Source organism: Helianthus annuus, chromosome 2 (assembly GCF_002127325.2).
Source record: "Helianthus annuus cultivar XRQ/B chromosome 2, HanXRQr2.0-SUNRISE, whole genome shotgun sequence".
Taxonomy (NCBI): Eukaryota; Viridiplantae; Streptophyta; class Magnoliopsida; order Asterales; family Asteraceae; genus Helianthus; species Helianthus annuus.
In genome coordinates, this window is record NC_035434.2 from 166,148,111 (window position 1) to 166,203,620 (window position 55,510).

General features: G+C 35.6%; 1 protein-coding gene and 1 long non-coding RNA gene across 2 annotated transcripts; both read right to left on the reverse strand.

Moving 5' to 3' along the window:
- Positions 1 to 23,156: 23,156 nt before the first annotated feature.
- On the reverse strand, positions 23,157 to 24,287 carry LOC110899925. The gene has a single exon (XM_022146822.1). The coding sequence runs from the start codon at positions 24,285 to 24,287 to the stop codon at positions 23,157 to 23,159; it is 1,131 nt and encodes a 376-aa protein (XP_022002514.1).
- A 6,347-nt stretch (positions 24,288 to 30,634) lies between these two features.
- LOC110907575 lies at positions 30,635 to 31,770 on the reverse strand. The gene is made up of 2 exons (XR_002573964.1): positions 31,664 to 31,770; positions 30,635 to 31,204 (listed from the first exon to the last, which is right to left on the reverse strand). It is a non-coding gene; the product is annotated as an uncharacterized LOC110907575 (long non-coding RNA).
- Between the last annotated feature and the right edge of the window lie 23,740 nt (positions 31,771 to 55,510).

The following is a 55,510-nucleotide window of genomic DNA, read 5'->3' on the forward strand; positions in this document are numbered from 1 at the left end:
GGAGTGATACACAATTAAGTTTAAGTTTCTAAAACATTAATATCGTATCTCGAATTGATTGAAATTTGTGTGAAAATTTAAAGTGGACCAATATACTGACAATCTAGGTAAATTGTTTAGAACTGAGAATGTTTAAAGCTTAATGGTGTTAGTGATTTGTCACAAAACTGATATGATCCTCTTGCACAAACTCACAAAAATATTGTCTGTAAATATTTCATTTCTGCATTATTTTGTTTTACAAGTGGTGTCAGTTATTATCTTTCAGAAAATTCAAAAAGATTTTAGTATGTTTTAGCATAAATTTTGAAAAAAAATCAAAAAGATTTTCGACGACTGATATTGAAGAACTGATTTTCAAAATTCTAAGTGCTAAACATGATGAATAGTTGGTTTGGGAGACTGTGTTTTGTTTTGATAAAAATAATACAGTTTCAAATGGTTCATTAGTATCTGATTGATTGATTTGTTTGTGATAAGTTTCAAATGTTGTCTAAATGCTTAAATGTGTGTTATAAAACTTATGTTTGTGGTAGAGTTTTATTCAGGAAAAGTCAATATTTGAGGGGGAGTGCATGTTGGAGCTGAGGAACTCAAAAGATGTCAACATCAAAGTGAGAAAGTTTGTTGGTGATAAAAGAGAAAGAGATGAAGATAGATAGAGAGAAGCCCAGAGAATGATCAAGACTGAAGGTGCGAAGACATGACTTTGTCAAAGACTCGATGAACGACTCCGTCAACATCTGAGGGGGAGTTTGTTGGTTCACTACATCTGTCGACTTCGTCTTGGATCGAGTCTTAGTCTTAGATTGTTAGATCAGGGCACGTTTTACGAGAAAATAGGAGATTGTATGTATCATAGGAGGTAGTTTCGCTTATAGTGACATAGGTAGGTTTCGCTTATCTGTCACAATGTATTTTCGCTTGTTTGTCAACATGAGGTTTCGCTTATGTGACAGTGTACATTGAAGCGAAACCTTGAGGACTATAAATAGCCTCATAAGCGAAACATTTGAGATAGACCTTGTAACTCGTATCGAAGTGCTGCCGGATCGAGATTTGGATGAATACTGTTATAAATCAATACAGAAAGGTGTTTAAAGTGATTTGCAAGCTGTTTCTACGTTGATTACTTGTTTTCCGCACCTGTAATTGACGAAAACTCCTCTGAACGACTCGTTCGGGTCGAGATGTAACATTTGTGCTCGAAATCATTATGAACAGTTCAATTATCAATAAAACAATGTTATTTGATCCCAATGTTTGTTTGGTTGTGTTTTACATTTTTCATGTTTTGACTTTTGTTCGATTTTAAACTCTACATCGCTTTCTGGAAAATTATACGCAAACTGGTGTGTAAACGTACTCAGTTTAACGCGACAAATACTCCGGAACATCAACATATACTCAACATACCTTAAATAACCTTTACTTAACTTAGAAATAAGTTTTGAAGGCCTTGGTATGGCAAAAACAAGTTAATTCGCTTACAGGGACTAAACTTGACAAACTGCAAAAGTATGCCAATTTGAACTGTAACAAACATTCCGGAACATGACCATAAGTTAAACACACCTTAAATATCCTTTACATAGCTTAGAAATAGGCTTTGAGAGGTTCGGTGTGCTAAAATAAACTTTTGGGTCATTCAGGGACTAAAAGTGTCATGCACAAGTTTGCACTTTCGCGCATAACTTACGTTCTGAATACATCCGGACATCCAAAAATTTATGTAAGCATCCTAATATTATTTTTTAATGTTTGGCTTGGCAAAAATCCATTCGTCGCGCAATTTGGATCATTTTTCGCGCTTATGTGCATTCCGTCGTAATTAAGCGAACATCGCGATCGTACGGCCAAACGAACCAACATCCGACATATTTTTGAGCATGTTTTATGTCCACAATGTTTAGGCAACATTTTAGGGGCTTAAAGTTGGCTTTACGGGCCTTAGAAGTGTTGGAAATGGCTTAAATATGCAACAGGGACTAAAACTGTCATTTCTGAAAGTTTGTGCTGATCAGACAAGGCCAGGCGGCCCGCCTGAGTTTTGTGTGCATCCTGACGCGGGCCGCGTGAGCCCTGCAGATGCAGAAACTCGTTTTTTTGCTGATTTTGGCCTTTCAATCACTCCAAAGGGCAATGCCCTTTCACAATCTCTGGAGTTAGGGTCATTATATGATACCACAACATCTTGACAAGTGTACGGATTAGATCGTGGCACGATATTCAAGAAACGATCCTAACGGTCTTGCTTTCCCTATAAATACCCCCCCCCCATTTGTGTTAAAACCCACAAAACTGATCAAAGAGCTCTAAGTTGATGTCATTGCTTCATACCTGAGCTCCTGGATCAAGTTTAGCTTTCGGGGACCCTTCGTAAGTGTTCTTTCGTTCTTTTAATCGCTTTCTAGTGCTAAAGTCAAACTTTGTTTGACTTTCTGCGTTGACCAGCTTATGGTCAACACGAAGTTCGTTGGAACTTCATAACGTGAGCGTGATCACGATGGTTATAGTCCGTAGTGACTATACCTACTGATTACCACGTTATCTAGGCTCAGTGACGAGTCGTAGTTTCGGCCAAAATGCGCATTCTTGCGTATTTTGTAACCAAACTACTCGTGAGTATCAAAACCGTTTGTTTTCATACCAAACTTATTTTCTAAACTTAGTTAAGCATGTTCTAACATGCTTAGCTCGTCACTTTTAGTTTAGTGCTTATATAGGGTCGTAAGGTAAGCGATCTAAACCATCGCTTATACTTTCGAACCCGACCCATTTGGTCGATCTTTAGGATCCGACCAAACACTTTAGGTGACCATAGTTGTATAGGGAATAACCTTCCGAGGTTATACCTTATGGTCACGATGTTAGGCGTTCCAAACGCGTTCTACGCGAACGACGCGTTAAGGTAGCATAAGCTACCTAAACGGGTCGTAATGGGTCGTAAGCACTTAGGTTAGGTTTCATTTTAGTATGTAGGCCTTGTTAAACCATATTACACGAGTCTCCATACTCGTTTGGTTTACGAACCCGCATACTATCCGATCTTCCGATTTTGGTCCGGTATATTAATATAGCTACCTATTAGGTGCCGTTTGATATTCCGTGATCTCTAGCATTGTGTGATTATTACACAAGAACTTCAAAGCAATCTCAGGTGAGTACATAGAACCCCATCTTTTACATGTTTTCGAGGTGTTTATGTGAGTACATAGACCCCTCTTTTACTGTTTTCCAAACATTTTGGGGTGAAACACATGTGCCTACTTGTTACTTTCATGCTTTCCATGTTTTCACATCATATACCTGCAATGTTCGTTAGTACATTATAGTACATGATTTCATTACATTTCATACTATGTATGCCCATTGTGTGCGTACTTAGTACATTGTTATACATTACATTTCATGCTATATATGCCCATTGTGTGCATACTTAGTACATTGCTTTACATTACATTTCATGCTATGTATGCCCATTGTGTGCGTACTTAGTACATTGTTCCACATTACATTTCATGCTAATTATGCCCATTGTGTGCATACTTAGTACAAATTGTTTACATCACATGCTTTCATTTTGGTATGACATTTGGTTTGTTTAACATGGAACAATACATTCATTAACATTAGCTACGCCATTCGTTAGTAGGTAGTGGTACCATAGGAATTGACAACTCCCGTTCCAGACATCCTAGGTTGGTTTGGATGAAAGGAATGACCGAATTCGATACACATAACTTAGATAAACCTTTAATTTGTTTAAGGGTTTATCGCCACAGTCTCAAGGCTTGGATGTATGCATTTTCACAATACCGCATAAATGTTTGTATCAGTATAGCATGCATTTGTTCCACAAAACATAACTTTGATTTAAACCATATTTTACTTCAATACCTTGTTTTTGTGCATTTTACATATGGTTTAGTTGATACATTTCACTTACCATACATGATATATTTTGGGTACACATTACATGATCTACATTAAACATAAACATTTTGACATTGATATACACATTTGGTGGTTTACATTGAACATAGACATTTCGATATGGTTTACACAATAACACTTGACAATTGATTTATACATGAACAATTTACATGGTGGTTGGTTTGGGTAAATGGTTTGAGTAACGTGGCGTATGTAATATGATACAAACATGGTGGATACGCCGATGGTACTTCCTATATATAAATGTTTGTATAATATTACCTATCGTAGCATTATTTAAATCATTTCAGTATAGACATGTTACCTTTTTCACAAATAACATATTCTTCACAAGACATTGTTTTACAAACAAACTTATCTTATACAAAGTCATTTTTACTCTCCTTTAACCTTACATTTTATTTATACATATCATCTGATCTTATCGTTTTCACATGATTTACAAAACAAAACAATTTACAAGGTTCATGACTGACTGTTATTAAACGTTTTCTTTAAACTCAAGTCATGAATCCCATTTTCACCAAACCTATGTATCTCACAGGCATTTTTATGCTGACGTACCTACTTTCACATGTGTTTTCAGGAGCTGTTGCTTAGGATGATGATTGTGATACTAGGGCGGACCTGTGCCTTAGAGACATAAAACGAAGATAGACTAGTTTAATTATGTTATAAACTCTTTATTTCCTGTTTAAAGACAATGTAATACGCTTGTTTGATAAATAAAATGTAACTTTAATATCCATGGTTGTGAAACAATTAATTCTGTCCCAACACTCCCCGACGTTTCCGCCGCGGTTACATGTTATACGCGGTCGGGGTGTGACACGAGACACGATCCTACAACCCTCCTCAGACCCTACCTTAGCTTTGCTATTGGTGGGATTTACTGAATATGATGATGATGATGATGATGATGATGATGATGATGATATAATCACCAAACAAGTGTGGACACTTGGAATATCAAGTTCGGCTCATATAAGTTTATAAATCATGCATTGCGAATTCATTGAAATAGGGCTGTTTTCGGAAGCTCGTTTACCATACTTAAGGAGTTGTAAAAATTATGATCTTTTTATGTGATGCGCCTCTCGGTGGGGTCGGTCTTGTGTAGAATTTTCAAGCCTAACTCCTTACCGAAAAATTAAGAAAAATCATTTACTAAGCAGTGACCAGATTCGTCACTTTCTGGCGACAGCTTATGAAAAAAATTATTTAAAAATCATCAATTCTCTGATTGATATAATTCCAGTTGGAGATTCATACTGACACATACGGCCATCTACTGTATAAATTTCATAACCTAACTCTATATATGCACCAAGATATAACATAAAACATAACATGCAAATTCTGCAGAAAATTACAACTTTGACTATTGAAACGGTTTAAATCTTTTGACTGACCAAACGGGGTTGAAAAATTATGAAACCAGCGCGGTTTAAATCGTATTACAAAGAGGTTCATATTAGACTTCATAAAATTGCTATTTCATTAAGTTTTGACCCGTTTACAGCCGAGTGAAGTCGCCTGTAATCGTCGGGCAGATTCCCGTTTTCAGCTCTTAGTGTTCTAAATCGAGTTCCAATGGTTCCTTTAACATGTTTAGCGATCATACAACCTAACGACACTCAAGCTCAAGTCACACAAGTTACTTATCAGATTATACATCAAGTTGCCAAAAAATTATATACTCGAACTTCTAGCGAGCACGAATCTATACAAGATCGCATAACACATTCAAACCTCATAATCCTTCAAGAACCCTATACATACATCACCCTCATTCCACAATCATGCAGCCGATTATACATATATATTTATGAAATTAGAAACATTCATCACGTATAGTCTTATCAAAACACAACATATAAACATACTAAGGATCCATGCATAATCACATCAATCACATTTAGCCGATAACTCCTAACCCTAAGGCACTCTCGAACGTCCATGGCCCTACACATAAACACATCCATGTTGCAAACACATAACACATCAAAAAGTATAATGAGGTACCTAAGTGGGTCTCTTGATGATCGCCGATCGGAACCGGAGAGGAGGAGGGAGAGCTGAGAGGGAGAGTAGCGAGAAAAATAGAGGTATGAGTGGTGTAGGGTTTTGAGATGTTTCTTAACTACCCAATCATGAAAATACGTAACCTATAAGGCTCCTTGGTGGCGATTTGGGGGGCGTTGGGGTTGGGCCGAAAGTCTAAAGAGGGTGGGTTGGGTCATCATGGGCCGCAACAATTAAAAGATGAAGGAAGGGGTGAGATTTGGGCGAACGGGTGTAAGGGGCGGGGTTTCGAGTGGGTCGAGAGTGAGGGAAAGGTTTTCGTAACGGGTTGGGCCGATCCAATAAGGGGGGTGTGTTTCGGGTTTTGTTATAAACTACCGGATATAAATAATATATATATATATATATATATATATATATATATATATAGGATTAGGTTCAAACGTGAACAAAATCCCAAGAGTGAACTGCGTGAACTGATCTGGACCCTTGATTTCATATATAGTTGACAAGGGTAGGATTGTAATTTTATAAAAAGTTGAATTCAAATCATTTTATTATTAATCCTATATCAGTTACATAATAAGAATATTATTTCAAAATCTTTAACATATTTTTTATTTTTTAAGATTATCATCGATAATCTCTAACAAATATCCATATTTTCATGCGATTCATCCAATCTTGACGTCAGCCGTTCATCACGTTCATAAACCCAGAAAATTCAAGTTCATATTTGGTCGTTCATCACGTCATATTTCGCCTGAAGATCGATTATTTCTCGTCGTCAATTGTATCGTTTCCGGTATTTGATTGGGTGTTGTAGTTTTGTTCCGTCAGACATTAATCGGAGCCGGACTAAGATTCCGGCGAAGAATAATCGGTGTACATTAATCGGATTCGGACTAAGATTCCGTCGGACAATTGTTGTGTATTGATTTCTAATTGTCAAGATCTTTAGTGGTGAGTGAAACTGTGAAACAGAGGAATTGTGATGGATTTAAAGTGTAGAATTGATGGGTATTTTGTTGTTGTGGGTTTGATGATGGTTTATTGATTGGAACTTGTGTTAATGGAGATAGTAATGGAGATTCAGTTGGAGCTCTAATGGTGAAAACAGAGCAAGATGCTATATACTCTGCTATTCAAGGATTTGTGGGTAATTTTGGTGGAATGGGTCAGATCTTTTTCCTGATCCTTGTGGTTGGACACTTATTCAGGTTATTTTCTCATTCAAATATCAATCAATCTAGAAGCATATAGTCTGATATTATTGTATTATATTTTGGTAATTAAATGTGATTTGATTACGTTTCTTTTATAATTATCTTTTTGCTAAATTCATGTATACAAGAATGTTCAGTTCTTTGTAAATAGCAGTCCACTGTAAAACCAGGTTTGTAAAACTTGAGTTTTTAGTCATTTTTTGTTTGTGTATAATATTTAGGTCTGAGGTACACATGTGTACTGCTTCTTCTATACATGCCAACACGATAGTACACATATGTATGATACAATTGTCGTTGCATGTAAATAGCATAATTTTAGTTAATGAGCCTTTGAAGACCCTCAGCATTGTTGTCCTTTTTTTAACCAACCTTTTGTAATGTAATTGTGCAGAGTCGGTTGCGAGTAACGTCTATGAAACTCCAATAGGACTAGGTACCGGACATTCGAGATTTTATTGGTGATAGAGACGCGCAAATGATAACTGACAAATTCAGAGCTCGCAGCGAAAACAAAGTTAATCACACATTTGATACCCATACTGATGATACGGATATTTACATGTGCATTGTGTACACAGGTGTACTTGGATATTTACACATATGTACAATGCTAAAGAAGATAAAGAACGTATAGAATGTTCATCAAATGATGTAAAGCTTATATGAACAAAACAATCCTTGATTTTGATTACTAACAAGCCACTACGAATATGAACAAAACACAAAAAGATTCACACCAAATAAACCCATAACGCATGTCATTAGCCACTTTTTCTATCGCCTTTGAGGTTAAGATTGAACCATTTTTGGGATCCGAAGTTCCTTCTTCGCTCGGACTGGGGCTGTTTTCACCATCACCACCTGGATTTTTTCTGTCATTTCCACCGTTATTACTACTAGCTTGCGTATTGCTGGGTGTATCTGTTACTAACTTCTTGAAATCGGGCCAAAGCCTGCATAAATATCAAACAAGCCTACATAACTAGGGGTGTCAATCATGTCGGGTTAGCAGGTACTTCGGTGTACACTGGTATGTTCATCTGTGTACAACAGTCTGTACACATGTGCACAACAGTGCATTACATAAGTGTACAGTAGCCTTTACACCTTATGTACTGTTGATTTCAGCAGCATTATAAACTTGCCAAGAATCTCCATACTATACATTCAGACAATATTATATCATTATATATATATTCAAACTTTAAACTTCAGATGCAAATCTACAATACGATAATTTCTTGGAAAAACGATTACCTCTTTAAAGCTTGTGGAAAACACGGAATGACGCCAATTGCACGACGAGCAACAGATCTTACAGACGGGACCTCATCGTTAAAAGCCGCGTTGATCTATAGAAGTTTTCAACAAAATGAAAATAGTAATATTAAAGATTTTTAAAATAAGATAACTATATTAATATCTTACAGAATAACTGATAATCTGATCCTGTTTGTCTTCTGGAAGTGAAAAGAAAACGCTAGACGTTATTCCTGCAAAACACGTCACCGTTGCAGCCCTCACCTTCCAAAAAGAAAGTTAATGTAAGAATTAAGATTACAATATTTATATAATTATATTTATAAACACGAAATCTAATAATATGACTAACCATCGATGAACTATGAAACAACGTTAACGACAATTATTTTTCAATCGCTTCACACCATTGCTGGCTGCTGGATACTGAATTATCGTCACTAGCCACCGTTTCGCCGCACAGTATATGACGGAGTTGGTGATATCGTTTTAACTTTGACCTAATCATACGTACAAGGACTAATAGGTAATTTATCATAAGAAAGATCTTCAGTTCCTTTAAATCAAGAGATAGCGCGAAGACATTCATCTAGCAGTTGTGACACATGATGTGTATACATATGAGTACACAGGTGTACTTATTTGAATTAAATGTATATACACATGTGTACACCAGACAAAACTAACATATGGTTAAAAAAACAGTCTGCAGAACATATATAGTTCAGATCAGCTTAACATCAACATACACATGTGTACACACTTATACATTGGCATTCAGAAAAATACGCACAAAATACACATGTGTACATCGAATAAAAACAATGTATAATCCACTATCTTGTTAAATCAACCCTATCCTTCAAAAAATTAAGTATATACTCGAACAACAATTGATCAGAAACACACCATTGTAGCAAAACCTCGTGATTAAACAACTTTTAGAACAGCTTTTAGAAACCCTAACTTCCGATTTGATGTTCTTAGAAGAATTATAAAACATGCAACGATTTACTAGAATCATATAAACATTTATACTTTATCATTGTGTACCTTTGTTGTTGAAAATCATATGAGTATTCCGGCGACTGGATATCTTCGACGGCCCTCCTCTGGTTTTCCTCCATGACGGCGGCGATGGTGAGACATAGCCTTCGACCGACCTCCTCTATGTATTCGAACAATGATTTCCGGCTGTGTATTCCGTCGATTAGATAGCTCCAATGATAGTTTTCTTTGTTGTCGGCGGTAATGGTGAGAGAGAAAGCTCCTCTATATATTTGAACGGGATCTGGTTAATATGGAAACTTTTAAGGGTTTTGGTTTTGAATTACTTAATAGTGTAATTACCCATATACCCTTATTTCTTTAATTAAATAGTATCAATTAACCAAATAATTACAATCATGCCACTGATCAATAATCTCAAGATCATAAATATCAAGGGTCCAGATCTGTTCACGCAGTTCACTCTTGGGAGGTTGTTCACGCTGGAACCCTACCCTATATACATATATATATATATATATATATATATATATATATATATATATATATATATATATATATATATATATATATATATATATATTATTCACATATTTTTATACACACGTTATAATATATTTTATAAACTATAAAATATAACGAAAGTCGAATCAGGAAAGCACCTGATTTTTCCGGGATGTCACATTATCCCCAAGTTGAAAGAATTTTCATTTCGAAAATTGAGTAACAAAAGTTGAGTCGCTAAGTTAGTGTGAAATTTTTTTCCAAGCTGTCACACATAATAAATGTTGTTGTTAACCTAAGTTATGCTAGATTGTAATTCGATCCAGGAGATTTTACTTTGGTATCTAATTTGTTTTATGTTCTTTGTTGTAATATGTCGTGGTAGCGTCTTGGTATGGCATTTTTGAATCATGATGTTAACAAAAGAAATCTCCGTTGCCTGTAAAAAAAATCTAATTTGGATGTTAAAAAAATGGTTGTGTAATAAAATAGTTTTACTTCAATCATCAATCATGAATAACTACATAAAAAATATTTATTGTTTTTAAAAAATCTATACATATAATAAAGTAAATCATATGAAGGACACATGGCGTTCTATGAGGTGATCTCAACTATTATTCCCGCCTAAATAAATAAATATAGATAATATTTGTTAACAAGATTTAAATAAAAATATATTATTTTAATCCATAAGTTTTATCTTTTTATCTTTTACCCTAAACAAATAGATATAAACAGTATTTGTTAATAAGATTCAAATAAAGAATATACTCTAAACAAATAGATATAGATAATATTTGTTAATTAGATTCAAATAAAGAATATATTATTTTAATCTATGAATTATATTTTTTACTATTTTTTTCCATTTATATTTATCCTGTGCTTACTTTACAATAGGAATTATCAAAATTGTATTATAATAAAATAAGCATAGGTAACTCATGGATTCTACTAATGTTTTAGAACCCTAACGTTGTTAGTCTCCGGTCGTCGGAAAAACGTTTTTGACCGAAAAACTTATTTTTGGCCGGAAAACTCAATTTTTTTTGTCACAAACCTCTTTGTAACCTTATTACTTACTTTAGGAATATTTTTCTACTAAAAGCCCCAATTATTGAGGTCGTCGTAAATTCTTTCATCCCCGGAAAACTTCTTTTTGTCCGGAAAACTCAAGTTTTTGGCTGGAAAACTCAACATTTTCGTCCCCAACCTTTATGTAACCTTAGATCAGACCTTTAGGAACCTTTTTCCGGCTAAAAACGTTTTTCCGGCGATCGGAGACTAACAGCATTAGGGTTCTGTTAGTCAAGGTTCATTTGAAGCTAATATGTTGATAGTTGGGACAGATAGTGGTTATTTTTGAAATTGGAACTGTTAGCGGGAAACGACGAATAGTTGGGATTATTAAAAAACAATATTCCTTTCTTTAATTCAACTTTTTCCAGTTTTGTTGGTGTGAATTTTGATGACTTGGTTTTTTATTTTATAATTTTAGGAGTTTTATCCCATAAAATTCAATATGAAGGACACATGGCGTTCTATGAGGTGATCTTAACTATTTTTCCCGCCTAAATAAATTAATATAGATAATATTTGTTAACAAGATTTAAATAAAAATATATTATTTTAATCCATAAGTTTTATCTTTTTATCTTTTACCCTAAACAAATAGATATAAATAGTATTTGTTAATAAGATTCAAATAAAGAATATATTCTAAACAAATAGATATAGATAATATTTGTTAATTAGATTCAAATAAAGAATATATTATTTTAATCTATGAATTATATCTTTTACTATTTTTTTCCATTTATATTTATCCTGTGCTTACTTTACAATAGGAATTATCAAAATTGTATTATAATAAAATAAGCATAGGTAACTCATGGATTCTACTAATGTTTTAGAACCCTAACGTTGTTAGTCTCCGGTCGTCGGAAAAACGTTTTTGACCTAAAAACTTATTTTTGGCCGGAAAACTCAATTTTTTTTGTCACAAACCTCTTTGTAACCTTATTACTTACTTTAGGAATATTTTTCTACTAAAAGCCCCAATTATTGAGGTCGTCGTAAATTCTTTCATCCCCGGAAAACTTCTTTTTGTCCGGAATTTTCGTCCCCAATTATTAGAGCTTTGTCCCATGAAATTCAATGCCATGAATTAATGACAACTTACGAATGTTCAATCAAAACTATCAAGAGTAGATTAAAAATAATAAGTATTTACAAATAATAAATTATATCATTTTCATTAATCAACCCGTGTAATACACGGGGCCATAACCTAGTAAGTATATATAGTGGTTTGAATGATAATTGCTTGTATATATTGAGGTGGGAAGTGTTAAATAAGTGGGAAACCATCAAGGTTAATGAGCTAACTAAACTATTAGGGTATACGGGGCACTCTCGGTGACTCCATGCAGTGACCCAAGTCCCCGCTAGGGAACACCGCCGCCATTCCTGCGGTGAGGCAAATCGGGGACCAAGCTCGGTGTATGTTCACCGTATGAAGGAGAGAGGAGATGGTGGGCCACCCTCATTTTCAACCAATCAATTATTTTCCTTTTTTTTTTGAATAAAAAAAAAAACAATTCCCCCAAAAGAGGAGTGCCGCCATCAAATTAAGGGTGTGAGGAGAGTTTAAAAGGGGAGTTGACGTGACATAACCTGATTGGGTGTGTGTAAGAGAGGGGACTCCCCTCAGAGGGGAGTGCCCCTCTCACCCTTAAGCAACATTCTTTTCTTTATGTCTACTCTTTAGTTCCTCTTTTTTAATTTAATACACATACAGCCCCTTAAGTCTTCAACATTGTCCTTTACATATTAGAATTTAGTTGAAATGTGCACTTGTTTTGTTTTCTAGAGCATTTGGGATCAATCTTCTTTTAAATCATTTTATAAAAATACTTAAAAACTGGTTTAAACATTTATTTAATTTGAAGAATTATCATAATCGTTTTAAAACTAGTTATGTTCAGAATAAAGACAATATTTTCAAACAACAATTTTTATACCTAAATATTATTTGATATCGTACTTGTAAGGATTTTAACTTACATCACTTTTTTTTACGGAGTGTGGGTAAATAAGTGCTGGTAGTTTATTTGTTGTTGAGGTGACCTCATCTATATTTTTTTCTTTGATTCTTTATTTTGGATGTTTATTACATCTGGTCTTGTAAGATACCTTATTTTAAAATATATATTTTATCTTTGAGAATGTAGAATATTTAGCCATTTAGGTATGTTGATTAAAGGTGTTAAAAGTCGAGAGATCAGACGTATTGAACAAGTGTGTGTTCTTTATTTTTTTGGATGTGTTGAGGTAAGTCAATTTAAAGAGTTAATTATATAGTTAGTCCTTATGGTTTGCACAAAATAATATATTTAGGTACTAATAGTTTAAAATCACATTCTAGGGTATTAACTTTTTATTTTGTAACGTTTGTAGGTATTAACTTCTAGGGTATTAACATAGTTAGTCGCTGTGGTTTGTACAAAATAACATACTTAGGTACTAAGAGAATGTGATTTTAAACCTACAAATAATGTTAATACCTCCAAACGTTACAAAATAAAAGTTAATACCCTAAAATGTGATTTTAAACTACTAGTACCTAAATATGTTACTTTGTGCAAACCACATGGACTAACTATGTAATTAACTCCAATTTAAAATTATAAGTTTACTCAACAAGAAAAATCAACTATACTAAATTATCTGTTTTTTCTAACTGAATTTGCCAGTGATGTTCAATAATTACTTCAAAAAATTTTGCTTTTTTAGTGACAAATTTCTTTACTCCTGTCATCTATGAGACTTGAACGCAAGACTTCTCTCTCCCAGAGTGTTTAAAAGTTGTGCCTTTACCAATAGACCACCACCGATTTCCTCACATACTAAGACTGGAGGGTATGGGGGCAAGAGGATGCGCCGCCACGTCACCGGGAGTGAGGATGGGCCTAAAGGGGATGGACCAAGGGGGTGGAGGATGGGGCTATATATATAGGATTAGGTTCAAGAGTGAACACTAGTGTAGCTTGCGAACTGAGTGAACTAATCTTGGCCATACACGTGTGTAGATCAATGGCCAGGATTTGATGTTGAAATACACTAGTGTATTTTACGATTTGTTGATGAGATCCTGGCCATACACGTGTGTAGATCAATGGTCAGGATTTGTTCACTCAGTTCGCAAATACACTAATGTTCACTCTAGAACCCCACCCTATATATATATATATATATATATATGTATGTATGTATAGGTATGTGTGTGAAGGAGTGGCCCGGCTTGGGCGTCGGCTGGAGGACGGGGAAGACGGGACGAGGCTCCGGGGGGCGGTGTGGGGGTGCGGCGCCGGGCCACGCCAGGCCTAAGCCTGCCCCCATACCTTCCAGTCTAAGAATGTATTTGTGGCAACTTACAGTCACATATAATATATTTATTTCATCTGATATATTACTGGTATTAAACAACTTGATATTATTTATCTGGAATGGTTCAAATGTATTAAAACTAGTTGTTGCCCCGCTCGTGTTGCGGAGGAACTATGCCGAATATTTCTCTCTCGTAATATGTACGTTTGTATTTCGATTACTTGTACATACTACTCATAACACGATCTCAAAAAAAAATCGAGTCAACCAGTTAAAACAAAACACTACCGTAGTTTTGCTAAAAAAAATAACACGATGGAAAGACTATAATTTAAACTGAGCGCAAAATTGTTTATTTTTCAGGACAAAGAGCGTGTATCAGGCAGCCGTCTGACATGAATAAAAATTACACCGAGTCAACCAATTAAAACAAAACACTAGCATAATTTTGTTAAAAAAAAAAAGAAAAACTAAAACGATCGTATGACTGTAATTTTACACTGGGGGCAAAATCGTAATTTAACAAAGAAAAAAAACAAAAACGATGGCGAAACTGTAAATTTAAGCTGATGGCAGAATCGTAATTTAGCTGAAAGGAAAAAAAAAACAAAACTGATGGTAAAACTGTAAATTTAAATAGGGCAAAATCGTAATTTAGCTGAACCAATGGGGAAGTGTCAGATAGCTGCCTGACACTATTACTCGCCGCCCATTTTAACCAATGGCAGGGAAACACTATATTCCCCGCCATGGCTTTTGTTGTTATAGGTAATATAAATATGTCTTTTGAAATGTGGGAACGTAGGATCTTGGAGATTAAGGGCTTGTTTGATAACTTCTTAATGGGTAAGTGCTGAATTAGTAATAGGTCTGAACCATTAAGTGTTAAATCAATAAGAGACCTGAATCATTAAGAACCAGTATAATGCTTAACCGTTCAGAGACAAATGTCTGACAAATTCAGATAAGAGGTCTTAACCATTCAGACTCAGTATAAATAGTTAATCATTCAGAGGCAAATGTCTGAATCATTCAGGCATCTGCTCGCGAAACAACAGTCTGAATCATTAAATGTTGAACCAGTAAGAGGTCTGAACCATTAAGAGCTAAACAAACAGCCACTAAGAGGATAACAAAAGGGTCGTTTAATTTAGAAAAAAAAAACAATGATTCTTTGAGTATAGCATTTTCCGATATTTATATATTTAGTGTAAAGATGAAATACAAATGAGGTTTAACATACAAAATACCCTTAACGTAAGAAGTGAATGAGGAAATTTTTTTCGCTACTACTTAAAAATGATATTTAGTTGCAAAATATAAAAAAAAATATCGTGATTTTACAATACTAGAGTAATTTTGTATAGTAATTATAATTACTCTACTAGTGTAAAATTACGATTTTTTTATTCTGTGACTATACGTGTTTAATATGTAGGGAAAAGAATTTCCCTCTTTATTTCTTACGTTAAGAATATTTTATATGTTAAGACTCATTTCTACAGTAACTTAACCCTATATATTTATTGTGGTGATTGGAGAAAATGAAGATTTCATTTTTGGTGTAACAAAATTAAATGAGTCAGTTAGGTAAGTTAGGGTTGTGAGAGCGCTAGTTAAGTGTAGCATAAACAAGTGATGTAATGGTTGAGCTCATAAGATGACTTGAGTGTTTTAATTTTATATTTAGATAAACAAATTTTGTGTCGTTGGTTGAAGCCTAAAAACTATATTTATCATGTTGCTCATTTACAAAATGTAATCGTAAATAAAACTTTAAATCCGTTCGAAAAAAAAAATTAATGTGCAAGTAAAACATGCATAACTATAGAAGAAAATATACCAACTTAATGAGTTCTATTAATGCAAACTAGAGGAGAATAGTTCCTATAGAAATTGTGCATGGTTTTGTTACCTTGTATTTTGGTTGAAGAACTACTACTTACCTAAACATCACTATAATAGTTGAGGGGAGGGTGTTGCATCGGTGAATCGTGCAAATATTGACCCTTTTAATGAAGTTGAAGAGACACTTAAGTATCTAACAAAGGCATTAATATAATCTTTATTAGCCTTATTTGAAAGGTTGGGTGTCTCATACATCCTTCACTTTTTGAGATTTCATAATTTATTTACTAAAGCTATAGTTTTATAGGTACAAGTAAAGGCATGTTTCTATTCTTCCAAGGCATATCCCATGTGTTAACTAAGACTTCTAGGAATAACACTAATGCACAACGGTTCTAATGTAAAATGTAATAACATGGGGTCATACATCATGGGTGTAAAAACTTGGATGAAATTGTTATTCGTATATTGTACACTCTTTGCTTGTTAAGAAAATACTTATTGTCAAGAACCTAAAGATTACAATACAATATGTAAAAGTTTTAACGGTACAAGAGATATAAGTATAACACATTATCCACATGGGCATTTCTACGCAGGGTTGAGGGATTAGATCGCTAAATCTCCAAATCAATTATTAACAGACGTCGATCCACATTCTTCTTAAATTTCAAATTTTTGTTAATAGTTAACTTTTAATTAGGTTATTATTTAAAATGTTTAAAAGGCCAAATGGGTATCAGATATTTGGGTTATATGATTTGTTGATTAATGGGCTAATGGTAGATGGTTGACTTGTTGGACCCGCTCTCAGATATGAAATTGCTGCTAACAATATAATTTACATATATATTACTCGACACGTGATACCTAAAAGAGATTAAAAAAATTAGGCCTTTTGTGAAACATGGGCGGGCCACATCCTTCACACCCTCTAAGACGCCCCCGTGGTTGTTAATGTGGATGTTAACTAATCAACCTCATATCTAATCTTCGGTCTTCAACCAAGAGTTTGTCTTCACTAAAATGTTAAAGTTGATAGAGATCATTGTTACAATGTTTCTCAAATAAGGTGATGAAGACCTCTTTTCATCAAACTAATTTTGATAGTGAGCACCAATTATGACTCACTAAGCTTGGTAATGATCACATATTCTTATCTCTATATATCAAGGGTTATGACTAGAAAAACTAGCAAGGATCATGACTACATAAACTTTATCCCATTTTAACTCAATACTCAAATCATTTATATATCTTTATGTGATTACACATTGCCTCCCCTTTGTTCCATAACTTGGCATACATAACATCATAATGTCAAAAGAACCAAAAGAGATATTTGATTGTTCTTTACCATAAAGAGAAAGATGACTATACCAAAAAAGACACAAGGACTTTCAAAGAACCATAGCATGATGCACAAATTCTAGAAAAAAAAAAACTTAAGGAAGCAAACCCTAGAGTGAGGCCAAATATGAGTTTCTTGGTTGTAATAATTTGTGTTATTTAACTTTGTAGAATAGTAACAAAGTTTTAAAAGTGTTTCAGTTAGGTCACTTAAGTTTCAAAAGTGTTCCAATCAAGTCACTCAACGTTTATTTTTTATTAAAATTAAGGGGTTTTTCATCCATTTCATAGGTAACCGTGGTGATGTGGATTTGTGTTTCTTTTTTCTCTTTTATTTGAAGCTAACGTCGAGTGATGATGTGGATTTTAACTTTTTTTTTATTTTTAATGTAATTATTTTGTTTTTATTTTTAATAAATATAATTTCATATATTAAAATAATCCGACCCTATTATCTTATTCTCCATTTTTCTCTTGACAGTTGGAAAAAATGACATGACTCGATTTGAATGTTAAGTTATCTAATTGAGACAGAAACGATCTGAGTAATCTAATTAAAACACTTTTAAAACTTGGTTATTTTTCTGTGATATTTTCCCTTTTATAATATAGTTAAACTATCATCCAAAGCATCAAACCTTGAATAATTGTGATATATTTTTAATATAATTAAACTACCATCCAAAGCATCAACCTTGAATGTGACCCTCATCAATTTGATGGATGCATTTTTAAATAAATAAATAAATAAAATAAACTAGTGGTTGTATGAGGTTAGGATGATGGCCAATCCAATAACCAAAATAACATGAAACCTATCACTTGGGAGTGTGCTTCACACGTTGGTGTCCTGTCGGCCCCCTATGCCCACTTTCTTTTTTTAGAAACAATCTACATTATCTAAACCCTAAATATGAACCCAAAAAAAAAAAAAAACACTTCTTTTTGTTTTTTAATTATTAAATGTTTTATTTAATTACTATATATATAATATATTTTTTACTTACCTAAAAGATATTTGAAAAAAAAATGTGAAAAGTATCCTACTAACTTTATAGAAAAAATATAACAAAAACTTGTTATTCAATACTCTACTAACTAATAAAATCGAGTTTTTTCCTAAACTAGTGTAGTTACAAAAAGTATTTACCTTTTTGGGTACTTAGAAAAATATTTATCAAAATAGGTACTTTCCTTTATCTCTTTTATTTTTATTAAATACTTATTTATCTCTCTTAATCTAATTGGATGAAAGCTGAATTCTATTGTTTGTGGCTCACCATCAAGAAAGTTACCTCTTAAATCTCAATATATACACATAACAAATTTTACTTTTAATTTTGTTTTTACTTTTACTGTTTTGGATTTTTAAAAAGGTAATATCAATGTTTTTTCGTATAAATACTTTGATATTAAAGCAATTATATTTCCTTTCATATTTAGTTTCATTCTATTATTATAATTATTGTATTTTATTATTTCTTTTTGTTGGGCGGTTACATTGTTGCAAGTTGCGTGCGGTAGCTTTTGAGCCACTCACTAGAAAATTCCGTCACAAGTTGAAAATTGCAAGTAATCCAAGGAACCGAATCAATTTTTGTATGTGTTAGTTCAGAAATATAATAAATAAATAACTAACTAAAAGAAGGTAGTTCAGAAATACCGGCTAATGATCCCTATGTACCCAGAAGATGAAACATGCCCGATATGTCGTAAAGCTTGTATGGATAAATATGGGGAGCACGCAGTTCACTGTAAAGAGCTCTCTGGGTTTAAATATCAGCATGACTGGGTGCGAGATGTTTTGGGGGACATCTTAAGAAGAGCTGGGATTTCTGCTAAGAAAGAGGCCCCTGTGAATTTCCTCACGGACCCTATGGAAGGGAGATCTACTCTGCGACCAGCGGATCTGCTCGTCTTTGGCCGGGCTGGGGGGAAACATGCTTGTGTAGACCTCACGGGGGTTTCCCCTTTGGTTGGTTTAAGGGAAAACGGGTTTGTAGCTGGACTGGCAGCAAAAAAGGCAGAATCAAAGAAAGTGGATAAGCACGCTAAAGCTTGCGCAGAGAACCAACAAGTCTTTATCCCTTTTGCCTTTGATACTTTTGGCTGCCTAGCGCCAGAAGCCATCAACTTCTTGACGAGGGTTCAACGGGTTATCCACAGCAATTGTTCGACCCCAGGGGGGCAGGGGTTTGTGTTCGGGAGGTTGGGGTTTGCAATTCAGAAAGGATTGGCGGCGCAACTTGTTGCCCGTCTACCTTCTGTTTTGATGTAACTTAACAAGTTTTCTGGACTTTATTTATATATCTTTTGATTAAAAAAAAAAGGTAGAATGGTATTTAGTTTTTTAGATATATTAATTAATGTTTATTAAAAAGTTATAAAGTTATGTATTTAAACTTTTCTTAGTATTTTCATAAGTTTACAGTTTATACTTTATTATCTTGCACAAATTATCCATTATTTAAATAATTAGCATTGTTTTTTTATAGACGTTTTAATGTTACATAAGTATTTTCATAAGTTTACAGTTTATTGCACAATTTATCCATTATTTAAATAATTAGCATTGTTTTTTTATAGACGTTTTAATGTTACATATGTTAAATAAATTAGAAAAAAAAATCTATATAACAAGTTAATATTAGAAAAAGAGATATGTATTTCACATAAGAATGTTCTACATTTCATTCTTAATACATTAAAAGTTTTTGAATTTATTCTTAATATAACTAACAATAAATAATCTTACGTCATCTCACACCACCATCCCTCAAAAACAGTTGATAGTTATGATGCATTAAAAAGCAATTTATGTGATTGTGGCAATAAGTATTTTAAATAATGTGTTTTAGATCATGTTATACAGAATATTATTAAATCATTATGGAATAAAAATAACAGAGCACTAGGGGTTTTTCTAAGAAGTCAAAACAATAGTTTTTTTTTGAACGGCCGACAAAATTTTATTCATTGTAGCAAGATGCTACCCACCAAATTTACAACGTTTCACACCAAAATACAACATTCGACACCAAAACAATACAATTACATTATCTCAACACGCTTAAATTGAACCGACTCTAATCCTCCCAAGTTAGTGTCGACTCTTTTGATCTACTTTTAACCCATAGATACACCACCGATTTGATCTCATCTAGATTCCTCGTCGTACTTGGATTAACTTGACTAAATACGGCTTCATTTCTAGATTTCCAAATGCTCCAGAAGGTAACCAAAACAATAGCATGAATTACTTTACTTGTCTTCCTTGAACCGGAACTAGATTTATGCAGTGTAAGTATATCATTGATCCCAAACGCAATGATCGGTGGTATCCTAACCCAATCCGCCAAGTTTTGCCATATTGTTTGCACAAATTGACATGAAACAAAAACGTGTTCACACGTCTCTTCATAGTCACCACAGAATACGCACATATGGTTCTGAACCGGAATGTTTCGCCTCACCAAAGCACACTTAGTCGGCAATCTCTCCATCTCCGCTCTCCAGGCTACTATTCCGACCTTTTTGGGGACCCAATTATTCCATTCAAAGACCCGTTCAGGGCTGGTTCGGTTTACTGCACTCAGCAACTTTTTAATGCTCGAGACAGAGAACTTACCATCCGATTCATGCCTCCACTTCCATACATCTCTGCCATCGGAATTGACGAAGTCTTCAAGCATGAACAGCAGCAACTGCAGTTCATTTTCTGCATCTGTACCAAGGACAGAATGGGCCCATGCCCAGCTAAAGATCGGCCCGGAGCTCCCAAGAGTACAGCGGTCCGCAACATAACATTGTTTGGCCATCTCCTCCTTAAAAAGCGCTGGGAATTTGACAAATAGCGGCATCTGATCTAACCAGCTATCCAACCAAAAAAACACATCCTTACCCCTACATACCACGGCTGAGACATCCTGATGTAGATCGATATTTGCATACAGCAGAGACTTCCGAACACTATAGATATTTTTCCACGGCCCCGCCACCGAGATCTTCACTGGAATATCATTCCACGCCCTCGACCTGTGATGAACTGCCCAAATAATCCGACGCCACAACCCTACTTTTTCTGTTTTGAACCGCCACCACCACTTTGCCAACATAGCTAGGTTAGCATCCCTTAGCGAGCCGAACCCCAACCCCCCATATTCGACCGGAGCAATTGTTTTATCCCACGCAACCCAGTTCATTTTCGCCTTTTCTTCCGATCCTCCCCAAAAAAAACCCTCCTAATCTTGTCTAACGCATCAAGAACTTTAATTGGCGCTTTAAACAGTGAGAAATAGTAAGTCGGTAGTGAGTTTAACACTGATTTGATTAGTGTTATTCTCCCACCATAAGAAAGCGTTTTAGCTTTCCATATTGATAATCTACTCTTGAATAATTCAATCACCGGCTTCCAGTTCCGTGCTAGGTTCATATTTGCTCCCACCAATAAACCAAGGTGTTTAAATGGGAACGTCCCTTGTCTACACTTTAGGAGAAGTGCCATGTCTTGAACGTCCTCCTCACGTACCCCCACACCAAATATACTACACTTAGCTAAGTTTACTTTCAATCCAGAAACTAGGTAGAAGCATCTCAGTATCCGCCTTAAATTAATAACATTCGCCCTCGACCATTCTCCAACAAACATCACATCATCAGCGTATATCAAATGAGATAATACCGGCCCCTCACCAGTGATATTAATCCCATTGAACAACCCAACTGACACCGCTTTTTTCATAATCCCAGTGAGTGCTTCCATAACGATAACGAACAAAAATGGTGAAAGCGGATCACCCTGGCGGAGACCCCGAGAACAATCAAACTCCCTCGTTGGAGACCCATTTACCAGGACCGAGGCTCTAGCAGAGTACAACGTAGCCATAACCCATGCCCGCCACCTACCTGGAAAATTCATCTGTGACATAATCGAATTAAGGAAACTCCAGTTAACTGAATCATACGCCTTATTAATGTCAACTTTGAAAAACATCCCATTCCGCTTAGACTTCCTTAACCAGCTAAGCACCTCGTTGAGAATAAGGGGACCATCAATTATATTCCGACCAGATATAAAAGCCGACTGCTGTTCTGAGATCAAACTCCCCAATACCCCTTTTAGACGAATTACAAGAACTTTAGAGATAACTTTGTTGATGACACCAATTAGGCTAATAGGCCTAAAATCCGCCGGTCCCGATGGATCTTTGACTTTTGGAATTAACGCTATAAAGGATGAAGTACAACTTTTATTAAGTGAACCAGATTCATAAAACCTATTGAATAATTTCACAAAGTCCTCTCGAAACCCCGACCAACACCTTTTAATGAACTTGAAATTAAATCCATCCGGCCCTGGTGCTCGATCCCCATCACACTCCCACACTGCTGCTTTAATTTCCTCCACAGAGAATGGAGTCTCCAACATAGCGGCCTCATTATCCGAGATTGTTGCCAAGTTAGGGCACACCAATTCCGGCCTAATAGGCATTGGTTCCAAGAACTGATGGTCGAAGAACTCGAACAACGCCTGCTTAATAGCCAAAGGATTCGTGACCCACACCCCATCAACTAGCAAACCATTCAATCTATTTGTAGAAATATTCGCATTAACAATGTGGTGAAATAAGCAGAGTTTTCATCCCCATCTATGGCCCACTTGGATCTAGATTTTTGCCTTAAATCGAGTTGCTTTAAGCGGTCGAATTCCGCCACATAGTTCTTACAATCGGCCCTCTCGGCCAACTCATCCTCCGAAAGCATTCTTTGTTCCGCCAACCTTTCAATACTAGCCAACCTTCCCCTCTTCCTACCATAAATGCCCTCCCGAGTTTCTTTTTCCTCTTTTAGCCATGACTTGATGTTATTCTTTAACCACCTTAACTTTATTGCTAGGGCAAGGTCGTCCGGACCCGAGAAGGAAAACTCACTGCAAATCTGTAGGACATAGTCAGCAAAACCAGGATAATCAAACCAGGAATTAAAGAACCTGAAGGGGGTGTGACCAAAATCCGCTTCAACAGTAGACAAGACGATGGGCCGATGATCAGACGCGACCTTATCTAAGGCAAGCACGGTTGCATTAGGCCACTGCTCCCTAAAGCCCAAACATACCAAAAAACGATCCAACTTGCTAAGCTTTTGTCCATTATCTGATATGTATGTGAAATTGCCTCCACCCATGTTGTACTCCACCAATCCAGCTGAAAGAATAAACTGGTTAAAGGCATCGGCATTTGCTTCCGAGAATTCCGAATTCATACGCTCGCTTGCATCACGAACCTCATTAAAGTCACCCATCAATACCCATAATCCTTGTAGTGAATTTTTTACCCCCAAGATTTCTGACCATACATTCCGCCTACTCACAGCATCATTAGGAGCGTACACATTCATGTAATTTATTCTACAGCCCGAAGACACCAAAAATCCGGAAACCACAATAAAAAATCTATTTCGAACTATATCAACGCACCTGAATATAGACGGGCACCATAAACACGCCAATCCACCTGATCTACCTTGTGAGTTCACCACAGCAAGATTATACACTGATCTACCCCAATATTGATTAAACATGAATGACTCAGAGTCCTGCAGCTTCGTTTCCTGAATAGCAATGAAATGTATCCCATGACTAGTTTTGAGACTCCGAACCCAATCCGACTTCCGAGTGTTCCTCACCCCCCTAAGATTAATAGAAAGACAATTCATCGGGACACATTTTGAACACCTTCATCTGCTACAGTCTTCTCTGTCTCCGGTACGAAATTGTTCAGATCGACACCAATAAAAGCCCCAATCTTAATCGTAGCCGCCACCTCTTCATCGATGGCCTGATTCGGAACAAACGTATCCAGATCCTCAACCTCCCCGTCTCCCGATTTATCATCTATAGGCACCAAATTCACAATTGGAACTACTGGAGTAGCAGCCCCCACATTAGGAATCGGAGGGGAAGCACCACTGTTACCGGATTTCTCCTGAATGGGAGTATTAAGGTCCAAAGGTTCACTGCCATTAATGTTCGATTGATTAAATAAGCGTTGTGGGGGTCCCTGAGTTGAGCCAATAGATGGTGGACTCCTCTCCCCTCTATTTCTTTTCCCCAGATTCACTGCCGACATTGGACCCATTTCATTTAACCCATCATTAGGCCCATAACACATTTTTTCTTGCCTAGCATCATTAGGCCCATAAGTTTGTTTATCCAGCCAAGCACGGGGCCCACCACTATCCAGCCCATTTGGGATTTCCAAATTTAGTGGCCTTGTCTCATCATTATCTTGAACATGAGCCGCCCTCAACACTTCCCCATGCAGACTTTGGAACTCCCCACCTGCATTAACTCCAGAAAACCCTCGGTCTTCCACCGACTTCTGGTTTCCCGCCGTGTGATCATCGTTCATCGGAAAACCATCCGGCCGGTCATTCCTCATCTCACTATCATGGGCCCGATCATCATTTTCTTTATCCTGCCTTAGCTCACCCTCCTCTAAATCCACCGCATCATCCGATTCCACATTCTCCGACTCCATATCAGAATCCGAGCTGGTATCATAATCATTATCCTGGGAATCCATCACGGAGACCTCATCCCTATCCGGAAGCCATTGTCCAGTAGACTCCGTCACCCAGATAGCAATTGTCCTATTGTTCCACTTAATGACCACAGCTTCATCGATCCTGGATGCATGAGACGTTATAACCTTAACCGAAGCCAATGAATTGTCCTCTTCTTGCCATGAGAAGGCAGACTTTTGGACAACTTCCCCGAACAAGCCCCCGATATTATCGAACAGAGAATTATCCCGAATTATGAACGGAACACCAGTAATGTTGAGAGTCACCAACCTACTGAACGGGACATCCTCCCCCAGCCATAAGTGATTTTTTGAGAACACTGATTTGAAAAACTTGTCATTTACCTCCATGCACGTGTTAGCAGTTACCTTATCTCTGAAGGTTAACATAAACATTACACCACCAATGAACGATAACCCTACTTCCAACAGACCTTCTTCATCGATAGCCTGCCTCATTTTCCTTAATGACATAATCTCTTTTGCATACCCAATAACTGACCTCCCAATACAGTGGAGAGGATAAATTGAACCTTTTCCTTCCACCGTAATAATTTTAGCCCCGTGATAATTTCCAACCGTCTTGTCTTTGAGCACATCAGCAAAAGATCTCCCCTCCTGTGATCTAGGGATATGTTTCGGACCCTGATCAGACGATTGATGAACTGTTTGAGGACGCTCTACATACCTATTGTCACCCGTTCCATTGTTGTTCACTTGTTGTCCAACCTTCGGCCTCCATTCACTCCGGCCCAGCAAGTCCGGGTAGTAAGCAATCTTTTTGTGATCCTTGTCATACTTGGCCAGCGATACTGTAACCTTCATATCAAACATCGTCACTGAGTTCATAGACACCAATGTTTCCTTCATATTCACCACTCCAACATATCGTACGAATCCAAAGCACCTTCCTCTAGGGTCCCTTTTCCGAGCCACATAAACATCCGAGACAAACCCAAACGGTTGAAATGCTCGCCAAAGAACATTCCTTGTTACCTTGTCCGAGATGTTTTGCACTAGGAAGGTCCATTCCACACCATCTCCCCGACTTCTATTATTCTTCCGGTATTTAACATCATGCCACGGGCCACCATTATCAGGTTCTCCCCCACCGTCTTCCGACAAAGCCATTTGAGAAAACCACGAAAACCCAAGCAGCGAATGGATTAGACAGAAATCCTGATAGGATAAAAGGTTAGATCTAGATGAACACGAGTGATTCGATCGATTAAACCTCGTATGCTATCCTGATTCATGCCATCATCGTCGAGCAGACTAAGCGTTATCGGGCGGCGGCGAGAAGTGTAAGTCAAAACAATAGTAACTAGTAAGGTTTGAGTAGATCACGTACTGCAACTAATAATTGTGCAAATAAAAGGGTCAACGGGAGTGGAACTCCAATCAGGCAAAATCCATCGTTATTTTTGAAAATAAAATTGATTTTATTTTAAAATTTATTTTTTAGTTTAGCTATCAAACAATAAAGATTCACTAATTACATTAGTTTTGACAAGGTTTTGCAATCAGACTAGGGGTGTTCATGAGACGATCCGATCCGATTGAGGGTCTGTTTGTGCTCGGATTGAATTACAACCGATCTGATCCGATCCGATCCGATCCGATCGAATTTGCAAAACCGAACACAAAAGTGATGCTCGTGCTCGGATTGAATTTGAATCGAGCGGATCGTTTTCGTTCGGTTTTTCTTAGCATCAAAATTAAAACATGTATAGCAAAACAAAAACTAAAATCAAGACTATTACAAGGTTGCATTCAACAAAAACAAATCGTAACTTAATTAAAACATGTCCAACACCTTACCAACAAAAGCAATACATAACTAAAATCATGATTCTAAAAATGTTCTTAACAATATCAAGAAGCACAAAATAAAGTGCGAAATACAAATTGTCATTTAGCTCAAAAGACATAAACTTCTTTTTTAAGCTTGATCATCTCCATACACAAAATTCAACTTCAAATCAACATATATAACCTATAAACACAAGTATTAAACAAAACCATTAAGTTCTACGCATTACATAACAACTTTTATGGTTTGTTAATTATAAAAATATCTTTCATTTATTATCAGACCCGTCTGGAGTCAACACATCAATTTCAAATTTTTCTTCATCTCTTGTAGCTTGCTACACATTAAAAAACAAAATACAAATGTTAATGCGTAAACTACAAAAGTTTAACTAGATTATAAATGTAATAAAAGCTTACTTTGAATGTTTTAAGGTTGTTTTTGAGCTGGCCTTTAACCAATCACTTCCACAAACAAGAAGTTCCACCATATCCTGTGAAAAAGAGCTCCGGTAGTCATCCAATATACGCCCCCCAACACTAAAGGCTGATTCGGAAGCCACAGTAGTCATCCAATATACAACAACGAGATTCCATTTTTTCAGTTGAGCAGCAACGAGGTATGTCGTATGTGAATATGTGATTGTGGCAGCGAGATTATGTGTATGTGTGATTGTTTTAGGAATTAGGGTTAGGTTTTGGTATTGAGTTAGGCTAGTATCTTTCTTGGGCTACTTATCTATATAACCATATATATAACTAAGGATAGTGTAAAAAGGGCCTAAAGTGTGAGAAGTGTGAGAAATGTATTATAACACTATATATAATACTATATAACACCATATAAACACGTATAACAATATGCAACACCATATAATACCATATAACACTATGTAACACTATATAACATTATATAACAAATATAACACTATACATCTATCATAGACATGCTATCAGACAACCTATAGTGTTATATTTGTTATATAATGATATATAGTGTTACATAGTGTTATATGGTATTACATATTGTTATACAGTGTTTATATGGTGTTATATAGTATTATATATAGTGTTATAATACACTTCTCACACTTTGAGTACTTTTTACAGGATCCTCTACCTATATATATGTATATATATAGGGCTTGGCTATGTAGGAAACTCTATCTTTTTAAGAAAACTATGCAAACCCATTGTCATCCATTGATTATCTTTCATTCAACTTGATCAATGGCTCTCATAATTTTGGTAAGAATTATATTTAAAAGAAATAGTATAATACACATTTGAAAGTCTGGAAGGGCATTTTCGGTAGAACAAAACCCACTTTTTGGCATTGGAAATGACAAAACCCAATTGTGTCATCATCTCTCTCCTCTTTCTTCTAGTCAAATCTTTCAATAAACTATTATCTCTCTCCTCTTTCTTCATCATGTGAAAGGAGAAAAGCTTCATGGTCTTCAATGGTGATCTTCATTTGAAGATAATTTCATGATCATGTGGTCTGAAAAAATCACAAAGACACACGCACGAGTGTGTGTGTGAGAAGAGCGATGACAAGATGAATGTTTTTAGAGAGAGAAAGTTGATGTTTTAGATAGAGAAACAACAATCTTTATCACAAAGACACACGCACAAGTTGATGTTTTAGCCACGCCAATCTCTCTCCTCTCCGTCTAATTCTACAAAAAGCTTCAACCTTTAGAAGCAAATGAAGGGTCTGAATGTCTCTATAATTTGTTGTTTTAGAGAGAGAACGATGGCACGCTGTTTAGAGAGAGGGAGAGTTGATGTTTTAGATAGAGAAACAATAATCTTTATTTTTTAGAGAAAGAGAGAGAGAGAGAGTTGAATGTTCAAGTGTGTGTGAGAGAAGAAGGTTTGAAGACCTTCTTCGTGTTTATCGGACAGTTCTAGATCCAGTAAGTGTTCTTGAAATATCATTTCACAATTGATTTTTTGTTGAAATGGTTGTTAATATGTTTTTGTGGGCTGAAAATGTTCTAGTAATGGTTAATGTTCATGTATTTTAAATAAATCCAAAACTTTAGGATGAGATTTTGAACGGGTTTTTTTGTTGGTTTGGTTGCTTGTTTGGGGCTTTTGATCTTAACAATAATTGTTTTTTTTTGTTGGTTTGGTTGCTGGTTTGGGCTTTTGATCTGAACAATAAGTGTTTTTTTTTGTTGGGTTGCTTGATTTACAAAGACAGACCCATAACATGTGTTAAGCACCTGTTAGAATGATATATAACGTGTGTTGATTTACAGAAACAGATCCATAAAAAATATTCAATTGACAAGCTGGATGGATGTAGGCGACGTTAATGCGGCGACATTGAATAAGTCACATCCTTTGGGAAAGAACTCTTCGTTCATTTATAACATGTGTTAGTGGTTCATGCTGTAACAGAACACCATGATGTAACCTGACATGTGTTCATGTATAAAGTGTTAAGCCCCTGTTAAAATGATATATAAAGTGTGTTGACTTTTTGTTAATTAAAAAAAAGTAATATCTATTTTATTTTTGTTGATGTTTAAAATATCCGATAATGTGGATATTGAGCGTAAAACTTGTACAAGTAATAAATGTACAAGTTAAAAAAAAAGTAATATCTATTTTATTTTTGTTGATGTTTAAAATATCCGATTTGTTGATCTTAACAATAATTTTTTTTTGTTGGGTTGCTTGATTTACAGAGACAGACCCATAACATGTGTTAAGCACCTGTTAGAATGATATATAATGTGTGTTGATTTACAGAAACAGATCCATAAAATGTGTTAAGCCACTGTTATAATCTTTACAGAGACAGACCCATAACATGTGTTAAGCCACTGTTATAATCTTTTTGTAACCTGTGTTAAGCCACTGTTATAATCTTTTTTTTTTGTTGGGTTGCTTGATTTACAGAGACAGACCCATAACATGTGTTAAGCCACTGTTATAATCTTTTTGTAACCTGACATGTATTCATGTATAACCTAGTGGTTTACAAAACATCATGATGTGTATATACTGATCTAACATGTGTTACAATTTGTCTATTCGGAACATGTAATTGTTTAACATGTAACAAGGGTGAAAACAGTCGACGGGAGCGATGAGTTTAATGGTGAGCTTAGTTAATATCGTAATCTTGTTGTAACCCCACTTTATACATATGATAACATGTAAGCATCCATTATAACCCGACTTGTATTCATGTATATGAAAGTGGTTTGCAAATCACCATGATGTGCATGTACTGATCGTAACACGTGTACAAGTTAATAATTTAATATGGAACATACAAGTTAATATTGTAACACCGTACACCTGGGATAACATGTGTTAAGCCTCTGTTATAATCTTGGTTTAACCCAACATGGTGTCATGTATAAGCTAGTGGTTTCCAAAACACCATGATTTGAATATACATACTGTAACATGTGTTACGCGCCTGACATGTATAACGTGTGTTAAGCCTCTATTATAACGTGTGTTAAGACTTCCAGAATGGATGCATAAACTCCAATAGTAACTTAATAACAACATAGTATACCTGATATAACGTGTGTTAAGCCTCTTTTATAACGTGTGTTAAGACTTCCAGAATGTGTTAAGTCCATACCATTTTAACATCATGTACTAGACAAAACAATAAGAGTCTCACATTACATATTACTAGTAAACGAAAATACATAGCACTAAGAAAAATGGTGGGCCGTTTACTATACCCATAACGGTATAACTGATATAACGTGTGTCAAGGCTCTATTATAACGTGTGTTAAGACTTTCAGCACGTTACACATAACATGTGTTAGAGATTAATGTACTGGTAAACATGTAAAAAGCTACATTGCCTACAAGCAAGTTACACAAAATTGGATGCATATAGCCCAAAAGCAACACAAATATGTTGAGGTCGACTTCAGGGCAGAAGTTCGGAAGGCCAAAACATTTTTAACAACACGTCATAGACAAAATAATAAGAGTCTCACATTACATATTACTAGTAAACGAAAACACAGATCACTAAGAAGGGGTGGAGCTTCCATTGACGGTCTGTCTTTGCTGTTTATCTGCTACCTTTGCTGACTCATCTCTTGCATAAACTCCATTAACATATTCCAACAAGCTGGTCATTAACATATATAACAAAGGGTCGTTACATATGTAGCTGTAAAAAAAGGAACATGTGTAGCTACGGGTTGTAGTAACAGGATATGCCATCTAGTAGAATCACCACCTGGTAAGGATGAAAAAAAAAAGACAAACATTTTATTGAAAATAACATCACCGAAAATCAAAGAACTCATAAAAAACTCAAAAGTAATGAATCTAACATCAAATCTGCTTCAAACCCATATGTTTGAAACACATATAGATCTGAAACAACTAAGAAGACCGGATTTTTGAAGAAAGAAATTGGGCACAAAAAAATTTCTTCTTGGTCTTGATTTAAAATTTTGAAATAAACAAACGAAGCTCTGATTTTAAATCTATCAAATATCATAAAAAGTATAAATCTAAACAAATTACATAAATAACAAAAGTAAGATCTTTAAACGTGTTTCTCTCACACACATTTGTGCGTGTGTTCTTGGTGTCCAGATGAACAAGATGAATATTGCTGTTTCTCTCTCCAAAACATCAGTTTTCTCTCTCTAAAAACAGAATTAAAGATGTGATGAGAGCAACACCTTACTTTCTTTTCTTGAAGAGCTTCGATAATTGCTTCGATCCTCAGATTTGGTGGCTTCAATAGAAAGGAATGAGTATAAGATCTACCCGGCGACATTAACGGGTTATATAGTGGATTTGTCTCCATGGACATTAATGGAGAAAGGAATAAATGAAGAAGTAGATTGTAAATGAAGATGTGCAGGACATTAATGGAAGTCTTTCTTAGAAATGAAAATGATAGAGATATGGAGTTAGAAAGATACATTGGGAAGATAAATGGGTAATAAATGTTGTCAAATCATAGTAGACAAAAGTCAAGATATCTTTTAGAGTTGGGTAGTATAATGTTGAATTTACCAAAGTGCCCTCAAAAGCAAAAAGAAAGATGGAGATGGCTGGGACACGTGGCCAATTGTAGGCCTTGTGATGGGTTTTCAAAGTTTTCTCAAAATAAGGGGTTTTCTCTAGAGCATTATCCTATATATATATATATATAAATCTTTAAAATTAATAATATATATATTAATTTTTTAATAAAACTAATTCGAGCGAAACCGAGCGATCGACGAGCGAGCGGACCTTTGCTCATGTTTGGCTCGTTTTCAAATTGAACCGAGCCGAGCGGCTCATTTACAAACTGAGCGGGAATCGAATGAGCATTTTTCGGGCATTTTTCGAGCAATCGTCGACCGGTCCTCGATCGTCGAACAGTTTGGACAACCCTAAATCAGACTGACTCGGACTAAAATCAGATACTTGGTTGCGGCGATGCGGTGGTATAAAGTGGCGACGGTGAGTTGGCTCTGATAACAAGTAAAAACACCGTAAAGTGTGTGTAGTTGTAATTGCAATTGTTGTATTAGGGTCACACATGTGTGTCCTTATATATTGGATAATGTAAGATTCAAAACCCTATACTATTACTTAATGACATTGTGGTCTAATAGTTAGATTAGTATGTTATGGCCGTCGTAAGTTGAATTGTTTGGATCCGTATGTTATGGCCGCCGTAAGTTGAATCGTCTGGATTTTTGTTATTCTGGTTGAAATGGGAAATGGTTTATTCGGTCAGAATGGGTTTTTGTTACATAACATCGAATGCGATGGATCTAATTTCGAGGCATATCATATTTGTGATTCTAACAAATACGTGTATGGAGGTATGCATAGTGCAAAAAGGAATTGAAGACATATAAAAAGTTTTTCCATTACCAAGAAAAAAAATGTATAAGACTTGCACCATTATAATTGATGCTTACTAAGATGGTACATTGCATTAGAGTCTATGTTCGGGGCGGGGGTTGTTGTGCTTCATACGATTGAACACAAGGCAAGCGATGGTGATTTAAAGCTCACACCGCAACTAACCAAATTCCGGGAGTAGTTTTGGGTCAATCGTTATATTTTGATTCTCGTAATTAGGCTATGCCTACTCATCTAAGTAAGGTTAACGAACTTTTTATAATTACTTTTGTTATATGATTTATACTATTAGGCTAAACTTTTTTTATTAGAAGAGTGATGATCATTGTTTGATAGAGATGTTTCAACAATGCAAAAGTTTAAAATTAGAATCTTGAGTGAAATTACATCTTGTTTCATATGTGAGCGTAATTTGTGTGTTATTTTTTTAGAGAATCACAACGAAAGAAGAGACCGGGTGAGGTTAGTGGTTGTGCATGTTCATTATAGGTTGCGCCTACAAAATAAATATGATGTATTATTTTATTATAAAGAATATATGTTTCACCTGGATTTGTTGAATAATGTTTACAAAAATATTATTTTTAATCTTCCATGATCAAGAATAATAAGATGTCTTATGACCCAGTTAATTGTTAAAACACTAATAAAAGGGAGTTTTGAGTGGTTGATAAATTGGGAGAAGGAAAAATACAAAAATAATAATGAACCACCAAATAATAATAAGAGTTAAATGTCATTTTAGTACCTGAGGCTTGGATCATTTTGTCAGTTTAGTCCAAAGGTTTCATTTTTCACTTGTGGGTCTAAAAAGGTTTCACTGTTGCCATTTTAGTCCACTGGGTTAACTTTATCCATTATTTTTGTTAACGAGAAGGGCAATTTGGTCATTTTATATGGCCGAATTGCCCTTCTAGTTAACAAAATAACATAAAAAATGAATGAAGTTGGACTAAAATGGCAACTGTGAAACCTTTTTGGATCCACAGGTAAAAAATAAAACCTTTGGACTAAACTGCCAAAATGACCCAAACCACAGAGACTAAAATGACATTTAACTCTACTACTACTACTGCTGCTGCTGCTACTACTACTACTACTAAGTCGTTAAATTCTCAAATACAACAATATATATGTGTCCTTGTGGAAATCTACCGTGGAGATCTGGAGATCAAATTCTAGCATCACCTGATTTACTTTGAAACATGTAATTTTTCTCTCTTACATTGATCGAGGAACTTACCGATAGGAAACGCCCAATGGTGGCGTACACCCATTAATAATGAGCCATCTTTTTTTTTGAACGACTACACCCTGGAGACCCCTGGGATAAGGAGACAACACCTATAACTCCCCTAGGTAAAGCCTCAAATGCCTATATATGTTAAAAAGACAAATATGTTCAGAGGAAAAATGGTTTGAGTTTATTCAATAGAAACGGATAAAATACAATGAAAGAGAAATAAACATTATATAGCCTTGCTATAGGCTTACTAGCTAACGAGCCAAAGCCCACAATAAACTGTATTTTTTTATTATGCTAACATCCTCCCTCAAACTCACAATGCATCAGTAATAATAATTGAGAGTTTATCACATAAGAACCAAAACCAATACACAAACTAAGCCTTGGTGAAAACATCTGCATTCTGCAAGGCTGATGGAACGAAAGGAAGTTAGATTGTCCCAAACTGAAGATGATGGCAAGTAAATGACAATTAATCTCAATATGTTTTATTTGCTAATGAAAAATGGAATTCTTAGCAATCTAAATAACACTTTCTTTATCACAAGTAAACAAATAATTTTACATGTAGTCACAACCATAGCACGATACTCAACCTCAATAAAAGATATTGAAACAACATCTTGTTTCATACTTTTCCATGAGATTAACGAATCTCCAAGGAAAACACAAAAACCAGTGGTGGATTTGCGATCATTAGGATCACTATCCCAATCAATGATAGCATCATTGTAGGCACGTAACTCCTGAGAAGTTGTTGCGGGAAATAGAAGACTCTAAAACTGAGTGCCACAAAGATATCTTAGAATACGAAGAATGGTTTCCCAGTGAACAAATGTAGGAACAGTAATAAACTGGCTAGCCACATGAACAGTATGAGCAAATATCCAGCCGAGTAACTATAAGATAAACCAAGTTGCCTACAAGATTACGAAACACGCTAGGATCAGCCAAGGGAATACCATATTTGGGAGCACATCTAACGTTGGTTTCAAGAGGAGTGTCTACAATTTTGTTATCTGAAGGTCTTGCCCGCCGAAACATATTGGATATACACTTTGTCTGAGAAAAGATGTATCCTTTCTAAGACTGAGCCACCTCAATACCCAAAAAAAATATCGCAGTAGACCCAAATCCTTCATAGAAAAAAGGTGAGTCAAATCACGCTTCATGGACTCAATACCATCCTAATATCCCCAGTAATAATCATAACATCCACATATAAACACAGAAGAATGCTTCCTGCACCTGTACATCGAAAAAACAATGCTAAATCATGATTACTAAGAACAAAGCCAAGGGAGGTATCCACTTTAGAGAATTTCTCAAACCAAGCACGGGGGCGCTGTTTGAGACCATATAAAGCTTTCCAAAGTCGGCAAACTTCACCAGGGTGATGAGAATTTCCGGGGAGGGGGAGTTATGTAGACCTCCTCATGGAGATCACTATTCTGAAAAGCGTTCTTGACATCCAGTTGACAAAATCTTTCATTGACAAACAGATGTAACAACTATAAGAGTACGAATTGTAGTCATTTTTGCCACTGGGGCAAATGTCTCCTCATAATCCGTACCATATTTTTGTGAATATCCTTTTGCTACAAGTTTGGCCTTATATTGCTCAACAACCCCATCACACTTTGTTTTAATCTTATATACCCAACGAGAACCAAATGCACGTTTACCAGGTGGTAGTGGAACCAAATTCCATGCTTGTGTCTGTTGAAGAGCGGTGAGCTCTTCAGCCATAGAATTTTGCCGAAGAGGATTAATGATAGCCTCTCTATACGATTCAGGTTCAGAAAGATGATGTATATTTGCGATAAAGGAAGCAAACAAAACCGAGTATGTAGAATAGGTAGAATATGATAGCTTGGTGGACTTACATTCACGAGTAGACCTCCTCGGAGGTGGAGTTGTCTCAACAAATGAAGGAGTTGTCTCAACAGATGAAGGAGCTGGCTCAGCTATATCTGGGCCTGAAGTTGTGTCTGACAAAGTATTGGTGTATTGAACTGGTCCATCAAGTTCTACTGGCCCACCAGGTTCAGTAGATGTAGTTGTAACATCAAAGGATGTTGATCCATCAATATCATAAGCAAAATGATCAATATTCAGGAGATCTGACTTTGCTACATTGTTCGATTTGGATGGAATCGAATAAAAAGGAATATACTTAAGGAAGATAACATGCCTCGAAACAGGTAGCTTCTTACTTACAAGATTAAAAAAACGAGGCTAGTGACATTTATACACATAAGACTACCTTATTTGATGTTTTTCTTGTTCGATATGAGGACGGAGAACAAAGCAAGTACATCAAAAAATCCTTAATTCATCGTAATCTGGGAGTTGGCTGTATAGTTTTTCAGAAGGAGACATCTCATAATTATGAGCAGTAGGAATCTAACTAATGACATATTGTGTAGTTAGGAGTGCTTATCTCTAAAAAACACTAGGAACATCAGCGGACAGAAGAAACAAGCTAGCAGTCTGTTAGAGCTTTTGAGATCGTTGGTACTTGGTTTTATTAGGTTTTGGATTGTTTAGTTATGTTTTAGAATGTTCTAGAAAGTTCAGGGTTCAAAGTGTAATTATTTGAAACTTATTGTAACCCGGCCTATCTAATAGCCTGGCGTATTTATAAATACCCCAGACAATCAGAAGCCGCCTATAAATAGGGAACCAATGAAAACCCAAGCCCAAGGTTCTTGGTGAAATCTCTTGTGTTGTGTTTCTTGTTTGTTGAGTTGAATCCGAATATCTAGGTGCTATTATTATTCATATCAGTTGGGATTACAAAAACAATACTTGTTGTTTGATCCATACAAGAATCTTCATCTTCATCTTTTGATTTTCTTAACTTTCACTCATTCAAACACCTAATCAATAGGTGTTTGGGTGCTAACAATCAAACCACTGTGATCCGGATCTCGTTTGGGATTTACACAGTCTCCATAAGATGATGATAGTTCCTTTCAGCGATGTCGTTCTTCCGAGGAGTGTCGGTACAAGACACCTGGTATATGGTACCATCGAAAGCAAGTAACTAGGCAAGATCATTTGAGGTGTATTCACCCCTTAAGTTACACCTGGAACACTTTATCACAACCGAATGTTGTATCTTTACATAGACTCTAAAGTTTTATAAATGCCAAATAATTCAGATTTACATTTCTTAAGATACACCCAAGTATAACGAGTATAATCATCTATAAATGATACATAGCGAATCGACCCACCATTAGTGGAGATTCGCGATGGAACCCACATATCAAAATGCACAATATCAAAAGGAGCAACAAAATGAGAGATACTTTTTTTCAAAAGGGAAAGTAGAAACTTTAGAAAGTTTGCAACCACTACAATCAGAAATATTATAAGTGTTCAATTGTCCCAAAGTACTTGTAGAAACCAAAAACTGTAAATGTGATGCTGACACATTTCCCAAACGAGAATGACACCAATAAAAATCAGAAGATGAACGACTTAAGCGAAAGGAATCAGAAAAAAACACATAATGATTACATCAGAATTTCACAATATACAACTAGTCGCAATGTTTGAATTCAAACAATAAAACTAGAATATAACCAGAGATGCTTTACAATATAATCAATTATCAAAACTACGAATTTTGAAAAAATGAAATAAACAAACAACCTTACCAATCGAACCCTATGAATAGTATAACAACCCTAAAATAAACCGACACCCTAGAAATATTTTCGACACCCTAATAATATATTAAAATATCCCAATATGTCTTAAAATATACCCTGTATGCGAAAACCGAGCCCAAAATGCGTTAAAACATTGAAAAACAAATAAAAACAAAATTAATTGGGCTGTCGTGGGGTGCGACGCCCCTAGCCAACACCGTCGTGGGCCGCGACGACCCTGGCCACCCGCTAGAGTGGTGACGTAGCGAAGCTAGGCCCTACGCACCCTAGTCGCGGGCCTCGAAGGCCCCTGCCTTCCTTCGTCGCAGGGCGCGACGATCCTGTCGACCAGCCCTATAAAGGGAGGCCTTCGGCCTTCAGTTTTCATTCGTTCAAATCTTCGATCTCTCTCTCAATTTCTTAATTATAGGCATTATACTCGGCTATAATATCCCCCTAAATAACGAAGTTCTGCTCCGTTGTAAGTATCATAACCCCTGGATACGTATTAGATACTCTGCCCGATTGATCTAGGGTTCCGTAACGGCTGTCGTGGTTCTGCCCGACGTAGTCGTTGGAATGCCGTCTCAGGGAGGGTATTACTAATGTTAAAATGGGTTATTATACTAACACGTGTGCATTTGTGTAAATTATAGATAATTCTCAGAAAATCCTTACAGAAAACGTAAAACAGCAATGTGAGTAATCTCCTTTTTTAAACAGTTTTTACAAAACCTTAACCATTTTACAATGCAATTTAGCAGTGATTGAGTCTTTGTAATTCTACGATTACTGCCGGTATGTTGGGGTTTTGTATACAAAATGTGAGACACGTTACCATTGGACGAAGAGTTAGCCAATGTGTAATATGACCCACCAGTCAGGATTGACAGTATTGAATGAGTAATTGGGTAGATGTAAACATTGTAATCGCTCTCAATACTGTTTAAATTAATAAAACTTTTCTTGATTGAACTGGGATTCACTCACCAGTATTTCCCACTGACAAAATGTTTTTAAACACGTTTCAGGTAACACAATGTGAAAACCAATTAGAAGCCAGCTGGACAACACTGAAGGCTTGGAAAAGTAGCTACAAAAGTTACCTAAATAAAAGAAGGCGTTTTATTTCAATAAAATAGGATTTATTCCTATAAATCAATTTGTAATGAAAACTTGGGTTTTATCCCAATGTGTTTATTTATATAAAATATGGTGTTTTACTCTGATAAAATATTTCCTAACTACGGTCCTGATGAAATTTCCGCTGCCAAACTAATAAACACCGATACCACCAACACTGTTGCTCGCGGGCGCCCGTTCCCGGGACAGATAGGGGGCGGGGGTTGCGACAGAAGGTGGTATCAGAGCTAAGCCACTGATTCAGCCACAGAAGTGTTCTGCTGACACCAAAAATATTATTTAAACTGTTAGGAAATAAATTACGAAAATACGTGCATAACTGTATTTTATTGTTATGTGTTATTTGACTATTTGTTACTTTACAATATGAGCGACCAAGGACCATCTGACGCGTACCGTTAATTGTCTGGTTTGCCTAGAAGCGAAGGTGCCTCTTCACAGCCTGCCCTCTTACGGTACTCTGCTGATACTGAAGAAGGAATATTCGTGTTTAAGGCTCAGTCCGAAGAGCCATTCCCTCAGAAAAAGAGAGGATGGTTTAGTAGGGAGCACATGAACGTAGGAAACGCATGAAAAAGTTGCAAGAGCAGAGAGCCCTAGCAGCAGCCAAAAAAAACCGATGCCCATGCCCAAGACATGATTAATAGGAGTTTAGCTAATTTCCATATCTTAGCAACCACTGCAGTCGACCCTAACCTGGAACAAATGCTAGCACCCCAACCACAACCACCAATTCCCGACCAACCAATGGAAATAGAAAACCCTGAAAATCAAGTAGAAATGCATGATTTTAACCCGGAGGAGATACCTAGGGTACCTGCACCTAACCCCTTAGACCCAAATTACGACCCGTGGTGGGACAACAATAGGGACTATGTGCAACGTTACCCCACACATGAAGATCTACCCATGCAAAATCTAGGAACATACCCAGGTTTGGACCCTCTAGATCCCTATTACGATAACGATGTATACATTAGGGAGATTTTAGAGAATCCTTACCCGTTTCAGGCACCTACACCTCCATACCAGGAACCCGCACCCCAGATTCCGAACCCAGTCCTAGAACCTGCACCCCCAATGAGTGCAGAAAACGTACAAGAACTTAGGACATTTAGTGAGGAAATTTTAGAGAGTAGCGAGAAAATGCGACAGGTGGGAGAGCGACTCGTCTGGAAGTACGACGAGCGCAATATGGATTTTTGGATGAATCCATATTTCCTTGAAAATGATGGTGGAGATGGTAGAGGTAATAATAATAATAATAATAATAATAATAATAATAATAATAATAATAATAATAATATATAATATGTCTGTTTGAAAAAAAAACTACGGATGCCTACTACTATTAGTATAATTTTTATTTCAGTTGGTATTGTAATTTTAATTTCCAGTGATGGTTTGTAGTAGATGCATATTATATTATAAGAAAAAGTAAAGTCGCAATGCTCGACGTTTTTGATCAACCTGCGTGTTGTTTGATTGGTTGCATTAAGTATTATTTTGTGATATTAATATGTGCTAAATGTTTAAAATTTAGATGGACAACGAAGTGAAACAGGAAAACCAGAATGATAATATTCAGAATGACAATAACCCGATTAATGAGAATACAACAACAATAACAATGGAAACCAAGTGGATAATACTGCCATCCAACACATAGTGGCACAAGGAATAATAGATGCAATGCCATTTATTATTCAAACTATTAAGGAAGCTGATAATAAAAGTCACCATAGCAGTAAGCGACCAACTGAACCTGAACACAGCGTGAACAATGAACCTGTACTTCAAGTGCCCATTCCCAAAAGAAGAAGAACCATGCCTTATGGTTGTTCTTATAAAGAATTCTGGTCTTGCAAACCAATAGAATTCTCGAGCAATGAAGGACCCATTGCAACTCTACGCTGGATAGAAAAGACTGTGGTTGTCTTAAAAATAAGCAATTGTGCGGAAGAGGATAAAATAATGTTTGCTTCCAATCTATTTAAGAACTCAGCCTTAGAATGGTGGAACACTATTCTCCAGTCGAGGGGAAGTAATAGGACTTACAACATGGAATGGGAGGAATTTAAGAATATGGTAGAAAGGAAATTCTGCCCTCCCAATGAAAAGGAACAGATAGCGAATAAGTTTCTGAACCTTAGGATGACCGGGGTAGATAGTAAGGGTTATACTACCACATTCTTTGAATATGCTAGAATAGTACCAACCATTGCATCACCAGAACCAGTATTAATCTCCCGTTATATCTGGGGATTAATTTGAGAGATTAGACATGTAGTCAAGGCAGCTAGACCTCAAACCATAGAAGAAGCTGTAGAATTAGCAAATACCTTGACAGATGAGTTAGTTCGTACACGAGAAGAGGATCAAAGGAGGAACCTAGCTCAAAGGCTTACCCAGGAATTCCGTTCTGGAAATTTCAACCGTGGGAAAAATGTAGGTTCTACCTCTGCACCTTATTGCAAATATTGCAAAAGGAAGCATTCTGGAAGATGCTCCATATACTGCAATTTTTGCAAAATATCGGGATATAAGGAAGAAGACTGCAGGAAGAAAGCCAACAACAGGATATGCTACAACTGCGGAGAAAAAGGTCATATCAAGCCAAACTGTCCGAAGTTACCTCCAGCTACAAATAACAAGAACACTAAAAATGCTAGAGCATTTGTTCTGACTGCAGATGAAGCCAAGATGATTCCAGACGTGATAGCCAGTACGTTTTTAGTTAATGATATTTTTGCTAAAGTATTATTTGACTCTGGTGCGAACCAAAGTTTTATTAATACTTCGTTTTGCAAACTTCTAAATCAATCATTAACTAAACTCCCACAAGAATGTCTAGTAGAGACAGCGAATGGAGAAATCGTTAGGACTTCTGAATTCTTGCAGGGAGCAAAAATAGAGTTTTTAAATCAAAAATTTATGGCAAACCTTTACCCAATGAATCTGGCAGGATTTGATATTGTATTAGGAATGGATTGGTTAATAGCCAATAAAGCCAGTATTTTATGTGATCAAAAGTCAATTCAAGTAAATTCACCAAGGGGTGAAAAGATCACAATTAAAGGAGATAAGCCAACTAGATCCACAAAATTCATCTCTGTGATGAAAACAGCAAGTTGTATAAGAAAAGGATCTATAGTGTATTTAATTTCTATAATCACTAATACTAAAGGAAAAGAACTGAAGGATATTCCAGTAGTATCCCAATTTTCAGACGTATTCCCAGAATAATTATCAGGACTACCGCCGGACAGAGAAGTTGAATTCAGAATCCATCTGCTACCAGGAACAGCACCAATCGCCAAAGCACCTTACCGTTTGGCACCAACAGAAATGCAAGAACTGAAGAAACAGTTAGACGAATTATTGGAGAAAAGATTCATACAGCCAAGTTCATCGCCATGGGGAGCACCGATTTTATTCGTTAAAAAGAAGGGCAATGTGCATGTGCATTGACTACCGTGAATTGAACAAGGACACGATTAAGAATCGGTATCCATTACCAAGAATCGATGATCTGTTCGATCAAATGCAAGGAGCTCGATTTTTCTATAAAATCGATTTAAGGTCAGGATATCATCAATTAAAGGTACAGGAAGAGGACATTCCTAAAACCGCATTCAGAACAATGTATGGCCATTATGAATTTACTGTCATGCCATTTGGTTTAACCAATGCCCCAGCTGCATTTATGGACATGATGAACCGAATATGTAAGCCATATTTGGATAAATTCATAATTGTCTTCATAGATGATATTCTCATTTACTCTAAGAGTAAAGAGGAACATGTAAAGCATTTGCACGCACTTCTAAGTTTACTAAGAAAGGAAAAGCTTTATGCTAAGTTTTCAAAGTGCGAGTTTTGGTTAGAACAGGTACAATTTCTTGGACACTTAGTCGATCATGAAGGAATCCATGTGGATCCCACAAAGATCGAGGCGATTACCAAATGGAAAACCCCTAAGTCACCAACCGAGGTTAGAAGTTTCTTAGGATTGGCCGGTTATTATTGAAGATTTATTCGATATTTTTCTAGAATAGCCATTCCCTTAACTAAGTTAACTTGTAAATCCATTAAGTTTGAATAGGGACCAAAACAAGAAGAAGCCTTTAGAACTCTTAAGCAAAGACTAACCCACGCACCCATACCAGTGTTACCAGAAGGAACTGAAGACTTTGTAGTCTATTGTGACGCTTCTAAGTTAGGTTACGGATGTGTATTGATGCAACGTCAAAAGGTTATAGCTTACGCATCTAGACAACTTAAGAACCATGAAGAGAATTATTCAACCCATGATTTGGAATTAAGAGCCATAATTTTTGCCCTTAAAATTTGGAGAAATTACCTTTATGGTAGTAAGTTTACTATTTTTACCGATCACAAGAGTTTAAGGTATGTGTTCGGACAAAAATAGTTGAATATGAGACAGAGACGCTGGATGGAAATTCTTAGTGATTATGATTGTAATATCCAGTACTATGCAGGAAAAGCCAATGTAGTAGCTGATGCTTTAAACCGAAAGTATCATGAAAAGCCAAAAATGGTACGTTCTCTTAAATTAAATCTACAAGTAGATTTAAATGATCAGATAAGAGAAGCACAAGAATCAGTAATCAAGGATGATACTGAAAAATTAAAAGGAATGATTAAGGAATTAGAACAAGGAACAGATGGAATTTGGAGATTCCATAAGAAAATAATGTGGATACCTAAATTAGGAAACTTACGTCACCGTATATTAGAAGAAGCCATAAGTCTAAGTATACGATGCATCCAGGAAATGATAAAATGTATCAGGATTTAAGAAAGAATTTTTGGTGGATAGGAATAAAAAAGGATATAGCAGCTTACGTTTCTAAGTGTTTAACCTGCTCTCAAGTCAAAGCTGACCATCAGAAACCCTCAGGATTGCTACAACAGTTAGAAATGCCCGTATGGAAATGGGAATTGATAAAAATGGATTTTGTTACCAAATTACCCAAAACAAGGAAAGGTAATGATACAATCTGGGTGATTGTAGATCGGCTAACTAAGTCAGCTCACTTCCTACCAATGAAGGCAACCTTCAGTATGGAACAGTTAGCTAAATTGTATGTAAATGAAATAGTTTCATTACATGGAATTCCTTTATCACTTGTTTCTGACAGGGATAGTCGTTTTACCTCTCATTTTTGGGCAAGTTTCCAAAAAGCAATGGGAACCAAGTTGAATCTAAGCACAGCTTACCATCCTCAAACGGACGATCAAAGCGAAAGGACAATTCAGACAATGGAGGACATGCTTAGAGCTTGTGTAATTGATTTCGGAGGTAATTGGGATGAACACTTACCTTTAATAGAATTTTCTTATAATAATAGTTATCACACAAGTATCAATGCTGCACCATTCGAAGCACTTTATGGACGAAAGTGCCGAACCCGGGTCTGTTGGGTAGAAATTGGGGAAAAGCAACTATCTGGACCTGAAATAGTACAAGCAACAACTGACAAAATCATTCAAGTCAAGGAACGACTGAAAGCAGCACGTGATCGACAAAAGAGCTATGCTGATAATAGACGCAAGCCGTTAGAATTTCAGGTAGGAGACAAAGTACTATTAAAAGTCTCTCCTTGGAAAGGAGTGGTAAGATTCATCAAAAGGGGAAAGTTAAGTCCCAGGTATGTTGAACCTTTTGAGATTATTAGAAGAATAGGACATGTAGCCTATCAGCTACAATTGCCAGAGGAAATGGCAGGAATAAATGATGTATTTCATGTATCTAATCTCAAGAAATGCTTAGCTGATGAATCATTGATGGTACCTCTTAAGGATATAGAGGTAAATGAACAACTCAAGTTTGTAGAGAGGCCTCTACAAATTGAAGACAGGAAAGTTAAGAATCTCAAGCACAAGAGATTAATTCTGGTCAAAGTGAAATGGGACTCCAAAAGAGGACCAGAATACACATGGGAACTTGAAATGCAAAGGAAATACCCACACCTGTTCCAGTAGACCTCGAGGACGAGCTCTAAAACAAGGTGGGGAGGATATAACAACCCTAAAATAAACCGACGCCCTCGAAATATTTTCGACACCCTAAAAATGTATTAAAATATCCCAATATGTCTTAGAATATACCCCGTATGCGAAAACCGAGCCCAAAATGCGTTAAAAAATCGAAAAATAAATAAAAACAAAATTAATTGGACTGTCGCGGGGCACGACGCCCCTAGCCAACAGGGTCGCGGGCCGCGACGACCCTGGCCACCTGCCCTCCTCCGGAAGCCGCCACGTGGCAACGCGTGCCAAGGCTAGAGTGGTGACGCAGCGAAGCTAGGCCCTACGCACCCTAGTCGCGGGCCGCGAAGGCCCCTGCCTTCCTTCGTCGCGGGGCGCGACGAACCTGTCGACCAGCCCTATAAAGGGAGGCCTTTGGCCTTCAGTTTTCATTCGTTCAAATCTTCGATCTCTCTCTCAATTTCTTAATTGTAGGCATTATACTCGGGTATAATATCCCCCTAAATAACGAAGTTCTGCTCCGTTGTAAGTATCATAACCCCTGGATACTTATTAGATACTCTGCCCGATTGATCTAGGGTTCCGTAACGGCTGTCGTGGTTCTGCCCGACGTAGTCGTTGGAATGCCATCTCGGGGAGGGTATTACTAATGTTAAAATCGGTTATTATACTAACACGTGTGCATTTGTGTAAATTATAAATAATTCTCAGGAAATCCTTACAGAAAACCTAAAACAGCAATGTGAGTAATCTCCTTTTTGTAAACAGTTTTTACAAAACCTTGACCATTTTACAATGCAATTTAGCAGTGATTGAGTCTTTGTAATTCTACGATTACTGCTGGCATGTTGGGGTTTTGTATACAAAATGTGAGACACGTTACCATTGGACGAAGAGTTAGCCAATGTGTAATATGACCCACCAGTCAGGATTGACAGTACTGAATGAGTAATTGGGTAGATGTAAACATTGTAATCACTCTCAATACTGTTTAAATTAATAAAACTTTTCTTGATTGAACTAGGATTCACTCACCAGTATTTCCCACTGACAAAATGTTTTTAAACGCATTTCAGGTAACACAATGTAAAAGCCAATTAGAAGCCAGCTGGACAGCACTGAAGGTTTGGAAAAGTGGCTATAAAAGTTACCTAAATAAAAGAAGGCGTTTTATTTCAATAAAATAGGATTTATTCCTATAAATCAGTTTGTAATGAAAACTTGGGTTTTATCCCAATGTGGTTATTTATATAAAATGTGGTGTTTTACTCTAATAAAATATTTTCTAACTACGGTTCTGATGAAATTTCCACTGCCAAACTAATAAACACCGGTACCACCAACACTGTTGCTCGCGGCCGCCGTTCCCGGGACAGATAGGGGGCGGGGGTTGCGACAAATAGCCCCAACAAACTTATCCAATCTGCGAAATCAATGCTCGCTAGAAACTCTTTCATTATCCAATCAATAAATATGCATCGAATCGAGAATCGAGCTCTGATACCATGTTAAAAGACAAACATGTACTCTGGATAAGTATCTAGATTTATTCAATAGAAATGGATAAAATACAAATGAAAGAGAAATAAACATTATATAATCATATAATCGGGCTATAGGCTTACTAGCTAAGGGGCCAAAGCCCACAATAAACTAAACTTTTTTTTATCATGTTAACAATATACATCACTTGATTAGATTAGAACACATAACCTCTCACTAAGAGCATGAGTCTCTATTAAATGAGTTATCCCATGCTGGCAATAATGAGTGATCTAATTATCAAATTACAAAAATCTAGATGTTAGGTTTTTCATATATTATTAATGCATTAGTAATGTATGTTTGGTCGATCTTTTTAGGTGTTAGGTTTTTCATATATTATTAATGCATTAGTAATGTTGTATGTTTGGTCGATCTTTTAAATCGTAGGGAATGAAACAAATGGTCCTTGAATTGGTAACTTGACTTGGAAATATATTATTAAACTTATGACTCTCATGACCACCATTACTTTTTACGTCAGTGTTATATCACCCACCTCTAATTCACAATCTAAAACCACTACTTTAAGGGTGTGGTCATTACCCAAACCACTATCCCCTTATTTATTTTAGTTTATCTTTTTCTAAAGAAAAAAGAAATGATTACTTGAAAAATGGAAAGGATGATCATGGTTGTCATGGTTTAATCCATGCAAATCATGGTGGATTAGGGAAGGAGATTGTATACCTTTCCATTCATGTTCCTAGGTGGATTATGTCCCAATCATGACCCTCACACCCTTTAGCCTAAATGTTGAAGTTTTGCATATAGATCTATAACTAAAGTTCTAACTTAATTCATTTGTAAAATTTAATTTTTGAACTTATGTTATGTTTAGAATTATTAATTTTTATAATTGAAACTTATTTGTGCTTATAGATTATTAATGTTTGAAGCTTAAACTTATTTATGCTTAGATAATTAATAATTGAAGTTCTCGTCTTTTTTTAATTACTCCTTAGTTCGTAATTGATTGTGATGTAAAATTAATTTGTAACACCAACGATTAGTGTAATAAAGAGTAAACTGCCATTTTAGTCCCTGTGGTTTGGTCAATTTTGCCACTTTAGTCTAAAACTCAAACTTTTTGCATCTGGGTACCCGTGGTTTCAGTTTTATTGCCATTTTAGTCCAAAAATGAAATCAGGTCATATTTGTCTTATAAAATCCTATTATTTTGTCATTTTCTACAGGGACAAAATGATCATTTATTTTTTATAAATAAATACCATATTTTATAAGACAAATATGACCTGATTTGCCCCTGAGGAAAATGACAAAATTGCAGGATTTTATAAGACAAGTATGACCTGATTTCATTTTTGAACCAAAATGGCAATAAAACTGAAACCACAGGGACCCAGATGCAAAAGGTTTGAGTTTTGGACTAAAGTGGCAAAAGTAACCAAACCTTAGGGACCAAAATGACAGTTTACTTTTTAATAAATAAACAATCCAATTTTCAAAATATTAAGTTTAATGGTTAGATGAACCATATAAAACTTTTTTTGAACCTTCAACGAATCCTCCAAATAGGCTACTGACGAAATTCATCACATCGGGCTGCTGGGACAGGAATTGAACCTGAATCATTTGAAACACCATGTCTTTCCCTTACTACTCTACCACTACGCTCATTGGCGAAAACCATATAAAACTTGTAAAGAAAACCTAATATAAACCAAAGTAGCCTAGAAACTGCTTATCCGTGATTGTAAATTAGAACTTCTTTAAAATTTTATTAAGACTTTTTATGTAAAGTTTCGTGTCATTATGTTACATCTTTAAAAGATTTTTCAATAATCAAAATGATTATACTTATGGTTGAATGTTGATGCAATAATTATGAATCTTTAGAGACACTTAATATACAAATGTACTCAAAGTGCATCATCCTTGGAAAAAAGCATTGCCAAATAAAAATAGGGTATGGTGTAAGCCACCTTTAAAAACCTTCATAGTTCATACGACAAAAGGGGTGTGTTTTCTTCTTCATGGTTCTCAATTAAAAAGGGTATGTTTAGGTATATGAATGCATTTGTATAGGATTAAGTTAACCTGATGTACCAAATCATAAATAAAAAATGTGATTAAAAGAGTGAAAGAAACCTAAAATATAAGGTGTAACATAACCGTATCAAATGCATTAACTTGACGTGTATTGTAACTATGTTTAAAAAAAATATTAAAATCATTATCTTTCAATGTATCAAACATGTAAAATATATTATTATTATTATTATTATTATTATTATTATTATTATTATTATTATTATTATTATTATTATTATTATTATTATAGTAATAAATCGTTTTTTTTTTCAATTGATAAAGTCTGCATATACGCTACTACAGGTGTTAAGTCTACTATACTTATTTTAAATACTAGGGTCATTTAAGCAATTTCCTAGTTTGATAATTGAAGTTTATAATTATATAAGACGGTAAAGTTTTTAACTTGGTAACATATAAAGACAATGATTTTATTATGCTACATACGGTTCGGTTGATACATGTAAAATTATATTTTGACAGTGTTAGTTTTATATTTTACTAGGTTAGTTCCCCGTGTGTTACACGGGTTGAACAATTTAAACTATATAGTATAGATATTTCCTGTAAATGCAAAACAAAGACATAGACATTTACATACCATATTGACATAAATGAGTTAATATAAATGTAACCCATCAACTCGTACATATTAATTAATGTCGTAGAGTTCGATAAGACGGCTCTAATGTCGGTTGAATGAGGTCAATCAGAGTTTATTTGATACCCTTTGTACGACTTCTTATTTTTTGAATATTTGTATTTGATTCTAAACCTATTATTAATATTATTGATAATAATTTTAGTTATTAATATATATATATATATATATATATATCAGTAATATATTCAGTGGCGGATCCAGAAATTTTTTTCATAGGGTATGGAATTTTAAAGGGGTCTTTTGTCTATCACTATATAATACTTTTTTGGTCTGGTTCGGGTCGGGTCGGGTCGGGTCGGGAAAATCTATTTGCATAGCTCTTCAACGTTGCTAAAAATACCTCCGATAGGGGCAGATCCAGTAATTTATTCCAATAGAGTCACTATTTTTAGATACCTCAATTTCATAGAATCCAATATAGAAATGTTCAAGTCAGTTCAACAGTTCAAGTATGTCAAATTGATCACAATAAAAATCTCTTTCTAAATACGATACACCTATGCATATATACTACAATTTTTTTATGTTTTATTTATATATTTGTACTTTTTAAAATACAAAGAATGTAACTAATTTATAACCATATATGTATTATATGTTATATTTATATCTAATATATAACAGACCGAAGTATACTAAACAAATAAAGAGTCCACAAAAATTTAAAAATAGATAGTTAAACATAATTAATTCATAGTTTTGTGTATTTATCTTTTAGATAACTAAATAAGCGTCAATGACCTTGTGGTCTAGTGGTGGAAAGGACTTGAGTTCTCTATAGAGACTCCGGTTCGATCCCCACTCGCTGCAAGTGAGGTGGGGGTGGGTTTACATGCCAGCGTGGTTCCCATCCTCAGGTCGCGAGTTCGATTCCTGGCAGCCCTGGGTTAACCCTGGCCACCTGGTAGGTATGTCCGTTGTAGGCGTGTGGCGCCGTCTCGAACTCGGGCCGCGTCGCAATACCCGTGGTGAGAAACCCGGTGAGCTGCCGTTCAAAAAAAAAGATAACTAAATAAGGATAGGTGAGGTCTAACCTATGAAGGTTGCAGGCTTTTGCTGCAAACCTGAGAAAAGCAACAAAAGAAACAATAAAAAATCATAACTTTTAAAAGGAAAACCCATTCAAGTTTCAAAGATGGTCTTCTTCTTCATTTCATTTGCAGCTACTCCCGACGGCCGGCGTCAGTTTCCGGAGAAAAAATTCCGGTCACATATCAGTTTTTGCAAATAAGGGGTGCGATTGCAAACGTTTAAGGGGTGCGATTCGGATTTTAGCGCGCCCGCCCACCCAACCTCACATGTAGGTCCGCCCCTGAATATATTTAGTCTAACATATTAATATTATTATGAATTTCGAAACTTGTTTAGCTAGGATTAAAGATTCTATTGAAGTTTTAGTTATTGAATTAATAATAAGAATTTGTATTAGATTAGATTAAATATTATTATTATTTGTATTAGATTAGATTAAATATTATTATTATTATTAGTATATTATTATGAATTTCGAAACTTGTTTAGCTTGGATTTAAGATTCTATTGAAGTTTTAGTTATTGAATTAATAATAAGAATTTGCTTTAGATAAGATTAAATATTATTAGTATTATTAGTATTATTAATTATTTTAATCAATTAAATGAGAGAATGACAAGTGTCCCAAAACAGTTTTCTTTTATTATATAGTATAGATTTGTGTTAACGGAAAATGTTACTCTCCTACTTAAATCAATAATTTTCTAAATTACTCTTGTTAAAAAATCATAACATTATCATCCATTTCAATGACTTATATGAAGTTGTGTGTATTTTACACACATACAGTTTTTTTATATGTTCTATTTGTTTTTTTATATGTTCTATTTGTTTACTGATATATTTTTAGTTCTAATTCGTTTTGTGGTTGTTTGTTTTATGTGATATAACATCGAGTTGGGCTGATGGTAATAACTCAACACATTGGGCCGAGATTGGGCTTGGAGAAAGTTCTCATGGGCTGAAGACTGAAGTCCTTATGTTCGGTGCTCTCATTCAGTTGTAACTTACTGTTATAAAAAGGAAGGTTCCAGATTTCATTGGGTCATTCACTCAAGATCAGACTCTCTCTCTTCCTGTTGGCGATTAGGTATTTTAGCAGTGTGTAAACACAGATTCATCTTGAAAATGTGATTAGTGTTAACATCCGTTAGTCGTGAGAAGATTATCACATTGATAATCTTTTAGGAGTAGTTGAGAGATTATTTGTGAGTGTTTCTTTTGTAACCTGTTCTGACCGTTTTATTGGGTAATAATACAACTTGGTTTGGGTATTGTGTGATTTCTTGAAGATCCGAGTTTGATTCCATGTTTTATAACATGTTATCAGAGCCATAAGAGAGCTCGTGGGGTAATTTCTTGAAGATCTAGGGTTTTGCTGGTCTTCGTTCCGTTGTGGATCATCGTTCCGCTGATCATCGTTTCACTATGTTCGGTGTGGATCTGTTGGAGATCTAGGGTTTCGCTGATCATCGTTCCGCTGTGTTCGTTGTAGATCTGGTTAAAATCTATTTTAGTTGTGTACTGAAGATAAAGAACCTGGGTAGTACTTGTATCTGCCGGTTCCAATCTGAGAGATCCCTTTCCGGTGTTCTTGGTGGTGAAGAATCTCGTTGGTCTTTACAACCCTAGAAGGTTGTGAGGCAAACCAACAGATTTTGTTGCTTGTTTTTGTTTTTTGATCAAATCTTTGTAACCCTAGAAGGTTACATGATCGATCTTGCTTGGAGCGTTATTCTGTGAGTTTGTTCCGATCTATTGTCTCCTATATTTTTGTATTGTTATTGTTGTAGTTGTTGATGCCGGGGTAGTGAGGACCGGTTTTTTGATATTGGGGATACAGATAGGGTTCACTCTGTGGGTCTGTGCTTGTTTGAGTATTGATTGTCTTCTTGTTTTGTGGTCACTACTTGATCTTTCTTGTACTTAGATTAGTGTTGTGGTTACTAGGGTTGGATTTTGTGCAAAGACTTGGGTAGGCACCTTGAGTGACGAACCTACCATCTGGCCCCTGGCACAGATCTGTCGTTGTTGTTTTTGTTAGTCTATTTTGTGTTATATTTGTTTTGAATCTGTTTTTTGGTTGTCGTCTCTGTGTTTGTTGTTAACTATTGTGACAATTTGTTTTTCCTTTCTTGGATTCTTGTTGCTAACTGTTTTGTGTATTGTATCTTCTGATTGTTAGTGTATAATGGGTGATCCTGTTGTTGATCCTACTGTTACTCAGATTAGTAAGTTGGATGTTAGTAATTCGTTATATTTGCATGCTAGTGATACTGTGAACTTAACTGTAACTAGTATAAAGTTGAAAGGAACTGAAAATTACAGGGTATGGGCTAACTCAATAATATTGGCACTTAGGGTTAAAAACAAGTATGGTTTCATTGATGGAACTTGTGTTAAATCAGATTCTGATAAAGTGCTTGCAGCCCAGTGGGATAGATGTAATTCAGTTGTTTTAACTTGGATGTTAAATTCTATTTCAGAAGAGTTATACTTGGGACAAGTTTATTCTAGTTTAGCATCTGAGGTTTAGAAAGAACTAAAAGAAACGTATGATAAAGTAGACGGTTCTATTGTGTTTAGCCTTTATCAGAAAATTAACTGTTTTAATCAAGGTGGTTTGAGTGTGTCTGAATATTATCATAAACTTAATTTAATGTGGAAACAATTGGATGAAATTTTGCAACTACCTTCTTGTTCCTGTCAAGCATCCACATCTTTTAATAACTTTAATCAAATGATTAAACTCATGCAATTTTTAATGGGATTGGATAATGGTTATCAAAGTGTAAGAACTAATTTGTTGACAAAAGAAACATTGCCCACTGTTAAAGAGGCGTTTGCCATAGTTTCTAGGGAGGAATCCCATAGAAATTCTGGGAACGATAAGAAGGGTCAAACAATTGGTTTTGCTTCTAAGATAAATCAAGGTGATTTCATTAAAAAAGAGAATAAGAGTACAAATCAGTCATTAAAATGTACCAACTGTAACAAGGTTGGTCATTCAGTGGAAAAATGTTTTGAAATTATTGGATATCCCTCTTGGATGAAACCAAGAGGGGGACAAGGAAAGAAGGCTGCTGTAACTAATAACAGCTGTGTTTCTGAAACTAGTGTACCTGCGTCTTTAACTGCTGAACAAGTGTCTAAGTTGTTAAGTTTGTTGTCAGATAAAAATAATGAAGTTGGTGCTGCTCAGAGTCACAATGTCTCAGGTATTTCTACTAGTTTCTTTAGTGCTAGTTTGTTTTACAAACCCATTTTTTGTTTTGCCAATTTGTTTGGTAGTGGGAAGGATTCTGGTTGGATAATAGATTCAGGTGCAAACCAACACATGGTTAAATATAGTGATTTGTTAACTGAGTCTGTAGATGTTTTAAACTTAAACATAAGAGTTAAACACCCAAATGGAACTGATGCTTTAGTAACTAAAATTGGCTGTTTGAAACTTACAAATGGTGTTGTTTTACAAGATGTGTTTTTTGTTCCTGCTTATTGTATTAACTTGATTTCTGTTCATAAATTAGCTAAAGATAATAAGCTGTCTGTTAGTTTTGATGAACCTTCTTGTTACATTCAGGGCTTATTAACAAAGAAAACCCTGGTGACTGGTAGACAGGTTGATGGTTTGTACTTTTGTGGAAATTCGTGTACTTCTGTTAAGGTGTGTAGTAATAATAGTAATATTTATAATTTGTGGCATGCTAGATTAGGACATCCTTCTGATCAAGCTATTAGACCTTTACATGATAAGTTGAATATTAAAGTAATTGAACATAATATTCCTTGTGAGATATGTCATAAAGCAAAGCAACATAGAGAACCATTCCTGTTGAGTGATCATAAAACTACCTGTTTAGGTGAATTAATTCATCTTGATGTTTGGGGACCATATAGGGTGGTTAGTAGAGAAGGGTTTAAATATTTTCTTACTATAGTTGATGATTACTCAAGGGCAGTGTGGGTTTGTTTGATGAAAGATAAGTCTGAAGTATTTGAATGTTTTCAAACGTTTGTAAACATTGTTAAAACTTAGTTTGAAAAGAATATTAAATGTGTGAGAAGTGATAATGGTCTAGAGTTAGTTAACAATAGAATGAAAGTTTTTTGTAAAAACAATGGTATCATTCATCAAACAAGTACTGCTTATACTCCACAACAGAATGGTGTTGTGGAACGAAAACATAGACACCTTCTTAATGTTGCTCATGCTTTATTGTTTCAAAGTAACTTACCTGTTAGGTTTTGGGATGAATGCATTCTAACTGCTGCTTATTTAATAAATAGGACTCCTGCTTCTGTGCTAGATGGAAAAACACCATATGAAATGTTGTATGGTTTTGAACCCTTTCTTGAACATTTAAGGTTGTTTGGGTGTCTTTGTTTTTGTATTGTTTTAAATGAGTCAAATAAGTTAAGTAGTAGGGCTGAGAAATGTGTGTTTATAGGATATTCAAATGAAAAAAAAGGATATAAGGTGTTTAGTCTGGATAGTAAAACTATGTATTTTTCCAGGGATGTGAAATTTTATGAAAATGTGTTTCCTTTTAAAGAAAAATCTGTGTTTGATTTGTTTGATATAAACATACATTTTGAAGTTAATACGCTTAATTTTTTTGACCTGTATGATAACCTGGACACTCGACAATCTGGAGAACCCGATGATGAGGAAAGGGATAAGTCTACTGATATACCTTTACCACATCAGTCACAGCAATCAGAGACTCAAACTGTCCCTTCTAGAGGCATGGTTGTTTCTCAGCAGCCTAGAGGTAGTGATAGTGAGTCTGGTAGGGTTGAGGGTGTGAGTGAAAGTAGTGTAGAAAACATAAATTCTGAGGGGACAACTTCTGATGTGAGTGTTCAGGTTGAACCTAGGAAATCTAGTAGAAGCTCTAACTTGCCTAAAAAGTTTAACGACTATGTTGTTGAAAGTAAGGTAAAGTACGAAATTGAAAAAGTGGTAAACTATTCAAACTTGTCTATAGAAAACAAATGTTTTGCTACCAGTTTAAATAAAGCTAGTGAGCCTAAGTCATTTTTTGAGGCTGTTAAAGATCCCAATTGGGTATTTGCCATGAATAATGAAATTGAAGCTCTCGGTAGGAATGGGACCTGGGATCTTGTAGATTTGCCTAAGGGCAGAAGTCTGGTAGGTTGTAAATGGATTTACAAGATCAAATATAAGTCCTCTGGCGAGATTGGGAGGTTTAAGGCTAGATTGGTTGCTAAGGGATACAGTCAGAAAGAGGGAGTGGATTTCGATGAAACATTTGCGCCGGTTGTGAAAATGGTCACTGTTA

Excerpts from the sequence above, each read along its gene's own strand:
- LOC110899925 (XM_022146822.1), bottom strand. The coding sequence starts at position 24,287 with ATGAATTGTCTTTCTATTAATCTTAGGGGGGTGAGGAACACTCGGAAG.